This window comes from Vigna unguiculata, chromosome 7, assembly GCF_037176805.1.
Source record: "Vigna unguiculata cultivar grain cowpea cultivar isolate G323 ecotype 2 chromosome 7, ASM3717680v1, whole genome shotgun sequence".
NCBI lineage: Eukaryota > Viridiplantae > Streptophyta > Magnoliopsida > Fabales > Fabaceae > Vigna > Vigna unguiculata.
The window spans coordinates 45566587-45638045 of record NC_140798.1 but is presented as its reverse complement, the minus strand read 5'-3'; the positions used below and the strand labels follow the sequence as shown (position 1 = coordinate 45638045).

The window sequence follows — 71459 nt, the reverse complement described above, 5'->3', positions numbered from 1 at the left end:
CTCATCGTTTTCATTAGTATTCTTAGGTCACAACTTCATCATCATGGCTCTGACTATTACCGAAAAAATAATATTCCTTGGTCTTTTGGAATATGACGAAATATCCACTTTTGATTATTTAAATTTCTTCCAATAATTAACATCGAAGTATGAAAATGCAATTTTTGATAGACTTATGATGCTCAAAGTTATTACACTGTTGTCTGTATATGTTTATGTAACTGAAGTGAACACACACACGTAGTTAACTAGATTATGTTAAGAAAATAGACCAGTGTTTTGAATTTAAGAAAAAATAAAGTATGAATTTAAAGTAATTGAACCGTATCCATTTTTTTATGAGTGCCAACTTTTGACCTGGGTGGAGGTTGAAATTTAAAAGTATAATTGTTAAATTTAAATAAATAGTATTTAAAAAAAATTACACCTACCACTCCCATGATGTGATTCTAAATAATATTCGTATAACATAATTTTAAAGGTAATTGAGTGACAAAAGAATTTTTTATATATTAATATATAATAGTTAAATTGTTTAATTTTCAATTAAATAATTATTTGACAATTACGTTATTTTTAAATAAAATAATAGATGGGGCATCACATAAAGATATTAATTGCAATTTATTACAAATTAACGGGAGTTTGATATAAATTAAAAAATGGGATTGTTATTTTCTTTCGAGTTTAAGGGAGTTCAATTTTTATTTTAGAATTAGAGGACGTTATTGTTATTGAGTTATTGAACATAATCAAGACAAAGTCGATATAAAAGTACAAAACATGTGATACAAGAGATGTTTTGTAGCTTTCATAAAAGAAAACTGTATTCTCAATTTCATTTTTCTGAAGAGTATGAAAGAAAAACTTACTGTATATCTGAATAGAAAATTTTATGATTTCAGAAAATTTAAATTATTTTATATTTTAAATGTTAATGTTTTTATAACATACACTATTAAAAATATTCATATTTTCTACCAATTTTGTTATTGTTGTCAATCTTTTTGTAAAATATTTTGTATAAAATATTTTTACAATAAATTTATAAAATATACTTACGATCTTATAATTTTATAATTTTATAAAAAATAATTTATTACAACTGTCAATTAAGAATTTTAAAAAAATAACAAAAGAAGTCTTTTCTTATAATATACTATCCGGTTACCATTAAATATAAAAATTTATTTTAACATTCAACATATTTAATTAAAAAATAGGATGCAATCTATTATGCAATATAATACTATTAATTAATTAAAAGTAATTCAGAAAAAATATTTCAATACGATAAATTTATATATAAACGTTTACATAAATTGTATTCGTGAGGAAACGGGAAATTTCAAAACATTAAAAGCCTAGGAAATGGATAATTGAGTTTTCAAATAGAAAAAAATATATAATATAAATAAAATATATTTTATTTTATTTTATAAACTGATTATATAAAGATAAATTAAATTTAAACTCTTCTGTATGTTTCTAAATCATTATAACTATTAAAAAAAATTAAACCGATTCTCAATGCATAAGAGATAGTATACGAAATATATTCATATATTGAAGAAAACAAAAGAATAAATTAAAGAATAATTAGCATTGGTTATTGCAAAACACTAATAAATTAATCATTAAAAAGATAAAAACTACCATAAGAAAATAATATTTTGAGTCCTAAGTATTTACAAAATGGTTGGGTTTTGAGAAGATATTATATAGAAGAAGTTGATGATTAATGAATGTTGTGTTGTAGGTTTGTTATGGTGATATGAAAGTAAATTTTGTAAGAAAAGAAAAGTAGATAATGATTATAGTAAGTCTGTAACTGGAAAAAAAAAAAGGTAATTATGACGCATGAGGTATATGATGAGTTTGGTAGAAGTGATGATTGAAGTTAAATGGACATGATGAGTGGAGTTGGAGAAGCAACTTAACAAAACTCAGAATAATGATAAGCTTATTATATATAGTGGCAGGCAAATCATTCACGTCTACTTAAAACAACAACACCAACCTTCTCTCCCTTCTCTCCTATCTCACTCTTCTTCTCATGCTTTTCTTCCCCTCTCCTTTCTCGTTTAGTCACTTCCTTAGACAAAAATCACTTTCATAATATACAATCTCATTATTTTTATTTTTATTAAGTATATATATATATATATATATATATATATATATATATATATATATATATATATATATATATATATATATATATATATGTGTGTGTGTGTGTCTTTTTATTTTATAAACTAATATTATTCTCTTTCTAATGTTGTTTGTGATTTTAGGAAATATTGTTGATGTACATGTTATATCATGACACTGCAATTAAATTCACAATATGTTGCTTCTTTTATTTACCAGGGATGACGATGTAGGTCGGTCCACTCCTTTTTGGTCTGTCCTGCATTTGCCCACAAAAAGCATGTTGAACTGGCCCGTACCGCATAAGAAATACAAACTAATTTTTCTGATTCGTTTCGCATAACCTTTGACCATTGAATTTGCAGATGGATATGCAGCCCACATAAAAAAATTATGTATTTTTATTTTTTTCATCAAGGTATAAAATTTTAATAACTTTATTTTATTTAATTAAATTGGTAAAAATAAAAATTTCTATAAGTCTATTTCTTAAAAAAAAGACAGTAATATTCAAATTTTATAATTCCTAATTTTTAAATACATGTATGATAAAAATAAGAACAAATTTGATCTAAATTAAAATAAGAGAAGAAACTAAACAATAGAATTGTTTACGTATAAAATAGAGAAAAAACTCTAATGAGCAACTTGCTTATAAAAAACACACATACTATGGTGTTAGTGCCACCGAATTTTTTTAAATATTTAAGTCAATATGGATCAATACAAGTCGATGCTCCATTAGCTCGTGCAGACTTTGAATTAAGTGGGACAACTAAAATACTAATTTTACCCTACATTGTTATTCCTACTATTTACTATTATGATACTTCATCTTCTTGAGCATTGTTTTTCTTCGGAGTAAATTAGATATAAAAGTTCAGGATATGTTTTTTATTTTGTAATTAATTGTGAAATTAATATTAAAAAAACTGTGTAATGCAATGAATACGATTTGTTTCTTTTAATATTACTTGTACAAATTATTGAAATGAAAAAAAAAATCACATTTTTATGACGATAGATTGAAATAAAAAAATAAAAATCAATTTTAAATGAAATAGCTCTTTATATAGTGATGTATTAAAAATGAACTTTATTATAAATACTTGTGTTTGGTTCAACTAATGACTATTGACGAAGATGGAGAAATGAGTATTTGTGATGTTTGTTTAGATAGATTTACGCATAAATGTGAGCGCGGAATAACGAGTTTTCAGCAAAGCAAAATAGCTTCCTCGCCCAAGTGCAGAGAAATGCAAAGAAAGACATTAATATTGTGCATTTACCAATTTGTCCATGAAGGCCGAGTGTTGGTGCATCTCAAGGAGTGTCAATACCAGTAGTGGTAAAGTGAGTGATGGTAGAGTGGTGGAAAACTTGCTATCGTGACTGAGAATTAATTCAGGAAAACGTCATATTGATGTAGAAAATCGCTTCTTTATTATTCAAAATCATTCAAGAATCACTTTTAATTATTATTACCATTATAATAATTATTTTTATAATAATAATAATAATATATAAATGATTACATTAACTAAATATTATTCCAAATTAATATGTTTTTTATTTTAAATAACAATTTACATTTTATTTGAACATAATTTTCACTACTTACATTTAAATTTATATCACTTTCTAAAATAATAATCATTTAAATTTATCCAATAAAACATTCTTTATAATCTCTCATTCTCATATACAAATTTTTATAAAATTTCGTCTCAAATTCATTAAACTCATACTATTTTTTTCTTAATTTAAACAATTTCATATTTTTCTCCAAATCTACTCAAATTCATTCTTCAAAATTCATCATCCAATCCAAACACAACATTAAAGTTGGTCTAAATTATAAAGATACAAAAAATAATTAAAAAGCAATAATTACTTTATAAATATAAATAAATAATGGTCATAGTTTAATATGAATCTTCATTTTAACTGCTTAAAAGTATTCTTCGATTTACTTGAAATTTAATAAAAGTGTATGTAAATAATGCTCTTTAAATTAATTGAATCAATTTAAAGTTACAACTTGTTTTCATTGCATTGCATGATTGTTACTTTGAATTGTCAAATGGAATATATAATATCCAACTATTTGTTACGAAAAAATGTAACCAGAAGTTGAGGCTAAAGTAATTAGAATAATAAATAAGTGATTAATTGGAGTTGAGATAGTATGAAAGAAGTCGTCAAATCCATTATTTCTGACTTTTTCTTTCATGTAGAGTCATGGTCATTATTGTTGATTATTAAAAAGGGTATAGTTTCATATCATTTATTTATATATGCATTTTTTTTCTATGAAAAGTGGCACCAATTTATTGAGTTTTAACATAAAAACCCATATCAGTGTTGTTCAATCATATATGATGATAGGATTAATAACTAGTTTAAAAATTATATTTAACACAAATTATAATTAGTTGATGATATAACTTTTATTCACATTACGTGTGTGTGAAAGTTGAAGTTTTATATAACGAGGGTTTAATCAAAGTAGAGATGTCAAAATGGGTTTTAACCTATGAGTTAACCCGGCTCATCACGGATTTGAGTCAGATTGGATTGAAAAAAATTCAGTTTTTTCAAAAGTGGGTTGAATTCAACTCAATTCACTTAACCTACGGGTTCGAGCTGGGTTGAGGATGTGTTGACCCACTTAACCTACTAACATTTTTTTTATATATTTATTTAATTTTTTTAATAATTATTTATTACTACTAATTATATATGTTCACAATTTCATATTTTTAAATGTTAGAATGTTGCTTAATAATATTTGAATAATTTAAATGTTTAATTAATTTGATTATCAAGTTATATACGTTGATACTTTAATCTTTAACTATAATCTTTATAGTAAATTACTCAAACAATCGTCGTATAAATAATTTTTTCTAAATTAGAATGACAAAAATGTGTAATTTTTTATTTATATTTCGTTGAATAGCATGTAAAAAAATGTGTAATATTAACCATATCTTCTTGGACTATATGGATACTTTCTTAGAAACAATTTATCATATGGTGGTATTGGTTGCTTAAAAAATTATTTAATTATTTGAATACTTAAAAATAAATACATAACTATTTTTTTTATATAAGTTGGTAAGTCAACCCACTTAACTCACCATGATAAATTGAGTCAGGTTACAAAATTTCTGGCTCACCATAAAAGTAAGTCAAGTTGAATTTACTTATTTTCAACCCGACTCGTGATGATCCAACTCGTGTGAGCCGAATTGTCTCACTTAGACATATCTAAATTAAAGTGTATGGTGCAGAATTTGCGGGCATAAGGTTGAGATGAAACATAGTAATCTAATCCCGAACTTAAGTAAGAGTCGGAGGTGATTCATAATTGTGCGAGAGTAGTTTTTTAGTCATTGGATCACGCAATCCATTTTGTTACACTTATGTATTTTAATCTAACATGTTGGGTCCAGATGTTGATTGAAGTTTCCATGGAACCAGATTTTATCAAACATATCACAACCAATTATCCATTCTAATAACAATTTGGGACGCACATCAAACATAAAGGACAATATTAATTTTCTCCTGGACCTGTAGGTACATCAAACACCACGCACCAAAACCCTAGAAAAATATAACAACCTTGTTGTTGGAGTTATCCTTGTTATGTATGCAGGGAAATAATTTTGGTCGGGCCTTCGTGAGACACAACCACGTAACTTCTACTTTAAATACTTTTTTATACTCTTTACCTCATTTTCTGTACTATTTTTCCTAATTAATGCTAGATATAGAAAAGTATTAGATACCTTTTTAAATTTTATTAACTGTATGTATCATATGTTTTTTCACTTTGTACGAAGATTTGTATGAAGATAACCAATCTTTTGTTTGGATTATATAATTAAGTTAAAAGAGAAGAAAAGGAAATATAAATTACGAAAATTAGAGATCGGGTTCCGAAGTTTTTGTCCTTGATCCTAGCCAAATCAAATAATAGATAGGGTCCGTCTAATGTACTTTTAGATTTAAAGTGAATTTTGATGTGAGGGTATTTTAAACGAGTAATAATAATTTTAATAACAGAAAAACATAATATTGTTTTACAAGAATATGTGTTGAGCATGTATATGAGAATTAATATGTAACTCAGAATTATAATCTATTCACTCACACAATGGTTTATAAAAGGATCAAAAAATATTTCCTTGCACCTTCTTATAATAAGTATAATGATGAACATTAATTGGCTCCTCATCCATATGACATCAAAATTAGTGAAATATGATATTTTACTTAATTAATGATTTAACTACTCAATAATACACACTATATTTCTTATAGGTAAATTACACACGGAAAGTTAAAAGTTGGACACTTCAATTATGAATCTCTAGAAAAATACTAAATGTCACCATTTAAGTCAAATGTTTCCCACGGTTGAATGAAAACCAATTACTTCTTTTCAAATCAAAAGTACCTTATAATAATAATCCCTAGGGTTTTTAGCTAGAAATTAGTTAGCCCATAGTAAGAGGTATATTCTATAAGATTTAATTAGTTGCATTTTCTTCGACCAATTTCAAGTACCACAAGTACATACTATTGAATCTTAACTTATTGGTGATGTAACTAGTTATTGAATCTGTAATCGATCCATTAGATTAGTTATATATGTTCCCTTTGAACAGGAGGTGTAACTAGTTCCAAAATAATTTACATTTCTTTTCCTCTTTTTGAACCTCGAAGGCATATAGACTTAAATAAATGATCAATATAAAAAAAAAAATCAAAACTTACTTTGAATAAGAAAATTATGATTTGTAGAATTAATCTGAATTTTGTTGTCTTCTATACTATTATTTCTAAAGGATATATAAAAGGTTACCACTTTCTTTAAATTTAGAACTTTTTTACGGAAATAAAAAATAGTTTTATTTTATATCATATTATAACTTAAAATAATTAAAATATTTAGTCTTTAACTTATCTTAATTCTTTATATATACACTAAAAAAAAGTTCGTTTGACCATTCAAACAATAAATACACCTTAGCTAGTTACCATTTACATTGGACCACTTAATAAAAGAAGTTGCGTAAAAATCAATACTAAATAACTTTTTCTCGAAGGAACAAAATAAAGGACTTGGATCATTATATTTAGTTCATTCATTTCTATTGGAAATGGCACCCACAAACACTTCATTGGTGGCTTCTGTGGCATACTGATAAAACTAGTTATGACTTCAAATCTGGAGTTTTAGTGGACCATGCACAATGCAACAAAGGTTTCATCAAGTTTTCTCGTAGGTTATTATTTCATGGAAATAATTTTCTAATACGTTATACGAAAACAATTTCTTCCAAATTTACCCTTATTTTGTAAGTAAATGGTGACAATTTACCATCCCATCCTCGTTCGTTTAGTTTTATTCCAAATCTATTTCATGAAAACCAACTAGGGTAAAATATATAACATGTTCATTCTTTAGTTCAACTTCGATGTTGTGGTTGACTTTACTTTTTAAAACTAAACTCATTCTTAAATCCCAAGTATAATGTATGGACTTAATTAATTTTAATACAGAATAAGACAAAATCAGATTAATTTAATTAGTTGATAATATACAGAAAATATGAAATACCGTTAGTTTTTTTTATCAGCAAAGAAATGAAATACCGTTAGTTTATAAATAGTGTCCGTAAAACTTCCTATCTCCGTGAGTGGAAATTAATCTTTCCCATCAAATTTAGCTATGAAAGATATTTTTCACAGAATTATAGTTTTATTGAGAATAAACTAATAACCACACATATTTTATACTTTTATAATGAGAGCCTCCGTGACTCAATAAGGAAGCGAAAAATGTTCAAGATTTAAATCATATTTTTTTATTAGTATGTATAAATCATCAATATTCTTTTATAGTTTCTCCCAAAAAAAGAAAATTATTAAAATTCGATCAAATGTGCTATGACCAGATAAAACATTTAAGAATTAGTTTGTTCATTAAGCAAGCTCTATCCGTTGGACACTTGTCGCACTTTGTTAAAATAAGACAAATGTTGCAATTGTTTTTCATTAATATTGTGCGTCTAATATACACTGCAGCAAATTCTAAGCCCATGCTTGTCAATAATTTCTACAAATCCAATGGTGCAATTATGATATGAGTTGTTTGACCCATTTTTTCATAAGTTATATATTATTAAATAAAATTTAAGAATTTCAATATAATTTTTAGTAGAGTGTTTAAGACTGAAATTTAGTACTATAATTATCTAATAATTTGTGGGAATCACTCCGTGAGTTTCTTTACAGGTAAAAATGTATAATGATTGGTTTTTAAATTTAGGAATTTCATAAAAAGCTTGATGCTTGGAGTAAATTTATAATTTTTTTTAAAAAAGTTGTTCACAACATAATTGAAAATTATTAATGAGTTCTCCTATGTGAATCTGGGCAGAAATAATAATAAAATTAATTGTGCGATTAAGAAACAGAAACAGTAGTTTGTGTGAAATTAGTTTGAGGGGTTAGTTAGAATGTATTTGGACCTTAAAAAGACCGACAAGCCCTCTTCGCAAACAAGAGAATGACAAGGGAATATATGCTGCAACTGGAAAATTTGTGATGTGGTTACACGCGCTGTGGTACACTAACAATTAACCGGGTCTCAGTGGTAGCAACGAAGCACCACCGTCACATTTGAGCAGGGTTAGGTATAGTTAATCTCTCATTAAGGAAAACTAACCGTGGTTAAGGATGTTGGAGTTCACTGTGTTGGGGTAGTCATGTCATCACACATCACTGAGAAAGAGACATGGTGAGAGTGTGTGCGTGTGTTTGCGGAGAGGGAGAGAATCAAGTTCTTTGTATAAAGACATCCAATTTGTCGTTAGTTGGGTGCTAGAGGCAAAAAATATCACTATGAATTTTCTGTTTTTGTAACCAAAAGTAAGAGAAAAGGGATTCCCAGTTGACACCATTGCTCACTCAGCTCAGTGTTTGTGTGTGTGACTGAGAAGAGAAAGGAAAGAAGAATCTTTTGGTGTCTGTCTCTCATATCTCAACTCACACCACCCCCCTCTTGCTTCTTCTTTTCAAAGGCTGGGATTTTCTTTCTTCCTGTTGTCAAAAGCTTCTCCCTTTCTCCCTTTTCTGTTCATTCATTCATCTTTTGGCCTACTTTGGCCTCTTTTGAGCTTCTTCGTTTATCAGAGGAAGATGGGCTAAGCGTGCATTTTTACACATCTTGGTGTTTGGATCGATTTAAGTGTTCACGCAGCCATCCTTTGCGTTGCTCCATTTCCCAGTGTCACTCACGATTTTTTTCTTTTTGGTAGGTGGTATTACTATTATTAATAATTCTATTAATAGATTCAATTGTTCTCTGTTTAGGATTTTCTCAAATTGTTGCTATGGTTACCTTTCTCCTTGAACGTCGTAAGGTAATCTTTTCGAAGCATAATTTGTCATTAAAGCATACAACTTCTATCAAGCCTAACTGGAGGGGTTTTACTGTTCTAGTGTGAGATTATAGATTTATATCCCTCTCTGCCATTTTTCTCACGAGCACCATGTGCCAAACCTGAATTTTCTGAAATTCTGAGGTGCAAAAGAAAACCCATGAAACTTTTGTTATGGACCTTTCTTGTAATGTAACATTAGGTGATTTTTTATTCTGCTGGATTTTTAGTTTCGGGGTATAAATGTCTTTTAAGTTGTTTTCAGATTTCTGAATTTTCATCCCTACTATGATTGTTTGAAGGACTGTGAAGTGAACAATTAATACAATACAAGTCTGCTTCTGCATCTTCTACACCAAAGCTCGTCACTTGGCCATCGTCAAAATGGTTTCGAGGTCATATTCAAACTTGCTAGATCTTACTTCCTGTGGCTCCCCAACTTTCGGTCGCGAGAAGAAAAGGCTGCCTCGAGTGGCGACTGTTGCCGGAGTACTGTCTGAACTAGATGATGAGTCCAGCACTAGTGTTGGCTCTGATACTCCATCCTCGGTCTCTCAAGAGAGGATGATAATTGTAGGTAACCAGCTTCCTCTAAGGGCACGCAGAAAAGACAATGGTACTTGGGAGTTCACATGGGACGAGGATTCACTTCTTTTGCAGCTGCAAGATGGTCTTGGGGATGATGTGGAAACTATCTATATCGGTTGTCTTAAAGAAGAGATTGAGCCGAGTGAGCAAGATGATGTTGCCCAGTACTTGCTGGACACTTTCAAATGCGTGCCCACTTTTCTCCCACCTGAGCTTTTCAGTAAATTCTACCATGGATTCTGCAAACAACATCTGTGGCCTTTGTTTCACTACATGCTTCCGCTGTCGCCTGATCTTGGTGGTAGATTCGATAGGTCCCTTTGGCAGGCTTATGTTTCGGTGAACAAGATATTTGCGGATAAAGTGATGGAAGTCATTAGCCCTGATGACGACTTTGTGTGGGTTCATGACTACCATCTGATGGTACTTCCAACATTTTTGAGAAAGAGATTTAACAGGGTGAGACTAGGATTCTTCCTCCACAGTCCCTTTCCTTCCTCTGAGATATACCGAACCCTTCCTGTCAGGGACGAACTTCTTAGAGCTCTTCTGAATTCTGACCTTATTGGGTTTCATACTTTTGATTATGCCAGGCATTTCCTCTCCTGTTGCAGTAGAATGCTTGGAATTTCTTACCAATCCAAGAGGGGCTACATTGGTCTTGAGTACTATGGAAGAACTGTAAGCATTAAGATTCTTCCTGTCGGTATTCATATAGGTCAGCTCCAATCAGTCATGAGTCTTGCGGAGACAGAAAGCAAGGTTGCAGAGTTAAAAAGCCAGTTCAGAGATCAAACTGTGCTGCTCGGGGTTGATGACATGGATATCTTCAAAGGAATCAGCTTAAAACTTTTGGCCATGGAACAATTGCTATTGCAACATCCTGATAAGAGGGGCAGAGTTGTGCTGGTCCAAATTGCAAACCCTGCAAGAGGCCGCGGAAAGGATGTGCAGGAGGTACAAAGTGAAACTTATGCCACGGTGAAGAGGATAAATAATACTTTTGGAAGGCCTGGATACACACCTGTGGTGTTGATTGATAGACCACTTCAGAGTTACGAGCGAATTGCTTATTATGTGATTGCTGAATGTTGCCTTGTTACAGCAGTGAGAGATGGGATGAACCTTATACCCTATGAATACATCATTTGTAGACAAGGAAGTGAGAAGATAGATGAGATCTTAGGGACAGACCCACTTGCTCAAAAGAGGAGTATGCTGGTGGTGTCCGAGTTCATTGGCTGCTCCCCTTCGTTGAGTGGGGCAATTCGAGTGAATCCGTGGAACATTGATGCTGTTGCTGAAGCTATGGATTCTGCACTGATGGTTCCGGAGGCTGAAAAGCAGATGCGGCATGAGAAACATTATAGGTATGTTAGTACACATGATGTTGCATATTGGGCGCGCAGCTTCTTACAGGATCTGGAGAGGGCATGTAGAGATCATCTAAGGAGGCGATGCTGGGGAATTGGTTTTGGTTTAGGCTTTCGAGTAATTGCTTTGGATCCAAACTTTAGAAAACTATCCGTGGAACATATTGTTTCAGCTTACAAGAGGACCAAGCACCGAGCAATTCTTTTGGATTATGATGGTACTATGGTGCAGCCTGGATCGATGAGTACAACACCTAATGCCGAAGCCGTTGGCATCTTGAACATCTTGTGCAGGGACACCAAGAATTGTGTTTTCATTGTAAGTGGAAGGGAGAGAAGCACTCTTACTGAATGGTTTTCATCTTGTGAAAGGATGGGAATTGCTGCAGAGCATGGTTATTTTGTGAGGTACACATCCTTTTACCTTTTTAGTTACTGCAAATCATATTAATGGATTTTACTAGTTTTAAGAATGATCAAGTTTGAATCTTTTAATCATATTTGGCTTTTCTATTGTTAACCGTGAAATAAACTCACTGTTTCATTTTATATATGATAGAATGGTGAGGAAAAATTCTTTTTTGGCCGAGCTTGCTTGTGTATCAAACTGAAGTTTATCTTCTTTTGTTTTTCCAGGACAAATCAAAATTCAGAATGGGAAACGTGTGTTCCAGTACCCGATTTTGAGTGGAAACAGATTGCTGAGCCGGTTATGCAATTGTATATGGAAACAACTGATGGTTCTAACATAGAGGCTAAAGAAAGTGCTCTTGTTTGGAATTACGAGTATGCAGACAGAGACTTTGGTTCATGTCAAGCTAAGGAGCTTCTTGATCACCTGGAAAGTGTTCTTGCCAACGAGCCTGTCTCTGTTAAAAGTAGTCCAAACATTGTGGAAGTAAAACCTCAGGTCAGTTATGAGAAATCTTTCAACTTTTAATGTAATTTTAGGTTGGTCATAGTTGGAATGCATTTGGTGTTGTACATCAAAGAAGTTAATTTAGTACTTAAGTCATGAAATGTGGTTAACTTAGTATCTGGTGTTGTTGGAGTTTGGGTGCAGGGTGTGAGTAAGGGTATTGTAGCAGAACGTCTTGTCTCAACAATGAAACAAAAGGGAGTGATTCCAGATTTTGTTCTGTGCATTGGCGATGACAGATCAGACGAGGACATGTTTGGGGTGATAATGAATGCAAGGGCGTTACTGTCACCAGTTGCTGAAGTGTTTCCTTGCACTGTGGGTCAGAAACCTAGCAAGGCCAAGTATTACTTGGAAGACACAAGTGAGATTTTGAGAATGTTGCAAGGCCTTGCCAATGCTTCTGAGCACTCTACTAGAACTTCTTCCCAACCTTCTCATTAAAGTTATTGTTTTTGTTTTAAACGTGTATCACACATATACTATTTTGTCCATGCTGGGATATCTGTACTGTGATAGATTTGTCCATCTATTTTATTTTCTGGCAGTGGTGCCTTCATTTATTGATATCCCAATGTTGTTGTTGCAACTACCAATAGGTTGTTTTGAAAGTAGATGAATTACATGGTGTATTTATTGTTTCTTTTCTTCGCTATTACTTCGGACCATTTTGATGTGTGATGAGGGATTCTTGATTGGGAATGAATGAATGATAGGGTTGTGAATGTGGTGTGTAAAGTCACATCTCTTTTTTTGGTATGCGTTGTTCTGATTTGTGTACAATTTCTGTGAGTGATGTTTTTTCTTCTCTTGTAATGGCTGGTACAATTAATTGGGGTGTGGAAGCCGTGGACTTGTCATATAACTGTTTTCCGAGGTCGTGATCTCTGAATTTGAACTTCTAACTTTGCAGAGAAGTCTTGCCTCAGTTTTTGTGTCAATTGAATTGTCTCAGATCCTGTGCTGCATTAATGCAATTAATGGTCTTCATAGATAACGTTTTAAATAATGGTGAACTCACTGTATTTTTAAGAAAGCGTTAAGAAGTGATTAATCATTTGCTTTTATACTACTGAGTTCATTTGTCTCGTCATTTTTGAGAGGAAGGATTAGAGGGAGAGGAAAAGGAAGAGGAAGAGATCGAAAGGATTAGAGGGTGAAGTTGGTGTTATTTCTTTCAAGTGATTCAGAGATGATCTTAGAGTGGATTATAGAGTGAAGTCTATGAAAATTTGTGATTGAATTGACTGATATGATATATTAAAAAAATATTTTAATAGAAAAAAGAATTAGATTACCAAAATGTTCTTATTGTTATATGTAATATAAAATTATATATAAATAATTTAAAATTATTTTATAAATTTTATTGAATGATTGAAAATATAAAAAAATTATGGTTAAAATACTCCGTTGGTCTTCGTTTTTGTTGTAGAATCTCAATTTGGTCCTCGTATTTTTATTAGTCTCAATTAGGTCTCCATTTTTGTAAATTAGTATCAATTAGGTCCTTTCCGTTAGTAGAGAACTAACACCGTTAATTAGGTGCCACGTGTCAACTCCTCGTTTTTTTAAATTTTTTTTGAATTTTTTTTTTAAATTTTTGAATTTTTTTTTGAATTTTTGAATTTTTTTTAAATTTTTAAATTTTTTTTTAAAAATATTTATGCCACGTGTCACTTCTGTAATTGGCCACGTGTCAATCTAATATGGTGACACGTGTCAAATTAATATATGATTTAAAAATTTTCAATTTCAGGCACTCCAAATTTAAACCAAATTTTACTTTCATATAATGTTATGATTATTTTTATTAAAATTGATATTTTAATTAAATATTTTAATAATATTAATTATATTTAATATTAAAATTTTAAATATATTTATTTTAATTTTTTATAAAATTATTTTAAAATTTTAAATTTGAATTTATAAAATTGTTATTTTTAAGCCAACTCTAAAATATTGTTGATATTGAATATTATACAAATATTTCAAATATTAATTTATTAATTTATATATTTATAATTTTAAAATAAAATTTAAATAAAGTTTAATGTAAAATATAAATTTAAATAAATTAAATTTTGTTAAAAATATGTAATAGAAATATCACTTGTAATAAAAGTATCATCATTACATTTATAAAAAAATTAAATTTGTTCTAAATTTGGAGCATATGAAATTAAAATTATTTAAAAAAAAATTGGGACTGAAATCAAATCAAATTAACAAATATGAGGACCAAATTGAGATTCATACATTAATTTGACACGTGTCACCATATTAGATTAACACGTGGCACATTACAGAAGTTACACGTGGCATAAATATTTTTTTAAAAAATTAAAAAAAATTAAAAAAAAATTAAAAAGAAATTAAAAAGAAATTAAAAAAAATTAAAAAAATTCAAAAAAACGAGAAGCTGACACGTGACACCTACTTAATGGTGTTAGTTCTCTACTAACGGAAATGACCTAATTGATACTAATTTACAAAAATGAGGACCTAATTGAGACTATTAAAAATACGAGGACCAAATTGAGATTTTGCTACAAAAACGAGGACCAACAGAGTATTTTAACCAAAAATTATTTATAAAAAATGAGTAACACAATATATTTTGTATAAAAATAAATTTAATATATAAGGTGGAAAATAATTAATTTACATGGAAACTTTTTTTTTTCTTTTTAATAGTAAATTTAGAAGTAATAAATTTTTATTATAACCATAATAAATTATTATTACCGTTAACATATAATTAAGAGAATGAATTAAAATCACTACGTGTATTGATTTTAACAGCTAAATCACATGTAACAAAAATTAGATAATGAAGGGTAATTTGGTAAATCCAGTTGTGTCATCCTCTAATCTCACTGTATAGTGAGATTGAATTTTAAGTTTATCCCTCTAATCATCTCCTCCCATCACCTTGTATCACCTCCAAAATAACACATTACTGATCTCCTAATCATCTCTTCTCATTCCTTGTGAATAATATATTCACCCAAAAGAACACAGCTTAAAAAAAATGACTCTTAGAAAAAAAGAAAGTAACGAGAAACAAAAATAAAAAAGAAAATACAATTCGTAAACAAAAGAAGATAATTAATCCTTTCTTTTTTTGTAAACAAAATTATAATTTAGTGTGGAGTATACAATGGTGTCAATTATTTTAAGGGAACTATTATTTTGAAGCTTAATAAATTTCTACACTCAATACATCTATTATTTTACTTTGATGGTAAATCAAGACCCATTGTGTTAGTGTTAAGAAAAATATCATTTTAACTTTATCATTTTTTAAGTTGCTTTTGAAAAATCAATTTTGATCGAATCGATTTCATAGATGCAAAAGTTGAAGTTTGTAACTTTTCTTTGAAATTGAATTTTTTAGTTTTAAATTAATTTTAAAACCAAACATACATAGATTTTGTGCTGAAAATTTAATTATACATCAATACTAAACCAAACACACCGGTGTTTGGTTTCGAGTCCCAACCATCCAAAATTGGTTTTAAAGCATATAAAATTATTCAAATCATGTTTGATTATTTTTTAAACTTAGTTTTGAAGAAGGAGATTCATGAGATAAACTATTTATCACAACTTCTCCGTCAACAAAATCGATTTATTCACCTCATTTAAAATTAATTGTGTGTGTAACTAAATATGCTCTAAAGAGATTGTGTGATGTTAGACCCAACATCGATTAAATCATTAGATTGAATGACGATCTAATAGGTAATAGTTCAATGTTAATTAAAAATATGAAAAGAATCATGTTTAAGAGCAAGAGTTAATAGATGATTATCTAGACAAGAAAGATAAGAGACCGTAAATATAAAGAAAGATTAAGAAATATTAAAGAAAAATACATAATGCTTTAACTAATTCGGACTATCATCTCTTTTGGTCATAACACTTCAATCTCTTTTTCTTTACAAATAAAATGTTTTTTTTAATGATCAAAATATTTGTGTGTAATTAGTGTCAAAAATATTTTTTCCTTATTTCAAAAAGGTTTTATTATTCGTAGTAGTCATACTTAACTTTGATTAAAAATAATGGTCCTGTTTAACTCGAATATAATTATATTCACGTGGTCTAAAAAAAAAACTGAGTTTGCAATTTTACCCTATTCTCACTTATCATTAAATACGTAAATTCCTATTAGGCCAAAATTTAAAATGATCTCGTTTGAAATAGTTGCTAGCTAGGATCTATGTTTTTATTATTTTATTTTTAATGAATTAATATAAACGAATGAACTGAGATGTAAATTAAGTTGGATAAACCTTTGATGTAAAAAAATTAAGAACTGGTAAAAGATGGAGGCATTGATCGATAGGGATTAGTATCTAATATCTATGAAAAGAGGGCTTCATACGCAAGCCCATCAACAACTCTAACATTGTCGGAGTAGGAATCACCAAACACCATCATTCTAGTATCTTTTACTTTATTTAAATAAAATTAACAATGAATAACGTTATATACAATCTTTTTTAAAAGTTAAAATTTAAAGTAATAAATGTCTTTGATATATATAGTGATATATAACTACTTCTAACATTTAATTACATTTTAGAAAAAAAAATATTGAAATTCAATTCACTTCCATGTTATAAAGTTAAATCACCGTCTTCTAAATGTAACTATTTTTGGAAGTTATTATTGAAAAAGAAAAATCATTTTTAAGGTTATTTTTATTTTCTTCCAATCAAGTGTCTTGTCAAAATACTAATTTAAACGTTTAGTCTTTTTTTACTCCTCTAAAATATGTTTCTTAATTTTTAAATTCAAATTATTATTTGTTTATAAATATATAGAAAATTAATAAGATAATCCTTTTTTCTTGTGGAGATTGAGGAAGACTGTTAGTCCCAAACAGTAATAAGATAAACTCATCCAATATATATTCTCGATATACACATTGATTAATTAGGTGAAAAGAGTGAGATGAAAGGTATAAAAAAATTCCTGATAAATTTTATATATTATGATTGAGAAATTCAATTGTCTTAACTGAATGCAAAATTTAAATAAAAAATAACAGTAATAGATAAAGTAGTGGAAAACATTTTAATAATAGAAAGAGGATGATAAGTTGGAATTGAAAAATTGTTGACCAAAGTTTTACAGAATTTGATGAGACATAGAAGAAAGTGAAAGGGTGATAGGAGGGAGAAGAGTATCTAATAAAAGTGTAGAGATAACAACTCAACCAAAATTTTATTATTACATATACGTGTCAAACAAATAAAGCATTGATATGTGGAACTATCTTAAACAGAGAATTTATATGTGAATGTGATAACTCTTGTTTCAGAAATAACAATTCTTTCAACAATAAAAAAAAAAAGTAAAGAAATATAATGATGGAGTGAAATTTTAGCTGCAAGAGAAGGTTCACTAAAATTTTAAATAATCAATTTTATTGATTATTCTAATTTTGTTCCATTTTTACGATGATTTCAAATTGATTCCAAATTTTAAAAAATGTTTTAACGATATGGATATAAAATTTCTGATAAGTACCACCAAGCTCTTCGTGTCAATCTTAGCTTACTAGTTCATGGTTGGATTTTGAGGCTTGGATTTCATCTAAATGTGGCTACGTGGAACACCTTTTTGGTTTTTCATGTTAAATGTGGACACTTAACGCAAATTTTTATGATTCAAATAAATAAATGGGAATTATATAATTTATCGAAAGCAGGGTAATTTATTAAAAGAGAAAGAGAAATAAAAAGAAAAATGGAGTGAAAAGAAAGCAGGATAATTATAATTATTGAAAGCTTTAGAACCATTCAGATTCACATGTCCATGTTCTTTTTCCATGGTTGCATGAGACTGTTCCACGTCACCTTTTCGTTGTTCGAAGGGACAGTAACCATATTTGTTTGTTGCGACCACCACCATTTCTTTATCTTTCCCACACATCATAACATAACCTTCCAACAACAACATGGCAAGGCAATTGAGGTACCAACTCCAAGGTGGTCGAGAACAGCTTCCAATTCACACTCTTGTTTTCGTCTTATGTGTGGCTCTGTCGCTTCTTGCAGCCATCATCTTCTTCTGTGCAGATGGAGTACACAGGAACTCCAAAAACTCCCATGACAACAACAATGGCAACGCTGGTTCAGCCTGCGCCGCCGCCGGGTGTGGCTCAACTTGTGGCGGAGCTTGCGGCGGTTAAGGAACTAACTAAGTAACGAGAGAGATTGAGAGAGAGAATCTATTTGGCACATGGTTGTGTTTTTCTCGTTGTTGTGGTCAAAATAGTATAAGATGCTGTTGTACATGAAATGATTGATTGTACCAACGACCCAAAGTAAAATGCGTGAAATCAAATCACCCTACCTGTCTCTGCTTTTTATTTATTCTTATTCTTACCTTCTTTATATTCTTCATATTCTTCATATCAAAATTATAATTTAGCAACACAGAGAAATTTAAACGACAAACGCAAAGTGAACAGACATTTGGATCTCTAGAACAAAGCGACCAAAACATTACCTCTTATAATAGCTGTTGTGTTCTCTGCTGGTTAAAGGATTAAAGCTTTAATTTTTAAAATTAACTTTGACCTGCTCGATCATGTGTTTCTTTCATTTTATCCAAATTTTATGTTATCTTATGCGAACCTAAGATCTAGTCTTGTAAGTTCTTATTAGTTTGTTTAAAATTTAAATATTCTTGATGGAAAGTTATCATTTTGTATCTCTCTTTCTCTCCACCTGTTAAACTTTGATACATGCTCTTTTTTGTTCTCTTTATCCTGTTCCAGGGTATCATGATTTTTCTACTTTGGCTTTTTTTATATTTTGACTCTGGTTGCGACAACCCTTTTACTGTGAATGAATAAGTGATCATGACAAGCCCCAAAGATGTCTTGGTGTTTTGATAAAGACAACTCACTGTAATGAAAGGAAGGTAAAAATAGTGGACCTCAAGTGTTTGATTTAGGGTTTATGTAATAATGAGTGTGTCTTAGTAATATTATAGCTCATTCTTTTTTTCTAATTTGCCTTCAGCGCCGAAATAAGTTCAAAAAGCACATACATAATTGCAAAATTTGTTTTTACTGACTACGTTAAAAGGTGCTATTTCTGATATATTTGGTGATTATGTTATAAGTATTAATAAAAGCTTTTGTAAAGATAAATTTAGAGTATCAGATAAATACTCTAGCTAGTTTTACTGTTGGAGAATATTACGAAGATTGCATAAATACCTTCATCATTTCTGCATATAGTTAGGAAAGTTTAAAATTGAAGTTTGAATTCTCTACAAGTTTTTCTTAATTGTTCTTCTGATATGTTTTTAAAATACATTGATGATTATTAATTTTAAAATTTTAAAATATATTAATCGATCATATCTTCTTAAATCAAACTTAAGTGATGTAAATATACTTTAACTGATTGCATAGTACCTTAATCAATTATAATAATAAAAACTAAACAATTTAATAAACTATAAGAAGGTAGTAATTGATCACAAAACTGGGTTGTCATAAAACACTTTTTTTCTGAATTTGCTTGAGTTGGTTTAAAACTAAGAAGTATTTTTTTATGCCATATATGAAAAACTTGTACCTCTGACTTAAAATGCAAGAGAAATAACATAATTATTACTGATAATTATTGGTAGGCCCTCTAAGATCTTTTGCATTAAAGGGTTGTGAAAAGAAGTGTGCTTTCAAGTTGTAATCTGTCACAGAGGTGACTTCAGCAATTTTTTCTTTATATACATTGCAAGGATGGTGGGGTAGCTATTTTGTATTCGATTGTTGTGAGTGGGTGCTCTTTCTCATAAAAGAAAAAAATAGTGAGGGTCTAGGTTTTAATTTAGAATGGCAAAAAGTTACACTTATTGGTGTATATTCATTAAAAAAGAACAAGTGAATAATTATTTATAATTTTGTCGTTATAAACTCATAAGATTAGCGTGTTTTTACTTTACATGCAACAAGTTAGATCAGCCTAGTCTTATTCAATATGTGGAGTTTTAATTGGGCCGAATTTAATTATCAAAATTGACATGTCAAACTTTTGACATTAGACAAAGACATTTTGTTTTCATCCAACTCGTTAGCACTGCCCCAATTGAATTTTTCAGAAATAAAAGTTTTTCGCAATTTAACTAGCCCCAGTTAGGAATAATTTAATTTGTGTTGGATGAATTTGGTTAAATGGTTAAAATGAATGAAAAAAGAATTGTTTTATGTAAATGAGAGAAATAAGTTCAAAAAATTAATTGTTTTATGTAAATGAGAGAAATAAGTTCAAAAAATTAAGGTTCCCGTTTTTACCTATTTATAATATGAAAAATGATTTTTTGACTATTAAATTTTGACAACTTTCTCTTACAATCTTAAGTGTCATCTTCTAAATGATTTTTCATTTTTTTATTTTTTCATTCTCAATATTTAAAAATCACTTAAAAGATGACACATCATATTATAAGAGAAAGTTGTTAAAATTTAGTAATAAAATGTCCATTTTAATCTTATTTATTTACTTCCATCATATCTATTTTTCTCCTCTACTAAACGCAGTTCACGCTGTATAGGTACTCTTTTTTCAGTTCAGTCATACTATCTGTTTGTTTTTTTCCAAACAAAGGAACAATCCATCGTACTAAACTTGATGCACAGTTAAAACACGCCCAAAATTACTAGAAGCCTCTTATTGTGAGGTGAGGAGTAAAGGTAGAGATACCAACATTCACACACTATCCTCAAACCCCACTAACTAAAAGCATTGTATCTAAATCATCCTCCACTCATTCAATCAACATTGCAAAGACATTTTTGTCTGATAGCTATATGAAAACTACGAAACAATGTACATTAAACAGGCGCACCTCCACCTTCCGAATTTAAGTGTCGTGTCTTATGCATGAATGTTTCTGTCCGTCTGACACGTACATTTATGAATCACTATGCTCAACAGTTCTTTTCAAACCAGCAGCGTTCATGATCATGACACCAAAATATATCATCATTTTTTTCTAATATGATAAATGCCAAGTATGACATAGATAGCCATAAAATTTCATCCACCTTTTTTGTCGTCAGCAACTTCATCGTTGAGTATATACTGATCTATAGCCATAAAATCATTTACATCCCACTTCTATTTCTTAATTCAGTGGAGGATATATCCATGCGGAACTGCTCAGCTGGAATGGAGACGAACATGCCTTTTAGTTCTTCTGGAACATCAATATCATCAAGAACCTGTACAACATATGATAGACTATCTAACACTGAACTTAAAAAAATCATCATAATTAGGATCATATTTTCTTATGCAGTAATACCTTGAAAGCACCATCTACATTCCGACCACCCACAAGGAAAGTGCATCCTGTTTCTTTACATCCAATTAGTATCCTCAACATCTTGTAGTAGTCCCCGTCATAATATTTAGGCTGCATAAGTAACATATAATAATTTGAAGATATTAATTAATAAAATCTATTAAAAAAAAAAAGAAGGTAAACTTATTCCTTAACTACAATCAGACTGCTCTAACCCCCCTTCAGCCATAAGAAAGTTTCCTGAGCAACTGTAATAATGCGAACGAGTAAAACATGTTTTACCTCAATAACAAGACCACTGTCCACAAACAATATATATGTGCGTGTGTGTGTAAGGAACAATGACATCATCGGGCAGAAACCAGATGCTCAAACAAGTGCAGGATACGACACGATAAAAATCAAGGTTAATCCAAGCATAAAGTAATTTCATACATTAATAAGCCTCACTGCCGTGTCTGCTCCAATTACAAAAGCACTGCCTGGAAAAAGTTCAGCCTTCTTATAAAAATAAGGCTGATTCGATATAATTACTGTTTTACCTGCCATTGAAGAAATCATTAACGGCTTTAGTTGGTGCATTAAATAATAATACTAAGCACTAAACGGTATTAAACTCCAAATATCATATTGTCATATGACTTATCCTAATTATTGAATTTAAAACACGTGAACTCCATTCAGTATTCACCATGAAAATGGAAAGTTATGAGCCCATCACTTCATATAAAAATGGAAGTAGATCCTCTTCACATAGAAAATTGTACACCAGAGGTTAAGACCTATTCATTTTTAATATAGAATCTGGCAGAGTAGAAAAGATCCTCACCAATTTTTTCAAATTGTTTGACACGGTCTTTGATCTCAGACACTGACAATGGAGGTTTGTCTGCATTGACAGCAGATATTTCAAAGCAAGGATACCCATCACCACAAATGCTGCATATATGTCTTCTTAATAATAGAAATTTTGAAATAAAATTATGAACAAAAGAAACAAAATTTAAATGAACCATCATGCGTAGATATATGGTCCTAATTAGATAGAAAAGAAGAATATTGATTTGTAATCCATAATGTAGAAATATAATGTGAAATTTACAATTATCGGGTATGAAATTGTATCATTATAGTGTTGGCACAATATCAACTTCTAAACAGACAGAATACTTTATCATCAGTGTCAAAGTTAAATAATTTATTTACTACAGCGGAAACTACTGATGATAAATAACACTAATATTATCAACAAATATCAGTATAATAGAATATTATAGTATAAATACTAAAATCAAATTGGGAGTGCAGTGTCTTGAAAAGCACATATATATTAAGCACTTTAAAAATAAAACTCGAAAAAATAACAGGCAATTCATATTTTAAGACTAATCCTTCATAAATTAAACTATAAAGAAATTGAACATTTAACGAATGTTATGAGTTTAAGTACCGAGTAGCAACTTCCATAAGCTTGAGATGCCCATCATGTAATGGATTGAAAGAACCGGGCATTATTATTTTTCTTTCAGCCGGTATCTCTGCAACAAAATTTATCATTAAGAAAGTAGAATGTATATGTAACTAATAATTTAGCTTCTGCTAAAGGTTCTACCATACCATTTGCAAATGGGTAAATTTTAAAGCATATTTGACCATTTATAAGTTGCTCTAACTGTTGATCTTCATTGAAATGTGTTACACATTCATCCGATACATCTGATTCACTCAACACTGAAATTGATGCTGCACGAATTTTGCATGCATTTGCAATTGCCTAGAACCAGAACCAAAAAGAGAGCAAAAAGCAAGTCAAACCAAAGTCGGATTTTAAAACAATTGTGAAGGAATAAAGTAAAGATTAGCCTCCAACTATTACTGTTCTCATTTTACAAGATCTTCAGTGTTCTTATACTAATCTTCAAAAGTGAAAAAAATGAGAGAAGATAATTTAAGTGCAAATAAATAGCAGAATAAAAATATTATCAACAGTTTTCACACCTGCCACACACCTTGATCAAAAGATGACTAGAAACTCCATCCTCTTCTTCTCGTGTGCGAAGACCCTAGAATTGAACAGTTTGCAGAAAAATAAATAAAAGTATTTACATAAACAATAAACAACACACGCACGAGATATGCTAACTTATGCCTATTTTATTTTATCTTTGAAAAGTGTAACTTAGCAAGCTACACATTCGATTCTATGCCTTTGAAAATTTGAATGGGCGTGTGTGTGTGTGTGTATGATAAGTATTGAGTTTAGAGTAACACATCTAAGAAAGAATAGGATAATAGCACCTTAGTCAAGGTCACTCTTGACATCCAAAGTTGGTCAGCTGTCCTTGTTGACATGTAAAGTCTGCAAATGAACATGAAAGCTAAACAAGTTGACTGTGGGCACTAGTTTTCCCCCCAAGATCACATTTAGAAGAGGGAAAACACAATTGAGAATCTGAAAAGAGACTCTTTCAAGAAAATGCAACAAATTAACAAGATCCAGATAGTCAAGCACTCAAAATGTACACAAATAAATCCAGAGGTAACTTCAAAAGCAGAAGTAAAGCACATCTCTGTAGTTGATCATAGCTTGTATCAAGTCTTTGTTGTATCATTTTTAAATCAAAAATGACTAAAACAAGTTGCTGACCAGAGCACAAGGTTACCAGGGCTCTGGGGAGGGCAAATGTACACGGCCTCACAACAAAAATTAGAAAGACTATTTTCTAAATACATGATATCCAAATAAAAAGGCAGCAACCTTAGTATTGCGCCAAGGCTTTCCCTCTACCAATACAAGTTCAGGAAGTCAGGGCGAACAGTAGCAATAGAACATTAAAAAAATATTATATGTTCTCTAACAATAATCTCGCGTTGATGATAAGCTTTCTATCAAACTTATTGCTGTCGAAAAGGTTCCAGCAGCTCCTTTTTTCTGACTTATTAAAGTCCAACCCAATTTCTCTGTGTTTCCAACAAAAATCTGATCTACCAACCAAAGCTCGTTAAAATTTAACCTACCTATTTTCCTTAAGTAGAGTCCATTTATTTCAATCCCTAGGGTAGTAATTTCACAAGGTCGTACCAGGTTAATCTCACAGAACAAGCTTCCGGACATGAATTTATTGCCATAAATAAGAAGATGGCTCTATAAAGGACAAAGGGGCACATGTTACATGTTCAACCAAAATGGGAATCACAGGACGGAACGACAGTAAGCCTGAGATATGGAAACTGGTTCAATACCAAATTACCAATGCAGCAACACAATGCACAGGCCAATGGTAACCTTTTCAGAAATTACGCTGAAACTAAATATAGTGAGGTTTCATCAACCATTTTCGTAAATAAGGCAGACATACCGGTGTTCCCCTAGTTTTGGACGACTGCTAGCCAAAGAGCCAGTGAAACCCACACCTACAACTGGTGATCCTAATCAACAGGTTAATGCAGACAACGTCAGGTCAAACTATTCCATTTTTCACCACACAAAAAAAAAAAAATGAAGTCGCAATCCATCCATAAAAACATTTTCAGAAAGCCAAAACAACCATGTTTCACACAACTCGTAAACTTTTACACATTATTTATCCTAGGCAATAACAGAGACAAAAATGAACCTGGCGTGGAGAGCTTAAGAGCGCGATTATAAGCCAACAAAGCCATATCTTCGGCCGTCTGTTGGCTGCAAAACTGGGATGGAATCTGCAGGAACGAACAAAAACAGTGAGAATAAAAGGGAAGAAACAGAAAAGCGAATTTACGCATAGAAGATTAATAGAAAGAGACCTTTCCGAGTAACTGTATGAGAGACATCTTAGAGTAAGGAACCACAACTTCGAGCACAGTGTTTGAAGCACCAGGAACTGATAGCAACGAACCCACCGTCTGAAAAAAAAAAAGTCCAATTACTATTGATTCATTCAACACTCTGCATGCGACCAAATACAGAGAAAAAGAGAGAGAGAGGAAGAACCTGAGATGCTCCGCCGGTGAGATGCAGAACGGCTTGGAAAGAAGAGGAATGAATGGCCTCTACGACGGTTCGGATGCGACTCTCCGTCATTCTCCTTCTCTTCCCTTCCCACACCTTTCGTTCCCCTCTTCAGATTTAACGCGCAACGCCATCACAGCGATGTCGTTTCACTCAAACGACAACGCCATGCCCAAAGTCACGCCGTTTTGATTTTTCATTAAACAAACTCTTGGCTGAGGTGTGGAACTGGACAATTCATTTAAGAAAAAAGTGTCAGATAAATTATTAATTTATCACCACTATTATTTCTTTATATCATATTTTACCAAATACTCATCCTCTTCCCACATTATTTGAAATCAATTATCAACCTAAAGCCTGTACCAACAAATGTTAAAACATAATCCATCACTACTTTTTTTTTTTTTGCATACAATGTTATGAAAATCGATCACAATGTGCTCCAGATTATCTTTCACAAAAAGTTCTAGCTTTGAGTATATTCAAAGTGTTATTTTGTTATTTTCAAATTTATTTTTATCTTAAAATTAGTTTAACTGTGTTTCAATTTTTTAGAATCGGAACATTTTTAATTAATTTTTATTAGAAAGAGTTTATTATTAAAAAAACTTATATTTTTAATTTGATTTAGCTTGAAGAATGTATGGGGTGAAAGTATTATTTCTATGCATAATGTTTATTTTTATGATAGAATTTTTAAATGTTTTTACAGCTATAAATCTTTCACAAAATTCAGTATTAACATTTCATGTTTATAAACAAAAACTAAATGAAGATTAAAAAAAATAGGATTCATTCAGTAACCAACATAATTTTACAAATTAATGACGTGATTTCAGACTATCATGTTACAGAGGAAAAAAATGAATTAGAAGTTAATTAAAAGTTATCTTAACTCTGGTCACTAATTGCATGAATCATGCAAATAAGGCATATATGGCAAAAGATGAATTGGTAAGCGGTCACGCTCATTCTGAATGCCGTTACACCTTTCTGCATATACATTTTGCTTGTGCACTCGTTACTCTCATTATTATATTTATATTTAGAGTTCGGTTGTTGTGCTTAATTTTTTTTTAAGTTGCTATGCTGAGTACTAAAAATCACTATTTTAATAATTTAAAAATAATTTTAACATATTTTAAAATTAATGTTCATCAGTAATTTTTAAAGATACAGCAGAAAAATAACATAGAAAAATCAATAAAAAATCTAAACTTTTATACTCACAACTTACTTCGTAACAATAACTATAAATAAATATTTAATGGGTTTTGCACTATGTGAAATATTATTAAGTAGTTAACCAATTAATATGTTTTTTAAATAACTATTCCTTCAAAAGTTGAAGACAAATTTAAGTTAAAAACATTCATGTATTTGGTTTAGAGGTATATTTATAAATTTATAAATAGTTATTATTTATTTTATTATTTAAAGATAGCAGGTCAATGGATGTTATGGAATAAGATAGAACAAAATTATATATTTTGAGACAAATTATATAGCTTGAATACATCAAACTTCTTGTATTCAGAGAAAGACACTCATTATTTTAAACACACAATCATCCTTCTCAAGTCTTTTGGAGAAAGAATTTAATAATATCCAGATTATAGACTAGTTTAGTTTTTACCCTAAAACCAATTATTTAGTACAAATCAAAACTCCAAACTTAAGTCGTCTAAGCAAAAAGCTTAATAATACTATATTATAGGCGAATTCAGTTTTCGCCCTAAAATAAAAATTCACTATCTCGAAAAGGACCAATGTATATTATAAAAATCAGCAAAGTTTTGATATAAAAAATGTTTTGTATTATGTAATATTTGAAAAATTTAGATAAATATTATCCTTTATGAAACATGTATTCGTATATAATATTATCAACTTATCTAAGAAAGAATATCGTGGTGTAATACACTTTTTCTTCAAATAGATGTATGTTTTTGTTAAACTTCTTGCTTAACTCGTATTTAAGTTCTATAAAAGAAAATTACAATGTACATATTCACTTTATATTTTAGTGTGGTTATTCCTTTATCTTTTTTATAAAACTGACTTATGTTTTGTAACAGCTACACAACACATACAAAAGTTAAATATTAAGAAGAGGAGATAATTAATTAAACGTAATAAATAAAATCATTTAAAAAATTTAATAAACAAAAATATTTTCAGTCTAGAACTTGGTAGATAAAAGCATTGACCCAAGGCAACAATATCATTATTCAAAATATAACTTTCACTCTAATATTTTTATATTGTGAAAGGAAATATTTTTCCATAAACATACAACTAAATAAAAAATTATTATTGCAACAGTGTAGCAGGAGCTATATATATTAGAACAGTGAATCATTGATTAGATACAAAGCTTAGTGAATGTGGACTAGTGTGAACTTCAACGTTAACATGGGACCACTTATCCCGCAGCGTATTGCGACAGAAACGGTTACTTGCGCGCTTACCTTATCACTCACATACCGATTTATCCTTATTTTGTCGTCCTCTTCTCTGTTTGTATCGTGGTATTTTTGTAAATTTGTAATGATTCCATAGTGAGCAGTGCACTGCAACGTGCTGTGCAATCACAATGCATAGTATTATTCAAGCGTAAGGTTAAAATTGTCATATTATAAAATACATTTTTATAAAAAATACTGAAAGAGAAAATTATATTAAATTATTTATTAAAAAAAAATTATTTATTTATTAACAATGATTATTATTTAAAAAATAAAGTATGCATGTAAATATTAACCGATGGTTAATTAGTAATTTTTAAAATATTTTTTTACAAATCCATTGCTCTTTTCTTATCTCTCATACTCGATTCTTCTTTCTTTTTATTTATAAATCATCTCAACTCACTCAAATCAAATAAATATATGGGTAATGTTTAAAATAAAGAATAAAAAGTATATATTTATGTCATGTTAAAATTTATGTGATTATATTTGTTTTATGTTATCTTGTACTAAAAAAATAAATCGAGGATCAAATGGAAAGAGTTATGTATCTGAATTAATAAAAAAGTATATATCATCATAAATTTTTAATTAATTATATTAGAAAAGTGAATAGACTTATTATTATCATACGAATTACCCATGTATTTTTTCAAAATGTAATATTTTCAAAAGTTGATTTCAGGAACAAATAACAAGTTTCAGGAACAATTACAAGTGTTGGTTAGACGGGATTATAATTTAAATAGAGGTATTCATTTACATTAGGATTGACTGATAATAAATTTTGAACCAGACAAGGAGAGTTCAAAGGAATTAATTTTTTCTTTTTTTTAATTTGGGTTGTATTGTTTGTGTTGACTTGAATGGGAAATTAGGGTTTGTTAAAAAAAAAAAACAACTGAATACTAAAACATTGAAGAAGTTTATGAAAGAGAGTTATTCGAAAGGTGATGAGCATGGGTAGCTGTTACATGAGTGCTGAGAGCAAATAACGAAAAAGATGATGCAGACTTTGAAAAGTGGTGGAACAATGGAGAGGGATGTGGACATTAAAGCAAAATAATACATGTATAATGGAAGAGGAAGCAAATGATAGAGGACGAATGGTTCTTTTCAATTTCCTTTTTATTTTTATTTTTTTCAATTCCATAAGCTTTTAAAATAGTGACTTTTATTTTCTTAAAAGTTCAATAACAGAAGAAATAAAGATAAAAAGTAATATAGTCTTTTCTCCTTAAAGGGAAACAAAGTAAAAAAGACACTCTGATTGCTGTTGATGCATAGGGGAGAAAAAAATATCCATACTTTGTAACATCCCATCCACTGTTTCTAAACATAAACAAAAAAGTTTTGTAATGCATGCTTCAAAATTATATGTATATGTACAGGACTATATTATTAACTATGTAACTTTTTATACATTAACAAGTGTTTTTCAAAAGCATATGTAACCCTACATTAATAATATTAAAAATACAAATAAAAAATTTCAGATTGCCAATTTATGTACTAAAGCATGAAATTTGGGTGTAGAAATATATTTTTTTTTAAACAAGAGGTGGAATATGTAAAGGTTTGATAGAATATTGGTAACAGAGAACAATCATGGCTGTCAATTGTGGTCCTCTAAAAGCACAAAACTATTCATTCTTCTTCTTTTCCAATTTCAAGGTTTTTAATTTTTTACTTTTCTTTTTTATAGTGGATATTAACAATCATAATCTGATTAACTAAATATTGGGATCCTTATCTGACCAAAACCAGATAAACAGGAAAAAGTACAAAATGTGCAGAGTCTAATGTGTTCTAAAGTAATTAAGAAATAATAAGAAACCACGCAGTGGCACGCGCGCCTGAATTATAGAAAAGAAAAATGTATTTATAGGATGAACTGTGTAATACTTTATAGAGGCATATAGATAAAATTGATATATTTAATCGAGAATTTGAAATTAATAATAATAATTTCATTAAAACGTTAACAAAAAATTAGTGTATTATATATTTATAGATAATTACAAATATACGATAAGGTTCTTATTTTGTATAGTTTAAGGTCGTATATTACATTATTTTTATTCACATATTATATAACTTTATATTGACAAAAGCTTTTATAAGTATGATCGGCGTATAAAAAGTTAATCTAACGAAACATTTCAGAATAAAATTATCCGATAAAAATCATCCAAGAATACACGACTTATATATGTTATAACAGTATATTTAATTTCTCGAAAGAAAACAAAAACATCAATTTTTCATAACATAATATAAATAAGAGTTAAGTATATTTTTACTACATAAATTTGGATTCAAAAGTGAGATTTTTTTCTATTTAAAATTTTAATATATTTTGTTCTTTAAATTTTAAAAATAAATAAATATAATTATTTTAATTCAATTATATTAATTTATTTTAACGTATTGAACTCATTTTTTAATAAATATTAAATTGAAAATGTGTCAAAAGGTTTAAATTATTTTAATATTAACTTTTTATTTTTGACGTGTCTTAAATATCTATATATTTTAATTTTTAAACTTTAAAAGGAATAAATATAATTTTTTAATTCAAATATATTATTTTTTTTACGTGTCGAACGTGTTTCATATTAGTATTTAAATTATTTAGACCATTTGACACATTTTTTCAATTCAATATATACTAAAAAATGTGTTAAACACCTAAAAAAATCAACATAATTAAGTTAAAATAATTATATTTATACATTTATAAAATTTAAAAACCAAAATATATTTAATATTTTGACAAAAATAATTTTGAATTTTGAATCAAAATTCAAAAACTAAAAATATACATAACTGTTAAATAGACAAATAGAATGACAATAAAACGTGAGAAACCGAGTTTCGTTATCTAAATTATTCAAAATTAGTTACGAAATTTTACATATAATAAGGTTAAAGTTTTAACCAATTATCTTAATAAATAATTTATTTTTGGTTTTTAAATTACTTTTTATGAAAAGTGACTTTTAAAAACCAACAATTTAGAATTACACTAAGTTTCGGTTAACTTTGTAAATATTTGTTTTTTTTTTTTTTACCAAAGTAGTTTTACTTGCATAAAACAAATATCGGGAGAATTTGGGAATGATAGTCGTGTAGCGAGTTGTTTCTCTCTCTCTCCACTGTCTCTCACCAACAACCTGGTAACCCTCCCCGAGGCTTTGGTCTCGCTTTCCCATTCTTCAACACTTCTTTTTCTCACTTTACTGTTTAAGCTTTTTTTCTCTCCCTTCCACCCACAGTCTAGCTTGCATTGTCTTTCTGTCTGTCTTTACCCCTCTCTTTTCTTTTCTTTTCTTCTCTTCTCTTCTCTTTTCCATAACTCCAAACCAGTTTACACTAACCTTGCTCACTACCTTCTTCTTCTCTCCCCTTTAGGATTTGCTCCAACAGTCTCTTAGTTGGAGGAGCTAGAGATGTTCCCTTTTGTTTTGCTCTTTTACTTTTTCCTTCTCTGCTTCAACTCTATTGCACCTTTGGTGCATTCTCTCAATGCCGAAGGCTCTGTGCTTTTGACACTAAAGCAGTCGCTCACAGACCCGCAAGGCTCCATGAGTAACTGGAATTCCTCTGATGAAAACCCTTGTTCATGGAATGGTATCACTTGCAAGGACCAAAATGTTGTGTCCATCAGCATCCCCAAGAGGAAACTCAACGGCTCTCTCCCTTCTTCTCTGGGATCTCTCTCCCAGCTCCGCCATGTCAACTTCAGGAACAACAAGCTTTTCGGAGACTTGCCTGCACAGCTCTTTCAAGCTCAGGGACTGCAAAGCTTGGTGCTTTATGGCAATTCATTTTCCGGGCCTGTTTCTAGTGAGATTCAGAATCTCAGGTACCTTCAAACTCTAGATTTATCACAAAATTTCTTTAACGGGTCATTGCCTGCTTCAATTGTCCAATGCAAGAGACTCAAGCTCCTTGTTCTCAGTCAGAACAATTTCTCTGGCCCCTTGCCAGATGGGTTTGGCACTGGTTTGTCTTCTCTGGAAAGACTGGACCTTTCTTTCAATCACTTCAATGGGTCAATTCCCAGTGATTTGGGAAATTTGTCAAGCCTGCAAGGAACTGTTGATTTGTCTCATAATCATTTTAGTGGTTCAATTCCAGCCAGCCTCGGTAATCTGCCTGAGAAGGTTTACATTGATCTTACTTTCAACAATTTAAACGGTCCAATTCCTCAGAATGGTGCTTTGATGAACAGAGGACCAACTGCCTTTATTGGCAATCCTGGCCTGTGTGGTCCTCCTTTGAAGAATTCATGCGGTCCTGATACCCCATCTGCTAGTTCACCTCCCTCGTTTCCATTTATTCCAAATAACTACTCAGCTGACGGTAATGGTTCCATGGGAAGTGAGAAAAATAAAGGGCTAAGTAAGGGAGCTGTGGTTAGCATTGTTGTGGGTGATATAATTGGAATTTGCCTCTTAGGTTTGCTGTTCTCTTTTTGCTACTCAAGGGTTTGTGGTTTTAACCAGGATCTTGATGAAGATGGAGTTAACAAGGGAAGCAAAGGGAGGAAAGAGTGTTTCTGCTTCAGAAAGGATGAATCCGAGGTCCTGTCTGATAATAACGTTGAGCAATATGATCTTGTCCCATTAGATTCTCATGTGACTTTTGATTTGGATGAGCTTCTCAAGGCTTCAGCTTTTGTTCTGGGTAAGAGTGGAATAGGGATTATGTACAAAGTGGTGCTTGAAGATGGGCTTGCTTTGGCTGTGAGGAGATTGGGGGAGGGAGGTTCTCAAAGGTTTAAAGAGTTCCAAACCGAGGTAGAAGCAATAGGGAAGTTAAGACATCCAAATATTGCAACCCTGAGAGCCTATTACTGGTCTGTTGATGAGAAGCTTCTCATATATGATTATATATCCAACGGAAGCCTTGATACAGCAATTCATGGCAAGTTTTGTTCAAATACAAGTTTTTCTTTTCCTTTTTTTTTTCCACTCTTGTGGCAATGACTGATCTTTTGGCCTAACCTAACACTTAATTTTTGTTCATTTGTTTGTCTGGTTCCATTTTATGTCTCCAGGGAAGGCTGGACTTCTCACATTTGCACCACTTTCTTGGTCCTATCGATTGAAGATCATGAAAGGAACTGCAAGAGGACTGGTCTATCTGCATGAATTTAGCCCCAAAAAATATGTCCATGGAGACCTGAAGCCAAGTAACATACTTCTTGGACAGGACATGGAACCCCACATTTCTGACTTTGGAGTTGGGCGGCTTGCAAACATTGCTGGAGGGTCGCCAACCTTGCAATCCAACCGAGTGGCTGCAGAGAAACAACATGGAAGACAAAAGAGCATGTCCACTGAAGTAGTGACTACCAGTGTGATGGGAAACGGTTATATGGCTCCAGAAGCACTGAAAGTGGTGAAGCCATCACAGAAATGGGATGTTTACTCATATGGAGTGATATTGTTGGAAATGATCACAGGAAAACCATCTATTGTCCAATTTGGGAACTCAGAAATGGACCTTGTTCAGTGGATTCAGTTCTGCATTGAGGAAAAGAAGCCACTCGTGGAGGTTTTAGACCCTTACTTGGCTGAAGATGCAGATAAGGAGGAGGAGATTATTGGAGTTTTGAAGATTGCAATGGCTTGTGTCCATAGCAGCCCTGAAAAGAGACCTACGATGAGGCACGTGCTTGATGCTTTGGATAGATTGACTATTTCCTCTGATTGAGAAATTTCAGAGCTGTGGACTGTGAATGCAGCTCATTTGTGAATCTTTTACCTTTACTCTCTTGTCTTGGTCATGTTTAACAATGTCTTCAACCTCATGAATCCTTGTAATTGGAGCACTAGAAGAGAAATTGAATTTGTTTCAGCAAAAATCATCACTTGTTCTGAGATTTTACTACCAGACACATGCAGATACTTTGTTTTTTTTTTATCATCGTATTTTTAACCTCGTACTTGCACAGACAAGAAGAATTAAAATACACAAGAATTTGTAAGATTTTTAAAAGTCGCCTTATTTAAGTACTCATATTGTATTAATGTTTGTCCAATAGCTCAAATGTATTATTCACTCTTTTATATAAAAAATAACACTTGATAAACGTCTTAGGATTCTAAAAAATGTCAGATAAATTCTGATTCACTCGGAGTGAAAAGAACAGTATTGTGTATTTATTCTTGTCATGGGCAGTGATGAGGACGCAAGAAAGAGTTGGTGTTCCCTGTTCACGATCTTATCGCATCAGCCATCACCAAGTAACCATAGACATACGTGTTATCCACTTAACTGATTGGACGTTTTATTCTAAAAACAACAAATGGAATAGAAATACATATCAAGTGATACAAACATTAGAAAGAAACAAAATTGAATGTTGTTTAGTAAAAGAATTTGTAAGAAGTAGATTTTTATTTATAACCTTAGATTTGATCAGGAGTAAAAGGATATAAAGATGAATTGAAATATTTGAATGAAACGGCAGGTGTTGCAAATTAGGAGAGGAAATTTTCTTAATGTAGGAAGTTTCCCTTTTTAAGTGAGTATTATATTTTGTAGGAATCCAAGTGTGAGTTTGAATCTCACATTAATTAGAAATGAGATAGTAGAACATTATACAAGGATAAAGGCTCATAAATCTATTGTCTTAAGGTTTTGGATTGAAAATAATGTTAATATCTTATGTGGTTGGATTCAAATCTCATTGGGTGTTGTATCTCCCCAATAAAACTCCTGTAAACCTGTATCAGAGCCATGTTGATAGTTTAATATAAGCACCAACCACTCATTTTGTTATTCTTGGTTAATAATCATTATTTGAATTAAGAATTGGGCAAATTAGTAATTGGAGTAGATGACCAACTATATTTACTCTTTATTTACTACTATAACGGTATTTAACTTATTCAGATATTGATGTAGAATGTTAGATTTTTATTTAAGTATCATTTTTGTTAAATATCATATTAATTTTTAACACCTGTATGTCACTGATGAGATCGTTATGGGTAGGTACAATTAAAATTGTTGGTGACTGATGCTGCTCCTTTGGTTACTAAATCGTTTATCAGCACCCTTACAAATTAATGCAGGTTTAGTGTTACTATATTACTCCATAGATTCCATTTAAGCTAATAAAACATTTGTATTAATAATATTCACTTAATTTATACCATTTCATAATTGTTTATTGCTAAACATTTGTAAACAAATAGCTCCAAAAGATAGAATAGTCAAACTTAAACATTATATAAGAATAAATACTCATAACACCATTGTCTTGAGGTTTTAGAGTTAAAGTGATGTCAAAAACCTTATATGTGTACGACTAATGTTTTATATCCATCTAGAACCACAATCTCTTCATAACTATAACTCGTTCGAAGCATATATAACCCAACAAGATCTATATATTCTTTGAAGGATTCAATTACAACAATTAAAAAGAACATCAGTTTTGCTGATAAAATTTTCTTTGATTTTTTAGCTCTGGAATTTGTAGGGCAAAATGAGAGTCATACGACAGGTTGTATAGTATGTGTATGTATTTATTGGTCATCTTCTGCTTCCTTTTTTCTCAAACTTTGCGATTAAGCGAAAAAGTAACAAAAGACAAAAGTACGAAGCTTCGAAGTCAAATAACTCAAACTTTGCTTCGTAGTTCTTTTCATTGGCAACTAGATAGCTTAAGCAGTCCAATTTGGGAAAAGTAATAACAATGGGTGAATGATGAGAAAAAACAGATACAACCATTTTTTTACAATTTGATTATTCTGAGACGTAAAATCAGAAATCAAAGGAGTTGATTTTACAAATATATTAGTTATGTTAAGTTGCTTGCACTTCTCAAATTTTAGTAAATTGTTGATTTAGAAAGATTGTTTTTACATTGGAAAAGACGTAGTTGGGGTTGGGAAGTAAGACCTAATCATGTGGCGCCAATTGTGGGTGAAAGACTGAAACTCCAAACGTACGCAGCAAAATTCTTGGTTCTCTTTCTGTTTAACTGCTAATTTGTCTCTGTTCATCATTCTTTTGACTTTGAACCACACACCACTTTCAGTTTCACATGTTTTGGTCTGAATTTGGTTCCAGAATAGAATATTAAAAGATAACTTCTGTATAAGGTTTTTGTATTCCTGAGTGACTCAAGGCATTTTCTCAGCAGAAATGAGATGAAATGAAAGAAATCAAAGTATTTGGATTTTATTTGTTTGGTAGAGTAATGTGAAAAACATATTAAGAGAAAATACGAGACTGGTGTATTTAGATTTCTATTCAAAAATGTAACAAGATTGCAACATTTTCACGTTAATTGTTTTCTTTTAAATTTTTGTAGAAATAAAAGTAAATTTAAATACTAAAGGTAACTAATACATACTTCAACATTATAATTACCTATGATTTTTTTATGTAGCAATAATTATTAACATTATTTTCTTAAAAACATATAGATGTTTCGAACGGCCTCTTTTCTTTTCCTAGGATTATATTATAACGTTAACCGGTTCTTAGTCTATCGTCGGTGGTAAAAAAATATGAAAATTTATAAAATTAATTATCACAATAGTTAAAGATTAAAAATAAATTTAAATCCAATAGATATGCTATCTCCAACCAAAATTGTATTTAAACCAGTGTCAAACATTAATAGCATGTTTGTTATGACGTTATTACGTTGTATATGATCATATGATGCCATTTCAAATATGCGCACCAGCTATCGTAACAAAAATCTAAATTTTGATTCAGTCGATTGCCAAAAGTTAACATTTTTAGCCAGATTCGACCCATTCATAGCTTGTAAAGTAATATAAACTACCGAAAACAACTTACTGATAACGTTCAATATTAAAGAGAATGAGTATAAATGAAGAACTGTGATGCAAGCCAATGGCAGGAAACATGTCACTGTCCAATTGAAAGCAAGTTCAGACAGCTGTGATTTCCAAATTCTGCATCAAGTTTGAGAGAAATAAGGGATAACATGTGTCCCTGTAGTCATTGCTATTTATTCACTACCTATTAAATATTAATTTAATGCAACAATAGGGCACTGACCTACATTATAGAGATGGACCCAAATTCACCCAAGTGAAGCCTTAAAAGTCCTTGATTGAAAGTTGGAAGTGATTATTATTGGTATTTCATTCTAATGATTACAAATGAAGTAAGGTACGTTTCCATGGAGGACTTGTCCAAAATACCATGTGCACTAATTGAATCCATCAACTTTGATTACATGCACAAACTACTTAACCAACTTTGATTAATTTAACTTCTACTCATACTGCTAATTAAGAGACACAAAATTTAGGTTTATGATCAAGAAACAATGCCTGCATTCTTTCTTGCAATCCTCAACCTTTTCACACATTCTATAAACTCCCTGTGATGAAAAACAAGTGGAAGAGAAAAAGGAACAAGTTAGAACTACTGTTATAAAATGACATAGAACAGAATGTGGAAATTTGAGAAGAAAAATGGGACCTACTTCCATGGTACATCACCGACAGGTCTCCAATTATCTTGTCTGTCCTTGTAGAACAATGAGTAGTCTGATCTCGATTGGAACAATCTTAATCCAGAAACAGTCTGGTTTCCTGAATGGTACAATCAGTTAAACAAAAGTTATACTAAACATTAAAAGATCTTGCATTGCAAGTGCATGCATAATGCATTATTTGATTCTGCTTACCAAACATGTCTTCTAATTGAAGTGCTAGGCTTGAGTATCCACCATGATCAAGCACACAAATTTTCCTACCAATGGTAACCCCATCCATGTTCACCTTCACATAAGCCCATCTCTCATTGCTCTGCACCCCCTCTATCTCTTCATCAAAATTTTCGTTCACAGATCTACCATGCATTGTGCTTGAGTTCTTCAGGTTCAGATTCGACTGAGGCCAGTTCATAAGGTCATCATCATACACTGATACCAAATTTAACTTCATTAGACTTTGTTAATCAGTAGTTAAACGTTAATGTCACAACTTGAACGTTAATTATTTGTTCATTTCATGCTAACAAAGTTGGTAACATAAATATCAGATGAATCATCAACATACAATAACAATTTTTTATAGTATATATATGCTGTTTACTTTTTCTGTAATTGGAAAGTATCTGAGTAAAGGGTGTATGAGAAGTTAGAAGAGATGAAGAATTAAAGGAATGAAGGAGGTGGAGAACCCATACAGTTGCTAGAAGAATGGTAAGCTTCATGCTGAACAGTTCCGAGACTGAGACCCAGGTCAATTATGCCATCATCTTGTTTATCTTGGTAGAAAACTGAGTGCAAAGTTGAGGAGTTCAAAAGAAAGCTTGATGTGTTTGAATCCATTGGGAACTGAAATAGTTAACTCTTCAACGCAGGTATAGCTGGTTAAGGTCTAGTGAGTTGCATTTGTAGACATAAACTATTTATAGCGATAATCTTGAGTATCTAAATGAGACATGAAAGAACACAGGGAAGACAAGGAAGCGTCCTCCATTATCAATCATTAAATGAACAAAGCTTATCTTCTGTTACTGTCAACATGGAACACAAGGTAAAAACAAAACACCCCAAGAACAAAGGATGGCCAAATTGATCCTAATACAAGTTATTCTGGATTCTGCTTCCTGACATTGCTACAAATGCTCAGACTCTTTTCCATGGTGACAGTAACTCCAGGACACCAAATGGAAAATATTAATCTGACTCATACCATCACAGAAATTCACAGAAAATATCTAACATATAACTCACTTGTAAAAGTACTGTCTTTCAAAATTTGTTTTAGGTGTCATTGTAAATGCATAACAACACATTTCATTGCATCATTTCAAACATCACTCCAATTCTTGCATAGAAGCAATCATTATACAATATAAAATGTCCAAAAGTGGTGTATTATGTAAGATGAAAACATATTTGGAAAAATAATTCCATTGTATGTCAAATGAGCAATAATTAAGTTTAAATACTGACAGTTTCTGTCGGGAAGAAATTTCAAGCCCATCCGCAGAGATTAATGGGAGTCCAATATTAAGTTGCATGAAAGTGTAAGTTTTTTATTTAAAGAAGGTATCCAAGTGGACTTGATTATTAGGGTTCGGGGCTTGAATTTTTAAAATTCTAAAAATTAGTCCTTAAGCTTATCTGAGCAACGTGGAGCTATAGGCATAAAGCTAACTATCACATTTTGAATATCTGTTGAGTTATCCACATATGACAGGACTACCACTTTTCAAGGGAACAAAGATCTGGTCAGATCATAACATCCCATGCCCCTATGCTTCTGCAGGAAATGTCTTTTTCTTGTTCCTTTTCTTTTTATGAGTTGCAAGTACAGAGAACAGAATGTAGTGTTTAGTAGTGATACTAAATTAAAATAGATTAACTTTAATATTGATATCAACAGTCAGAACTACAGAAAAGGAGTTTTTGTTCCTGCGTTCACCATTTCTGAATCAAATATAATAACAGAGCCATATGGTATCTGCTATTTTAATACCGATAAAAAGAATATCTTAGTATTTCAAATGCACACTCTGTATGATTCAAAACCTGCATTTGGGAGATTTAATTATTAGCAAAAAGACACATTTGACACAAGTTCTTGAGTATTATAACCTCCGCTATAACTGAAACCAACCAAGGCTTGGTTTAGGTAATGATGGGGTGTGAAGATCATAGGTAAAGGCCTGAAATTATTGGGAGTGCTGAGTGTGTGAAAAAGAAGTCAGACATAAATGAAAAAATGAAAATAGATACGTTGAACACACAACATAAATAGTAGGGATGTATATGAAATGAATGCATTCAGATTTTGAATTGAATGTAGTAGTGATGGCGGGGTAACAGGTAACTAATATTGTAGTGCAATGAATTTGGTGTGTTGAAGAGTTCATCAACTTCTGGCTCGAGCCACACATTAAAAGATATAAGCCTTGAGACCCACATTAAAAGTGTGAAATGTTATATAAAGATTTGGTTTAATCAGTGGGATGGTACCCACTTTCGTTTAGATATGTCAGTTTGGTACCCGCTCTTACAAAGATGTCAATTGAATTTCCACTTTTGAAAATATGCTTCAAATATGTCCTTTTTAGCACAAAATTATTAACACCTTAACGGTATTGATATTTAAAATGGCTTATAAAATTAAGTATTGATATTTATATTAAAATTTAGTGGTAAAAATCATGAATTAAGTTAACGACTTTAATATTTTTTGTCTAGAAAAGACCTGATTGAGACACTTCTTCAAAAGTTGGGACGATTGACATGTGGGTATCAAACTGACAAATTTAAATGAAAGTGGGTACCATCCGACTAATTAAACCAATTAAACCTAAAGATTTATAAAACCTTGAACTCTTTAAACACCTACCAACTCTCGTGGCATGATTAATTCTTATATTTTAAGAGGTTCTTACCTTGTCTCTCATCTTATAATTTAAAAATGTTCTGCTCTATCAAAGATAAGAAAGCAATGCTCAAACCATTAACTAAAAGTCGTACTTTATTTTAATATTGTCTATTTTTCATACATTAAATCAAAACAAAGTTAATATAAACCTTTAATCTGGTAAGGAAACTACTTTTTACCTATCTAATTGGATCAAGCCACCGACTTCCGCTATGTATGTCAGGGAATATTCCAACCATAAATAATTTTGATGATATATTATCATTATTATCACATTACTTTTTTTATTATATTTTATTACATTTATTATCAAGTAAACGTGACAACTTCTAAAAACTAATAGAACTTAAGTGTTAGATTTTGTAGAATGCCAATTTATTTTTCCAGCTATCAAATTAAAAATAAACGCAACTCGTAAAATACTAAAGAAAACTAATCCAAATAAAATTCGCGTTCAATGTTACATTTAAATCAAATGCATATTAATTTTATGTTCAATTCAAATGATTTTTCTAGTGTGTAAAAAATCATTCCATCTGCGCTCAAAAAAATTCAAATAAAAATATGCATGGAGTTACAAATTATAGTTTTCCTGTGAACATTGTACAAAAAAAAAGGTTGTCACATTTTTAAAGTATCTGTGCAATTTTGATAGAAACTCGGATCGAAGGGGCCTTATCATGCACGCACATACACAAGTTGGTGAAACAATTCCAGTGGGCAGGGTACAGCCAGAATGTGGAGAATCATGTAGGAAATTGTGTACATATACTTCACAAAAATTCAGAGAAAATGCTGTAGAAAACGATTAGACTCTTTGTAATTCCTATTTTTTTTTTCTATATCCTCGACCATATTTCCTACCTTCTGCTGCTGTGGTTAGGAAACAATAAAAAAAAGCCAATCCCCTTGCTCCAAAGTAGAAAAGGTCTGTTATAAATTATTTGAACTTTTCTTCGTAATTTAATGTATACCTAGTATAAATAAACAAACGATTAGTCTTGTCTACGTTGTCTGTACCACGAACAACCACGTAGGTAAGTGCAGCATAAGCTGGAACTTATGTACAAAGGAAATTAAAGAAAGGCATCTCACACCTGTTTGGATTGTAGTTATCAAGCATGATCCAGGAAGAATGTATTTGATGAAAATCGATGGTGTACATCACTTGTCGTGACAGCTAAGAAATTCAATTATACTGGGATACACCTGCTCCACTGCCTGTGCTCAAAATAATCATACAAAAGACATCATAAAGAAAGCAGCAGTGGGCATAAGAAAATATAGACCAATTATTTATGCCAAAACAAATTCTTCATACGAATAAAACAATCAGTGGTTAAATTAGACGACTAAAAATGGACAAAAATTAATAATGAAGCAAAAGAAAAAAATCAAGAGTAGATGAACAGGAGAATAAAGGTGTGAATAGAACAAAAGACAGAAAATTCGTGTAGGGCAGCCAATAAACCAATTAATCACAAAAATAAACTGAGCTCGTTTTTCTTTACTTCTTGACAGTTTCCTAATCTAAAATGGCACTAACGACAACAACCAAAGGAATAAGTTCATACCAGCCTTCCTCCAACTAGATCATAATGTGCATAATGTGGGCCTCCAGGTTCTCCAAAAACTTTATAGGTAACCAAGTGCTCAGGAATTAACTTAACGGTTTCTGTTCAAAAAATACCTTCATGAATTCACTACTTGAAACAGAGAAACATGCAAATAAAGCATCTACAGCTATGGTAAAAAAAAAAAAACCTTCCACAGCTTCAGGTGGGCAAATCAGATCCTGGTCTCCAGCAATAGCTAAGATAGGGGTACTGATTTTGTGTAGATGGTCCTTATAAAAAAAGGTCCCATTCCTGTTGCATAAACCACGTTCTCGAAATGCTGTAGTGAGTTGCAAGAGAAGTTTTGCGGGTATGGTGCCTATCAGTCGTAATTGTATCAAAAGGTCAGATATTATATTCATATTAAATAGTCAACATGTAATTTGCTAATTAAAAAATAAAAATTTATGTGCACACACAGCAATGCCTATAATAGTGTTACTCCAGACGAGAGTTCTAACCCCCCAATACCCTACCTTTTTATTGCAAAAGAAACAGTATATAGAACGTACATCTGGCAGGATTGCCACTTGAATTTAATGAGTCGGTGAAATCATCACTACTTGTTCAATCTATCATCTTTTAATAGTTTAATATCTTACTCTCTTTATCTATGTTTAAAGGTCCAATGACCTAGCGAAAGCAGAGGAATTATTTTTCTTTTCCAACATCCTATTCATCTTAATATGCTTTAGTGATCTATCTGAATATCCTCTTCGAATATTAATGTAAAGTAATAATGCATAACACACAATTCCAAATATCTCTGAAATGCAGCCACCAGGATAATTATAACTACTGAAATAAGCATGAGAAAGAAGTGCACGTCGAACAAAAGTTCTGGTAAGAGTCCAATTCAAGTGTATGAAATCAAACTGTCAAGTTCAAAAAAAATGTATTCCACAAGATTTGACGATTGTAATACAAATTAGAAGAATGGTTGCTCTTCTACACTTTCTTTCTAGGTCCAAGGAATGATTCAATTTTGACATATAGTAATAATTCAATGAACAAGCGGTTTACTCCGCCACCCTTTAAAATATCAACTGTTAAGTCCAACAAAAATGAATTCCAGAAGATTTGACGCTTTATACATATTTGAAGAATGAATTGCTCTTTATACTTTCTCAAGAGACATACAGAAGGCCAAGAACTCATTCAATTTTAGTAATGATAAAGCGGTTGTCCCTTTAAAATATCAACTGCTGAAATGATTTGAACCTCAGTAATTAAAAAGAAAATAACCAATAGTTTGCATTTTAAAAACTGAGTCATGAAATAACAACCCAAATACTAACTTATCACTACTGGGTTCCAAAATGAAGTTTACTATCTGAAGGGCACTACCCAGCAGTGGAAAGAAACTACATCCCATGCTACGTCATAAAAAAGCTTATGAACAAGCCCATTTCACAGTGTGCTCAAATTCAAAATGAATGGGACAAGAGTTTAATTCCTAAACATGTTCTCAAAGCAGCTCTGATTCCATGTTCAAAAAAATCATCATAAAAGCTAAGCTATTAGGTGTAGGCACATAAGTTGCGTAAAAAAGATGTTGGCACAAATAATTTATATTTCTAAAGGATAGAAATACTCACAGAAGTTATTCAAAACAAGTCTTTTTAATAAATCTGGATCCATCATGTCCTCAGCTGAAATCAAAGTATTTAGCCGTGACAATACATACGGTGGACGAGATGAAAGAGGATAAGCGGCTGCCAGCAATGCCCCCAAAGGAACAACAGGAACATTGAGGGCCTGTGCAGGATCTGCCTGCTCAATGAAGTGGCTAAACTTAGTGCCTTAACAGAAATTATGGAAATTTAATCACTAAGTCTATGAAGGAAGTAACCAAAAACATCTAAACTATTCACTTACTAAGGGTAACAGTAACTTCAGAGCTGATTTGGATGATGTGTAATCCAATGATGATGCCAGTGTGACCACTGCAGCAATATTTGGATCTTTTCGTTCAGAACCTTACATGAAATTAAAACAAATATCAGGTAAATAACATATACATTTATTTTATACATGTCCAAGCATATGCAAATACAAATGAGTCAGTATATGTAAACACTCTGCTTGCAGATCTAGATTTACACTTCTATGCTACTAGTGACATGTTTTACCATCTATGACAATTTTTTTCTTTTATTTGTCACTGAAGTTACAACACGAAATAATGTGTGGTGATAGCAAAATAGAAGGGTGGACGTGATTTGAGAGTAACATAATTCTATGAATGGCCAATCATCATCGAGTAGATATAAATTCCTTCATTTGACTTTATTCCCGTCTCACATTCAGAAGACTAATGATGCATAACTAATACTTGATCATACGTTCAGTCAATACAAGGATGAAATTTCATTAAGTTCGAAAGTTTGATACTGTTGTGGTTCATCAAAGATTTGTTGTTGCTCATTGTTTGAAACATGTTACTAGTTAATCAGGAAGGTTCAAGTTGGGCTCACAAATTGATATGGATTATAGTCAGTGACTTGATCAAAACCAAAAAAAATAAAGTGCTAGCTGATGATTTTCATAGACAAAGTTGTTGCATAGCAGTTTCCTCCAAAAGTGAAAGTATTGGTTGAAGACTGATTCCAATTCTTGATATCTAATGACTAATCCTAGAACAGATAAAATGTCTTCCATGTATGAGCCTCATAATAATATCACCCTTTTCCAAATCCTAATATTCCCCCAACCCTCTTTGTTAGTGATTGAAATTATAGTTTAGACAATCACAAATGTCAAACAGAGTACACACAAGAAAAGAATACAATAACAAATAAAAGCAACGTGACAATGGCAAATTAATACTAATGAAGCAATAAACTCACCAAACCGTGACAACATGGAGTAAAGCAAGATACCACCCATGGAGTGTCCAATTGCAAGCAATTTTCCATCTTTAGGCATGCTTTGTTTCACAATGTATTCTATCTGTACAGATAAAGTCATAAAAGGGATATGTAGCCAGGCTAAGTTACCTGTATGTATATAACAAGTAAAACAAGGTACTTTAAACGCTAATGATATATAGCTTTCCAACAATAAGATGTCACCTTACCGCTGCAGGAACATCTTCTTCCAAGTAATTATCGAAGTCCCAATCATACTTCACAATCAAGTCAAGTTGCTTCTGAAAATCTTCTATTGTAGAAGTAAAGCGAGCTTGTAGATCATATAATGGAGGAGAAACAGATAGCTGACCTTCCTCAATAATATTTACTAGTTTTTGACTCAGATCAGTTATTTGACTAGTAATACCAGAGTTTTGCTTTGTTTCAAACAAAGTGGAAAGTTTTGCCCTAACCTCATTGAATTGTTCGTATAATTGAGAATCTACCAAAAGTTTTGAAATCTGATCTAGAAATTTGGAAAACATTACCCTTGATTGACTTTCACTCAGAAACCCAGAGACTCTTTCTGACAAAAACATAAAAGTCTCGGTCAATCTTGCCACCAACTTTGATTCATCCCAAACGGTAGCCAGCCTAGTTAGGTCACCTTTGATGGCCACATTCTCAGTTTCTACCCCGTTTAAGACAGGAGGAATCTCAGGTTCAGATACGGTGCAAGAGATGTTATTCAATTCTTTATTTGAAGCCATGGTTCCGTTGGTAGCTGTAACAATTTCTGAAGCAGCCTCCATCTTCTCAGACTTTGCATTAGCAGATTGTTCAATATCTTTAGAATTTGAACCCTGAAGACTCAACCCAGCTCCTCGTACTTCAAGAATCCAAGTTTCAAATCCCTGACCAGACATGTAACGTGCAAATGATGACTGCAGTACATACAATGTGTTAGTGGGAAGACTGATAAATAAAATCAGAAAAGAATGTACTACCGACCAGCTATAATTACGTAAGAAAGCATCATTAAACACTCAAAAAATATGGAGGAAAGCTTAATAATATTAATAATACAGAATCAAAAGTAGTAGCTTTGGTGCATTCTTTAAGAGAAGAGGCATTCAGAATTTTCAATCAAAAAGCTACTTAAAATAATACACTACTGAACGTTTTTGCTTCCTATTTTATAAACACTGATCATGCTTCAATATATCTTATATTCAAATTAAGGTGAAAAAAAAAAAGAACAATAAAATATGGGCAGTTGCCTATGCAAGAATAAAAGGATGATGACAAAGCACCAATACTTGCATTTGTTTCACATATCCGTATCAAATGATATCTATACTTTTGGATACTTCACTAATATGTATTCCTTAAGTATCAAAGCTTTTTTTTGAAAAAAAAAGAGTTAAGAAAATCTTACAAGCCAGATACAAGACATGCATGCATCTATAGAAAGAAGCTTAGAAGCATTGCTGCTTATGAACCAGAGAAGAAGGCTATCTTCTTTATTCATGATTCTCAGGGAGGGAAAGAGATCGGTACTGTTCTTGTTTGTAGACAATGGAGAGTGATTTATGATGCCAGTGATTAATAATTTCTACTTTGACTTTTAGTATTGGTCAAGAAGAAACAGATTGCCCCACTAATTTCCGAAACAAGTTTACCAGCACAAGCAAATAATATTCCAATACATTCCGAGATGCAAAAAATTGAAAAACCAAGGAAACAAAAGACTGTATGACAAGTATGCTTCAAAGGCAAACTAAACACAGAGCATAAACTCGCACAATTTCACAATTACAAAGGAGGGATCGAGAAAACACAAGAACAAAAAGTTAAATACCTCAGGTGAAAGGTCATATCCAATGGCGTTAGTTCCCACGCCCGACAAGAGCAACAGAGGATGATTCCTCGGAGGTGCCTGTGAAACAAAATTGTGTCGTGAGAAATCTTAGCAAAATAATAGGGAGAGAACAGAAGAAAACTGCGATTTGAATGAAGAAAGAAAACTAACGAGAGGCGAGGGGTAGTAGCGCCAGAGAGCGAGTTTCCAATCGGAATTGGAGAGGGAGACATAATGAAGTTCGTCGGCCGTGCAAATGGAGGGCTTATCGGTGACGGCGGTGGATAAAGCCCTGAGGCGGAAGGGCGCGGTGGCGCGTGGGAGGGAGCTGAAGGTGGAAAAGCCTCTGCAGATAACTTTGTGCTTGTCAGATTGGAAGGACATGGACATGGCTATCGACATGGTTAACATTTTGGATAACATAAAGCTTCGTGTTTATACCCTTTATTATGGTTTTGGTATGATGTTGGTGTTTCTTTCTTTCTAACGTTTCTTTTTCTTTCTCTGTTTCTGTCTTTCTAACTTCGTTTTTTCTTTTCAAAGTAGTCAAATTGTTATGCCGGTTGACCCTTTATCCAGAACATTGCACTTGCAAATTTGGAAGAGGATCCCTTTCGATATGTCTTCTGTATTTAATAGTTTTCGTGACTTTTTTGCAATTAAAAAACAGAAAAGAATGATTCTAGGTTTACTTTGTTTGATTTACTGCAAAAGGATACAGAAGATGGAGTGAGTAAATAAAAAGAAAAGGAAAGAAAAAAGTAAGAAAAGAGAGAAGTGTATTTATAAAAAGATAACGATGGTTTTAATAAAAGTAATGGATAACAATGGTGGTATACAATGCAACTGTAAAGGACTATTTTAAGTTTTTATTCAACTTTTATCTCTGGGTATGATGATATATAAAACAGAAAGCCACAGTACTAACTGAAAATAAAAGGAGTACGACCAACCAAAACATTTAACTTTCAGCAGGGGTAATCTAGTTTGATCGGACCATAAGTTAAGATAACGAGTTAAAAAATTTCCAATCTAATTTGATTTATATGAATTAATGAATTAAATAGATCGACTTATTTAATTAAAAAAAATAACTTTTTATTTTATTTTAACTTAAAACTAAATTATAATTTTGATTAAAATTTAAATAAATTTCAAAATATGTTAAACTTCAAATATAAATCAAAATCACAAAAATACAAAGTATTAATATGTTAGTTTAAAAAAAAAAAAACTAACGTGACCTAAATGCAAAACTCAACTCAATACAAAAAATATTTTTGTAACTCTTTAATTGTCAGTTGGTGAGCCAACTCAACTTATCACAGATTCAACATGGGTGGATCAAGTCAAAAATCAATCCATATTAAAATTTATAAAAAAATTTAAACCCAACCCGACTCAAACTCGTACGCGAGTCCAATCGATTTTTATAGCTCTACCAAAACATAATCTAAACTTCTATGCTATATATAGGAGATTTTTCGGTGTAAATATTTATTTTCCATTTTTATCCTTCAAAACTTCAAAATTTTTCTTTTAAATTAACATAATTACTTCATTAATTTTATTCTTCATATAATCATCTTTTAATATTTTTATTTTTATTTAAATATTTTTTTAAATTAACTATTTTTTTCAAATTAAAATATTTATCATAATAACAATAATTTTATTATTTTTTGTTACGTTTTCAATAATAATAATAATAAAGTAAAGAAATCAATAAAAACATTAAATATATTTTACTGAAAAATAAATAATTACTTGTGAGACTGTATTTTTTTTCTAAATTTATTTTTATTTTAATAGCGTTAAAGAGACTTGTTTTTATCATTTAAAGAATTTTTTATTGCATAAAAATCTTTAATATGATGTTGTTTGGATTGGGATGTGAATTTGGTAGAATGAATTTAAGTTGATTTGTGTGTGAGAATGAAGTTGTTTGGATTAAAGTAGATATGTTGTGATTTAAGTCGAGGTCAGAAAAAAGTATGTGAAAATTTATGTATGATTTGATTAATAAAATTTATTTAATTTTTAATTTTAATAGATTACATTGTATAATTTCATATTTACCTTTCATGATAAATGGAATGCAAATTTAAATTTAAATAAGGAAAATAATGTTAAAATGAAATTGAAATTGTTATTTGAAATTAAAAAATTATAATTGATTATTTGTGTCGTTATTTTTATTGTTATTATATTATTTATTATTTTAATTTTTATTGATTGCAGAAAATTTTTATTATTTTTATAATGAGAAGTATTGTCAAGTTTTATTTGTAATGTTTTCTTTAAATTATGTATGCATAATATATAAAAGAAAAAAGTGGAAAGTCAAAAGATAAATAGAAGTTAATTTTAATAGGTTAAATTACAGAAACAAATAAGTAAACTCAACGAGATAAAATGAATTTTCTGCATATCCCTTTGGTTTAATAGGTAACAAAAATGATAACTCAACCGCAGATCTCGCACTGTCTTTCAAATAAGTTGAACCAAACATAATTCGTTCCTACTATTTGATCCGAGTGAACGGATCCAAACACAAAATAAAGGTGAAGCAAAGAAGAAGAAAATGTGTGCTACATTATATGTTTTACTGTTCGCTTTCTTTGAAATCGGATATTTGTAGAAATAAAAATTAATGAGAAAAACTTAAAAGACTTAAGGTTTATTTTAGGTTGTCGCCATCCCTCCAAATAGAAAAAGAAAACATTGCCAGATTAGCCACGACAATAATTGTTAGCAATTGTACAGTGACACCATAAATACTGGAAGTGTTGTTTAGAAAAAATCTGAATATAATTCCCTAATTATTATTATTATTCTCGCTCACACTTTTAATGTGGCCAACCTTCTGGAAATGTGAAAATGGATTGAACCCCCTAGTAAATTGAGTTTGTCCATCACGAGTTTGGTTGGGTTGGGTTGAAATTTTTTTACAACTTTTAATTCCGGTTTAATTTTTACTCGGTTCATCCGAATTAAACCGTAGTGAGCCGTTATCAACCCACAAATAAATGATCATATAAGTGTTTTTTGTTAAGTTAAACTTTGTATTTGGGTCATGTTAAGTTATTTTTTTAGTCAACACATCAATAATTTATATCTGAATTGTATTTAAGTTTATTTAGATTTTAACTATAATTATAATTTAGTTTTGATTGAAGAATAAAAATAAAAAAATTGTATTTTTTGTATTTAAGTGAGTTCGTGAGTCAATACGTTTAACCCACAAACCCGTGATGGGCCGAACTGGATTATAATTTGTTTGATTCGCTAATAAGTGAATTTGATTGAGCTGGCTCATTAGATGATCAACCCATAATTGGTCAAGCCGAACCGAACCGAATTATCCGTTTTGATAATTTTAATATTAAATTAAATATTATATCTTTAAAATTCAAGCCATTTGTGAAGTAAATCTCAAAAAACAACTAAAAATAATTGTCCACGTCAATTTATTTTTATTGATTTGATAATTATTACAGACAAGTTTTGCACACAAAATTTGCAAATATACTGTATTAAATAAATCTGAAATTTTTTACAAAAATGAGAAAGTTCTTTTTAAATATGTTGCATTAGTGCTAAATAGATTGTCATCAGTATTTATGTAAAATAAGTATTTTTCTAAACTTTTGGGAAAAGTTTACTTGTGAATTTAAGCCGTTATTCGTTTTCTTGAATGATGTCTCTATACAAGGTTATGAAGAACCATATTGTTGTGTCTCTTGTTTCAATTTAAACAATTGTAAATATTAGTAAAAAGATGTTGTATTTTTATCTCGTAGAGTTGCATTTAATAGAGTAGGAAAATTGTTTACCAAATAAGAAAAGTATTGTCTAATTTAACAACATACTTGCATGGAATCTCCAAAGAATTTTTTCCACATCAATGTAGAAGATTTTAAATAATATTATATATATATATATATATATATATATATTAGGTGATAATATTATAATATTATTAAGTTAATATATATATTAAAATTATATTTATTAAAAATAAAGTGAAATATATCATAACAGATAAAAGAATAACCATTTATAAATAAAGAAGAAGAAAAGAAGTAGAGATTTTATAAAAAGTTTGTGAAAATAACGGTTAATTTTTTAAAATTTAATAAATTATTATATTTAAAGGATAAAATTGATATTTTGAAAAGTTGACAAAAAAGGAAATCTTTATATATATATATATATATATATATATATATATATATATATATATATATATATATATATATATATATATATATATATATGAATTTAAATTCTAATAAAAATGATAAAGTTGAGGATAATATTATTATATTACTAGTGATTTTTTAATTGATGCATCTATACTATTATAATGTATTCAAAAATTACAATTTGAAGAGTTGCATTGTATTGATATTTGTTAAATTAATAAAGCATTGTATTGATATTGCTCAAAACGAAGAATGAACTTTCTATCTGGGCTTTGTTTTTCCGCCAAAAATTGAACCAAACATTACAAAAGAAGCACCAGAAGCCCACTTGGGGCCCAATTCTCTTTCTTCTTTCTTACGATCGGTTTTGGCTCTATTTTCGCCTGAGAACCCAAAATCAAAAGCTTTCGCCGCCTTCAAAGTTTCTCCCTGCGTGCACAGTGCGTGAAAAGTGAAAATGCCTGGCGGCGGCGGTGAAGTGGAAGTGAAAAGGGTGTTTATTGGAGCGGGATGCAACAGAATAGTGAACAACGTTTCATGGGGTGCTTCTGGTTTCGTCTCTTTTGGAGCTCACAACGCCGTTGCTATTTTCTGCCCCAAGGTCCTCTTTCTTCCACCCTTTTCTACTTTTATACTCACCTTTTTTCTTAGATTTTATTTTCCTTTCTTTTTATTCATCCTTTTGTTTTTCGCAGAGTGCTCAAATTGTGACTACTCTTCCGGGTCACAAGGCAGTTGTGAATTGCACCCACTGGCTCCCAACTTCCAAGTTTCTATTTAAAGGTGCTCGCTTTCTCCATCTCTCATCAACTCGAAGTCTGCAAGCTCATTTTTTGTATTTTTTTTTCTGGTGAAGTTTAACTTGAATAAAACTATTTGGCATAACGATATAGTGAGTTGTTGTGAAATTACTGGACCAGTTTCAATGTTTAAATTTTTTTAATCAATGTTTGATATCCTTTTCCCCTTTGAAGTGCAGCAAAACAATTGGCGCAGCATTATTTGCTTTCTGGGGATGCAGATGGTGCTATTATTTTGTGGGAACTGTCCCTTGCGGATGGGAAGGTATGTGTTCTTTGATTGTCGTTTTTTCTTCCTCAAGTTTTTTACGAATAAATTATGAGAGAAATTTGTTTGTTGGGAATTTAGATTAATTATAAATTATTGTTTCTTGCGTATTTGTCTTTGAATTGTTTTTAGTGGAGGCAAGTGTTACAACTGCCACAATTGCACAAAAAAGGTGTTACGTGCATTAGTGGAATTATGGTTTCCCAAACTGAGGCAATGTTTGCTTCTACTTCTTCAGATTGCACTGTGTGTGTATGGGAACTTGTATTTCCAATGACTGGTAGCGGTAAGCCGCAGTTCTCAATGATAATAATTCTGTTTAGTACAATGTTAGTCATTTGATAATGATCATTAATTGAGACGTGCTTCATCATTTTAGGTGACTGTAAATTGTCATGCCTGGATTCTTTCTCGATTGGATCTAAATCTATGGTAGCCCTATCATTAGCTGAATTGCCTGGAGATTGTGGGCAAATTGTCCTCGCAATGGGAGGATTGGATAACAAAGTTCATCTTTATTGTGGTGGAAGGACAGGAAAGGTATCTGCATCCACATAATTGTAGATTATTAACATGAACTTTTGGTATCTTGTGTTTTATGTTGGTTTATGTTTAAAATATTAAACTCTTCTTTTACTTATGAACCCAGCTTGTACATGCATGTGAGCTAAAAGGCCATACAGATTGGATCCGGAGTTTGGACTTCTCATTGCCTATAAATGTGAATGGGGAAGCAAACAATATTTTTCTGGTTAGTTCATCTCAGGATAAAGGCATACGAATTTGGAAGATGGCATTACGCAGCTCTATGTTGAATGGAAATGGCATATACAAGAAAGGGGAAATAAGCTTATCATCCTATATAGAAGGTCCTGTACTTTTGGCTGGTTCATCTTCTTTTCAGATATCCTTAGAATCTCTTTTAATTGGACATGAGGATTGGGTATATTCAGTAACGTGGCAACCCCCCTTGGTTTCATCCCTAGAAGGGGATACCTATTATCAACCACAAAGTATCTTATCTGCATCTATGGACAAGACTATGATGATCTGGCAACCTGAAAAGACTTCTGGTGTCTGGATGAATGTTGTCACTGTTGGGGAACTAAGCCACTGTGCTCTGGGTTTCTATGGTGGTCATTGGAGCCCCAATGGAGATTCAATTTTAGCACATGGATATGGTGGATCTTTCCATCTTTGGAGAAATGTTGGTAATGATAATTGGCTGCCACAAAAGGTTCCCTCTGGTCATTTTGCACCTGTTACTGATATTTCCTGGGCTAGATCTGGTGATTATATTATATCTGCCAGTCACGACCAGGTATTTAAAACACATTCGGTCTGCAAAAGTTATAAACTACCGATCACGTCTATTAATTTATCTCATGATTTTCTGTGAGCTTGCTTTTTAGAATTTGTAAACGGCTTGACCCTGTTATCTAATTTGCGTAAGAACATAATTTTGTACTTCAGAAGAAAAAAAAAATGAAATTCAAGCTGCTTGTGCAATTGTTTTAGTTTCGTCAGCTTGTTGTTCAAATAATAACTGAATATTTTTATTGAATTTGAATTGGCTCTGAAACTGCGGCTATATGAAAAATTGCAGACAACTAGAATTTATGCTCCATGGAAAGTTGAGGCTTCTCTCCAAGATGGAGGATTTTGGCATGAAATATCTCGTCCTCAAGTTCATGGTCATGATATAAATTGTTTGGCAGTTATTCATGGGAAGGGTAATCATCGTTTTGTCAGTGGAGCTGATGAAAAAGTTGCCAGAGTATTTGAAGCCCCGTTATCATTTCTTAAGACATTAAATAATGCTACTCTGCAGAAGTCTTGTTCTTCTGATGATATCTTAGGAAATGTTCAGATTTTGGGTGCAAACATGTCAGCTCTTGGACTATCACAGAAACCTATTTATGTTCAAGGTCAGTTATTCTGTTGAAAGTTAAACTTGATGGTGATGTGAAGCATGTCAGGGAATTTAGGCCGTTTTGGAAAAATGTTGGTTTTCTTTCTCGATGTAATCTTTGGTGTTGATTTTTCTAGTTATTACACATGGTTGTAATTACACGGATGGATGTATCCACTGGTTGAGACTAAAAATGAATGCTATTAGGTAAGAGAAAAAAATATAACCATGTAGTTTATTAATCTTAATAATCAGGTAAAATGTGCACCAACCTAAGCTAATTCATAATTCAATGTAATTTACTGGTTAACTTTTTCAATATTTCAATATTAACATGCTTTTAAATACTAGACTCAACCCTAGTATTTACTGCTTGAAATGGGCAGTGGTATGTGTAGAAGTCTCATAATAGCTCAATTGACTCATCTATTCTGTTTAATCTGTTGAACATATAAGCTCTCGGGAAATAGACTTCTAAATTTTCCCTTGTGGCAGTGATGTAAACTTTTTAATCAGAACTATGTAGTTGTTTCTTTCTACTGCCTGGCCTATTGTAGGAAGGCCTCTAATTTAGAAATGTGAATTTTAGATCATTATTCTCTCATAGTAGTCAATAGTGCACTACATCATGATATTGATGGTGCGGAACCCTTGGCCACAATGAGATTCTAATAGAGGAACTGTTTTCAATAGTGAGCAAAAGTAGCAGATTTTGTGAGCTAACAGAATTGCAGCGCTACCATGATGCATGAATCAAAAAATTCATTCATACCCGTGAAACATCATTGTTTGGGTAAAGTATTCAGCAAAATTTTGTCTTTCTTTTTATATTGTGCTTCATACTCTATACGACTAATTTTTTTTATCGTGTTCTGTTTCTTTTTCCTCATTTAGCCCTACACAAAAGATTATCTTGCTATTTTCTTTTTCTTTTTTTTTAAAGAAAACATGTTTTTAGTTCTGTACTGTTGATTGAACTTGTTTTTAAGTCCTGGTATTTTCAAATTGATGAAATCAGTCTTCCTTTCTATCAGGTATCATCTTTGATTTTGACTTTTTTATTATGTTTGCTGTTAGATTGACAGTGATTGTGACCATAAACTGTGATTTTTTTTATTATGATTTTTTGTAGTTTTGGGTTAATTGTTGTTTCGTATGTGCAGTTATAAGTTACTGTTGGTATTATAGTATTTAGAATAATGGTGATCCTGCTATAGCATTTTTAGAGTTAGCCAGTTCAGAACTCTAGTTGAGATTGATGACTATTTTGTGCTTGTTCGTTAGCGCACTGGTCACTTGCCTTCAGTAGACTCTGATTTCTCACAAATTAAAAAATGGTACATTTTTTCTGAACCTGGTTTCAAGATAAACTGACTGAGATAACTGGTCACTCAGAGATTTGAACTGGTATATTGGGTGTAGATTTGCTTTATTAGAGTTAGGAAGATACTGTGTGCTACTTTTAAAACAAATATACATTTTTCCTTGCATGTTGAACTGTTAGTCTTTTGAAAGTTTATAATTTTTAGAGTATTTCTACATCGCAGCTGTGCATGAGATCCCCGAGAGAAGTGGCATCGATGGTATTGACACCCTTGAAACTATTCCGGACGCTGTTCCAACTGTTTTCACCGAACCTCCAATTGAAGATCAACTGGCTTGGCATACACTTTGGCCTGAATCACATAAACTATATGGGCATGGAAATGAACTATTTTCTTTATGCTGCGATCATAGGGGTGAGCTTGTTGCTTCTTCATGTAAGGTATGTAGTGTTATTCATCTAGCTACGAACCTGTATGATTACCATCGTTACACAGAAGATCAAATGCCTACTTATATTGAAATCCTCTGTGCTTGCATATCTCATAACTAGAGGGGTAGACACTCCTTATTGGATTAATCTTCTTCATTAAGTGGGTTTTCCCTACATTGGATATGAATTAACTTCAATCAAGTTGGCTTAGATTGTTCTGCTAGGCAGTCTCAACCTTGTTCCCCTTTCTGCTTTATCACTGAAATTGCTATGTATCATTTGGACATTTGTTCTATGCAATACAGGCTCAGTCTGCTGCTGTGGCAGAGGTATGGCTTTGGCAGGTTGGTTCATGGAAAGCCGTTGGCCGCTTGCAATCCCACAGTTTAACAGTGACACAGATGGAATTCTCACATGACGACAACTTTCTTTTAACTGTCTCAAGGGATCGTCAGTTCTCTGTTTTTTCAATCACAAGAACAGGTACACACATCCTCATTTCTTAGACATAGATTTGCACCATTTTGATATCATCATTTGGTGATTTTCCGTGGTTCACACTTGACATTACTTGAAATGGAATGATAAGTCTCAAATCTGCACAAAACTAATGAAACTGAGCTAACTCTTATCTTGAAGCTAAATATTCACAATCATTTACTGGGACTCTTTCAGAACTGTAACAGTTGCAAGTTTTTGTTTTTAAGATTTCGGATTTAGGGTTTAGTTACTACAACTCAACAGACATCCTAATCACTAACTTGTGGTTACAGGGTCCGGTGAAATCAATTATAGTCTTCTTGCGAGGCAGGAGGGGCACAAGCGGATTATCTGGTCATGTTCATGGAATCCTCATGGTCATGAATTCGCAACAGGCTCACGGGATAAGACGGTGAAAATCTGGGCCGTTGAAAAGGATTCATCCATCCGACAGCTTATGACTTTGCCTCCATTTATGAGTAGTGTGACAGCGTTATCTTGGGTTGGTCTCCATAATCAAAGGGATCACGGACTTCTAGCTGTTGGAATGGAAAATGGGCAAATAGAATTGTGGAATCTATCTTATAACAGAGCAGATGATGGTTGCATAGCAGCACCAGGTTTGGTTGCTGCTCTTGTCGTACGTATAGATCCTTTTATATGCCATGCCTCTGCTGTAAACCGCTTAGCGTGGAAGAAAAATCAGGAAGATCACACGAGTCTTCAACTTGCTTCTTGCGGAGCTGATAATTGTGTAAGAGTGTTTGATGTAACGGTTTAGAATTAGATTATTGTTCCCCCTTCATTTTTGATATATATGTAGATTGATTTTTGATCCTCATACCTATGGCGAAGAAAATTTATAGCTTGCGTTCTTCTTCTCCAGAAATACCTATTAGTGTTACTTCTATTGTCAGGAATTGCATTCGGCTACATAAACAGAGCTCATTAGGTCCATTTTGTAAAATTATTTGGTGTCACGCCATTAAAATAATATTTATCGTATTTTCTTTTTCATTGTCCGAAAAATGAGCCCGTAGTCACTGGGCACGTTACATCATTACCATGTGAATTGCGGGTAATCATACCCTCCAAAAGTGTCTCTAATAACGGTCTTCAGTTTAGCACTTGTCATTGTCTCGCGAAATTAACGTTGAGACCGTGGTGAGAGGGTGAGAACTTTGTAATGAAATGCTTGAAAGTGATTTAAGTGAAAATTAGGACGAAAATGTTGTTTTATGCATAAAATAGTCATAAACGAGCATATGCTTGCCAACCTTCATCGATTAAGAATTGTTCATTGTGTCGATTGTGGATTCAAGCCTAAATGATATGCTAATATTCGAGTGAATATGGGAAGATTATCTCGTTCTTTTATCAAAGGAAGAAAAAGAGATACATGCTAAAAAAAGGAAAGGAAAAGATTTGTAGAATTGCAATCTTTATTCTCTCATATAGTATTACACGGATGTTATGAATTAATAAATGTTCTGTTCATCCTTTCCTTTCCCACTTCCAAACAAAGGCAAAAGCTTCGAATATTCCATTGAGAATATGTAAACGTGTTATGTTCATTATGACAGATATATTGTTCACCCTTTGAAGTAGATGATTCTGATTTAACATCAGTGTCTTTTTAAAAACTGTGGGAGCTCCGAGAAGGCAAGTGTATCTGGTGAATAAAATTGAAGAGAAGTAAAACTTTATGATGATCATGAGTGGGGCCATTGATAGGCAGCTTTTTACTCAGTGCCTTGGACACTCCGACCATCCATTAAAACTTGGGAGGCAGAGAATCAAATTTTAGAAAATGGCTCATTGATGGGATTCAGTTCTTGGAAGCAAAGGGCAAGGGTGATGGTACTAATTAAAACATGGCATTAATTTGGGTGGGGTGTACGTACACACACTATTCTTCCATGCTTTTCTCATAGTCATATGGGTTTCCATGATCAACCCAACTTCCACTTTGGACTAAGGCTCCCTAAAACCTCTGTCGGCAATAATGCACCAATTATGTTCATTGAATCGGTAGCATTCTTCCAAGAAAAACCCAGATTATGGGATGGTGAGGGACACTGACCTACGTTGACATTGGAGAGGTAGGGACCATAAGCCATTTGACAATTGCTAGCTCCGTCATTAATGTGGATGATAATGTTAATAATACATCACAGGTATGCAATAAGTTGTTTGAAGCAGAGTCAGCATCAACCACTAGTCCCAGGATTTTATTATAACTCACGGATCACAACGTTTTAGCGTAGGCAGCTGCATAATCTTGAAAGCGTCTAGTCGGATAATATTGAGATATAACTATATTTGTCGTTGTTTTGACTCATTATTTCTATTTGGTTCGAGCCCCGCAGAATTGTACTCCCAACCATGTACCCAGCCAAATCTTACATACCTGATCCTAACATTTCAACCTCGTACAGTTAAACTATTCTTAAATAAACCACTAACTAGTGCTCAGTGCATATTTGAATACAAGAAAACATAGAATCTTATGTACCTTGCCACTAAAGTCACATGAAATTCAGCAAAATCAACAATATGTAACGTGCACTCTGTTGTGCAGGGGTTATATTAAATCTTAAAATGCACTATACGTTAAAATTTCACATCAATCAAGCACTTTTGCTTATCAGTGTTTGTTATTATACAGTTGAGTCTTGATAAGAAATTGGTCTTGTTACTGTAAGTGCCCGTCTCCTTTTACTAACTAGTATTTGAACTCTGATCCTCCAGTTGTCTCAACAATATAAGAGACTAGCTTCTATGCAGAATTCTTACATAAAATGAAAAATAAGCTATGAATCCAAAACTGGGATAAGTAGAAACATAGTTGTCGCGCGTGATCAATTTTCATTGGACTCACTAACCTCCGTATAAAGTCATACTATGCAGCTTGAAATTATAGTAAAGGATCCACTTGATCATCGAGCATTCCAAGGAGCAGTAATTTTGTAGTTGTGCATTTAAAAGCTGCCGTGTAGTTGTAGATGATAATTCAAGGCGTAGCTTTCATCAAGGAGAATCAAATTCAAACTAAAACTCATACGGACATTATTTTTTGGTCTTGCGCAGCAAAACCTGAAATCAATCATAATAAATATGATTTTCGCGTGTAAAACGGACGAGAGGATTGAAAATACGGCCAGAACAATATGTGGTTTGCCTACTGCACGCACAAGAGCAAACTTGCGGTCCCATAAGAGGCCAAGGGTGGTAAACTGCCAGTCCAAAACTTCAAAATGGCCTTTCCCATTGCACTTGTAAAGACGGATTAATAGTTTATCATGAACACCATGACAACAACAGAGCAAGAAACAAAACCCGCTAATTTATATGACAATCATTTCAGGAATTGATATTTGAACTTCACAATACAATGTTTCAGACTTGACCTTTTACAGTATATCCTTGGACCAATTTCGTTTCCTATATAAATTATAAATTATGACATACAAGAAAGAGTACAAGATGATCACAGTTTCTTATTTTTCTATCAAAATACATACCACAAACAGTTCACCAAACATGACGACAGGAACTGCATATAAAACTTAAAGGGAAACCAAACCCATTTTTTTCAAAATTGTTTCTTTTTTTTTCTTTTTTTTTCAAGTACTGGTTTATAATGGCTGTGAGGTTCTTATCTGCTGCTTCAAACTGTCTGAGGGATGCTGAGCTGAACCTTCCTGCATCATCACAGCAGCAGCAGTCATAGTCTGGTACTGGGAAGGCATTGTGGGTGCCAAGGGTTGAGAGTAGTATATTTGAGCATGAGCAGGATCAGCATAATCAAAACCATAATTCGCCTGGGGAGCAGAATTGGGAGCCATGGACTGAGAAGGATGGTGAATCTGTGAGTAAGTGACATACTGTTGCTGATGCTGGCTTGTAGGAACTTGAACTAGTTGAGGGGTGCCTCCAGTTGCGGCTCTGTAAGCATTCATTTCAGTTTTAGGCATGGGAGCATTTCTCATGGGATTGTATGCAGCAGATTGTGGAACCAGTGTAGCAGGATTTGGTGGAGTTTGTGGGCGGCTAGAAGCAAGATTTCCAGCAGAGTCACCCATATTAGCCTGCTGCACGGGTAGGTTGTAAGTCTGGGGTTGCCTCGCCTGAACATAGTAAAGCTGTGGCTGCTGTGGATGTTGCTGGGAAGGATATACAGGATAATACGCAGAAATTGGAGGGTTATGGTGGATGAAATGTGTGCCATGAATAAACTGTTGCTGCTGTTGTGGCAGCGCCTGCTGGTGCTGCTCGAATTGCTGTTGTGGCAGCTGCTGCGTCTGCTGATGCTGTTCAAATTGCTGTTGTAACAAATATCCAGGGTCCTGTACATGTTGCTGCATCTGGATCCGACCGTGCGGATCAGAAACATTGAGCTTCGGATCCACAGGGTTACTAGGAACCCTTGTAGTCCCAGATTGAATCTGAACTTGTTCTTGATATACAGCAGGTTTCTGACGCGAAATTGCGTTCGCAAGACTACTATCACTGCAGGATCAAAATAAACACCAAAAACCTAATTCAAACAGTGCCAATTGAAATCCATCACCAATAACCAAATCACCTCACTAATCCTACACACTCAAACCCAAGCACTCGACACAACATGCAAATGAAATACTAATGAATCCAATTTCAACATTTTTATTACAATTAGAACAATCCTCAGCCAAAACCAGAGAGAAAATGAAAATTGAGCATACCTTGAAACTGAATCGGGAGAGGGCAAATCAACAACACCACCGCCGCTACCACCAGTTGACTTCTGTTGAAACTGAGGAGCAAGGGTTTGTGTTTGTGACTGCGCTTGCGTCTGTACTTGTGGCTGAGGAGTGGGAGGCTTTCTATACCCAACCAGAACCCCATGATCGGATCTCTCATCATCGGAGACAACCCGGTTGTGATAATCGCCAGCGACAATCGTGGGTGGCCCAATCGGTACACCCACGGCGGCGAGGGTGGCCGGGACTGGCGGAGGAGGTGGCGAAGACAGCAAAACAAATCCCTCATCCTGCTGCTTCTGCCCCACTCCAACCCCCATCTGCGCGAACTGCTCCTCAATCCCCATTACCTTCTGATCCTCCACGACATGAACCCTAATCGGCGGCAAATTGGCCAGCGATGGTGACGACGAAGTGGACCCAAACGATGATGTCGTTTCGAGCATCGGCGAATCGGGAACGGAGTGAACATCCTGCTTCAAATTCTTGCCGTTCCCGAAAGATCCACCCAAAGAAGCGGCTCCACCAACACTAGCACCAGCACCACCATCCCCAACGTCTTTGGAACCGGGTTCGAGGTTGTTCCCGGCAACCTCGTCATCGAGATCGACAAGGCAATTAACAGAAGCAGAGTCGGAAAACCCTCGGTTAGGTACTCCGTTGCCGTTTAGGGCATTCAAGAACCAGTCGTCCGATTTGGTTGAGGTGTCGAGAATTTGGGAGGGAATGGAGTGAGTGGAATCAGGTTTGGTGGGGAAGAGAAAGAGGCGGATGCGGGAGGGTTTGACGACGGAGGTGGCAGCAGCGGCAGTGCGGTCATACTCATCGATCATGTTCTCCAGGTCTTCATCAGTGGTGACGGAGATGAGAGAATCGAGGTCCTCGTTCGGGAGTTGGTACTTCAGCGTAAAGGTCCGTCCGTTCAGGAACGTCTTGGAGAGGCGTGTGGAGAGGTCCGCGAGTGAAGTAGCGCGTTCCGCAACGATGATGCGCGTGTCGCCGCCGACGTAGCAGAGGGACTTATCGTGTGGCCGCGGAACGATATGTCCGCCGTAGCTGCACATCAGACGTAGCTTGGACGACGCCGGCGCAAAGGGCTCGTCCCAGGAGTCGGTGTTGCGGGAGCGCGGTGAGGATTCCACCGAGTCAGGGTAACTGAGGTGTGGCGGCGGAGGTGGCGGCGCAGTCGAGGGTGTTGGCGGTTGCACCTCCATGGTGAGCGTGTGAGAAAAGGAGAGAGAAGGGAGGAAGGAACGCGCTCTTGGGATGTTCTTATAGTAACTTGATGCCTTTGGTTTTTTGTTTTTATTTTTTAATAGAAATATAGTTTTTATTGATTAAATATTTTTTGTTTGTTGGGTTATTGGAAAAAGCGAAGTTGGGGATGGAATACTGTGGGAAAGGGGAAGTGGAAAAAAACACTGTATGATGTGGAGGGAGGATGAAGGTCTGAATTTGCCAGCTGGTTTACTCATTGGACCCAGTTGGGTTCGTTTCTTTCTGCCTCATGCAATCCTACTCACTTTTCCTATCTTTAATTCTCATTTTTAAACATTATCATAATCTTAATCTTTCTTCCATCATTTCTATTTTTCATTTCTTCACTCATTTTTCCAAATTCTGCACAGATCTGTTCTATGTATCAGGATAGGTTTCTTGCTAATGTGGTTAGTATTTCAAATTTCATCATACACGTAACCATTTATTTGTTAAAAAAGCAATACATGCTTAAAAACTAATTTGTATTAAAAAAAATATTAAAGTACAAAAATGTCATTTTAAAGAAACACCATATCTTCTACTCAACTTGTCCTAACTTTCAATTATAAACACTTTACCAATTTCTCAAATTATTTAAATATCCAGTAACATGGTGATAGAAAAACAAGTTTTTTTTTTTTTCATTTAGCCTGTTAATATGCAATTATTCAAGACATGAATCTACTTTAACCAAACTAAAGAACCCAACTTCAAATTGTAAAAAGACAACTTTTTTAAAACCCATAAATAGCATAATAACCAATAATCACAAGGCCAGTGTATCTGTTCTGTTCATGACAAAATAGAATGAAAGGGGTAAATAGGAGAAATAAATGGTAGAATTTTGGATTTTGGGATATTGACATAAAGAGTTAGCATTTTGGGGTAGGATTTATAACTTTTTTTTTATCATAAGTGTCTGTTATGAAACCTCATAGCTTAATCACTCACTCAAACCATAATTAAGGAAAATTGGAAATCAGAGTAAACAAGTGGGGTGGTGGTAACTAGTGACCAAACATGAAAAAAAGTATCAGGCTGACATAACGGAACATGTAAAACCGTTTTATGTTTGACGGATAAGATACGGTTACGGCGTTATAACGCAACTAAGTGGGTTTGACGCGCTGAATTGCTTACCGTATAAGGCGCGTGGGAATAAGGAGGTAAACGGCGGGCATGAGGTTGAGGCTGTAAAGTGAGAACTGACAACTGCCACAGTAACGTTTTCACCTGACGCCCTGACTCGGATTGGGTGTGCTTACAAACTCACTAAGAGAAAAATATACATCATCAACTTTTTTCTTAACAAAAAATTCATAAAAACAGAAGATTTTAATTTTACATACTGTGATAAAAAGAATGAACCGGTATTTCTCTTTTAACCAATTAATTTAGATTTTAATCATAACAATATTACTTTAACTATGAGATAAATCATGGTTATAAATTATATATACATTCAACATGCGAAAGTTTTTCAAAATTAAAAATATTCATGTTTTATATAATAACATTGAACACTTTGGTAAAAACATCCATGTTTTAAATATTTTAACATAGGATAAAATATCACACGTACATAATGTTAAATGATTGGATAATGAAAAAATATGTTAAATGTTTAATTTTGTATATATGTAAAATATTATTTCAATGAATTATGTTGTATAGAAAACATACATGTGAATGATTAACTATGAAATATATATTTATGTGAATTAATGGTCAATGATTAAATGTGGACATGTATTTACCAAAACATTATATTTTTGTGTAGTGATTAAATGCATTTATGATGTCTAAATATATTTTTATTTTATTGATTATTAATCTTGGATAGAGGAATGTATCAAGTGATCATAGTTAGAAGAAGAATTTAAAATTTAACCTCTGATTTAGAATAAAAATGTATCATGTATGTTATAGGAATTGTCTTCTTAATATTCATTGTATCAAAGAGGATGGTGGTATGACGAGTGAAAAATTAATTTAACTTAATACATTTTATCGAATTCATCAAGTGTCTATAGGACAGGATTGAGATGATGTCAGTTTTAATAAGATGTAACGTCATTTCTAACAAAATTCAAACACAAGATCAAGAAGTATTTATTTAACATTCTAATTTAATGACATATTTGCGTTTATTTTATCACTCCTAACAAGATCCAAAAATTCAAAATTGATTGTTTATAATTAATACTTAATGTTCAACTTGTTAAAAAGTTTCACATTATCTTTTAAGAGTTTTGGTATAGACACTTATATATTCATTTGACACTTTAATTAATGCAAATTGGTTTTAAGAATAAATCTAACATAACATGGAATCTTATAAAATTTTGGTTTTATTTCTCATATTTCTCATTTCACATACACATGTAATTGTAATTGCAAATCTATGCCCTTCTTAACTATCTCGAATATTGGAGTGTAATTAATATATCCGTTTGTCACCTTTAACTAATTTCGATTGATTTTAAACTTCATTTTATAAACATGAAGTTAAATACTATTCTATATCCATAAATTTTATTATTTATTTAAAATATTCTTCATATCAAATCCAATTATTATAATAAATGTTGAATTTTGAATTAATTATTTTATTACAAATATTTCATTAGCTAAATATTTTCTTAAGAACCAAATTATATATTCAAATAACATCTTATTATGTAATTTAAATTCGCATTCTATTTCACTTTCTATTAAGAAATTTTGTAGTTTAATCAAAATAATTTTTTTATGATAAAAATCTCGATTAAGTAGAAGTATAAATAATATTTGATTTTTTAAATTTGATACACGGAACGAATATCTTATAGTCACAATCAGTTTATTAAGAAGTATAAAGTTTTATTTTTACTATTTCTATACTTATTTTTTTTACTTAATTTTTAAGAACTTTTTGAACTATACAATTATTCATTTTCTCTTAATTTTGACTTATCTAGTTTATGTTTATAATATTCACTGACATAATATATGTGTATGTGGCTTATGATTATGGGAACAGTTTTAACTTTCTTTTACGACATTATTTACTCTTTTCACACTTGGATCACTGTTGCATACTAAACTAAAAAAAAAGTGTGGAAGATGAAATTGTTTCAATAAGTATAAATATAACGAAAATCGAGGAAAAAGTAAGTAAAGAATTATATTTATATAATAAAATTCAAACCACTGTCAAAAGACCATTGTTTTAAAAGTTAAGTATAACTAAATTTAAATAAATAACTAAATATATTTCTTTTTGTTTACAAGATATTCCTACGTATCAGGTGTTCAATGTCCGCTTAAAAAGTGGATGTCAGTTTATTTTATTTAAGGAAGAATTCTTAGATATTTATAGATATTTTGCTGGATCTGGATAGTACTCATACTTATAGATATTTTTTAATTAATTATACAAAAAATATAATTAATTAATCTTACCATCTTTTGTTTTTCCAAAATGACTCTTATGCCCCATGCACAAAGATTCAATATTTGAGGGTAAAAGGTTGACATAATCACAATAAAAAAGTAAATTGGTTGAAATTACTACATAATTTTCTATATTTTATAGTGTTATTTTTCCATAGCATAGAAACACGTCACTACGGGTAAGTTTTCTCACTTTTTTTTATTGATAAATGTTAAGTCAGTTAAACCTAGAACCTTTTTCATCTATTTTATAAATTTTATCAAATCAATTTTACTTTTTTAAATTATTAGCGAATTCACAATTTTTCATCACCATATTAAATATAAAAAGTATAAATAAGTTCCTAATCGAAAAGGTTTACCATTTAGCATGTTTATTATTTATATTAAATATGATGATATACTCAATATCAATATTTAAAAGAAAATATTTGTATATATAATATTACATTATTTATTACTCGAACAAAATCCTTACCATTTATATTTATGTCTGATTTACTTTATAAGTTTTTAATAGGTGAATATCATTCTTCTGTCTTTAAATCCATTTGTAATAAAAAAGGTCAAACTTATTATTATTATTATTTGATCGTAATAAAAAAAAAGACAAACTTAAATCCATAGGTACTTAAATATTAATGGTACAAAAAATACTCTGTGTTTTTAAAATAAGACGATTTAATTGAAATGAGTTCACCGAGTTATATACGTCCAGTATACTTGTACATATATATTTTTCAATTGAAATATTTAAATATATTTTCTCCTAATTATAATAAAACAAATTTATAATTGTATAGTAATACAATAAACTTCTATTTAACATAATTGTATGAAACGTATAACAGTGATCATAATAATAATAATAATAATATAATAATAATAATAATAACTAGTTTTATTATTACTTTTATTATTATTATTTTAAATTTAAGTTTTAAAGTTAAATTTAAATTTAAAATATTGGAGTAATAACATTATTGTATATTTATAATACTTTCAATGATGACTAATTGCGTAATATAAAAAAATAATCATTCTATAAATAACTATTCTTTTTCAAGTTTTGATGTGTTTGTCTAGTTGACTTTGTTATTGACGACTAAAACATTTAATTAACCAATCGTATTACAAAAAAATAACATGTAAATATATTTTTTAACCAGTACTAAACTCATTTCTTATTACCTACTTTTCAACAATTTGGTCTTTTTAAAATCCTGAAAAAGTATAAAATGGTTAATTATCATGATATCGATAAAACATGACCCTCGGTTGGAAATCATAAGCTAAGTCATCTTTTTAGTCCGAATATTAACCTTAAATTATTTGATTTAATTAGTTACTACTATCCCATATATTTTTCTTTACTGACTCTAGCATGGTTTTGCTAGAAATAAATGAACTGTTTTAGATAACACGTGTACAAAAGTATTATATCTTATAGAAATAGTTTAAATATTTATTTTATTAAATGATAGCTTTGTAGAGATTTTATAGTATGGGTGAGAGGGAGTATGTGTGTAGGTTGAGTACTGTGTTTATTAAATGCTACATCCACGCATATTTATTGCTTATACATAAAGTAAGTGTGCATTTATTATTTATTATATGTAAGGATTATATTTTTCTATGAAAAAGAGTACTTTAATAATTATTTTTTTCAACATTAGTTTATGGTCCAGTGCCCTACCTCCACCCAGTTTTCGAAGATGTCATTGCCAACTCATACATGACCCCACTCTGCTTTGACCCAAAAAACAATCTCTTTGAATTTCAACAACCATTTTCAGACTCTCAAACAAAACAAATTGATGCACGAAAGAAAATCAGAAGTACTTATTCAAAATAGGATTAAATATGTTTTTATTTTTTATTTTTTGGTAAATTTTAAAATATAAAATTTTAAAATTAGTATATTTTAAAATTTTGAATAATATAGTCTTTTTTATTTTTTAAAATACTTAAATTTAGTCATTTTAATAAAATTTTATTAAATTTATTTAACATTTCAAGCGCGTTTCATAATAGTATTTGACTTAATATTAAAATAAAAATGTGTCAAATAATATAAATAACTCAAATATAATCCTGAAATGCATACGAAACATCAAATAAATCTAATAAAATTTTAAGACTAAATTAATCCAAAATTTTAAAATTAACTAATTTCAAAATTTAATGAAAGTTAAGGAAAGTTTAAAATACTTAATCTAAGTTAAATGTAATGGTTTTGGGATTTTTTTTTTCTGGGCAACTATTTCTTTTATAGTTTTTTACGAATTTAGTTCTTCTAGATAATTTTGTATTTTCATGTTGGTAGATTATAATTTTTGCAATCAAATAATGAAATAGTGACATGTGATAAATTATTTTCTATTTTACAAGTTTTGTAAGAAGAATGATTTAAGATATTATTGTTACCATAATTTTTTTAGAAAATTTAAGGTATGAGTCACTAACTTCAATTTCCTAATCTCAAACATAAAATAATTTATGGAGCATCGAACCGAACACTCCACCCAACCCAACAGAGAACAAGACATTCACGAAAACTATGTATCTATTTATCACTTAACACGTTAAATATCCTTTAGATGTACGTAAATATTTTCACGTATATTATATCTCTTCGTATTGACTACACATTAAATTTTGATTAAACAGCTTAAAATTAAATTTAATGATAATATTTAATTAAAAACTGTGACAGAACAGATTATTAACTATGAGTAGTTCAACTGTTAATAGCTGCTGAACTAATATATAAATTTTTTTAAAGGAAGTAAAGTATTAGTTAATACGGTAGGTATTTGTTGACAAAAAAATGTAATATATATAAATAAAAATGAGGATTTTTTTTTTTAAATAGAGTTTGCGTTTAGTTTTTTAAATTAAGTCGAATTAAGTCGCTAAGGTTAGAGGTCAAACGTAGGTGCAATATATTTTAAAAAATATTGATTTTAGAAGTTCTTAACAATATAACAAATACATTAATTTTCATACGGAAACAGAAAATTAGGAATTTTAAAAAAGAAGTAAGTAAAATAATATTGTAAGGAAAAAATCTTCTCACATTAATCTGCCTTTTAAGAATTTTTTTTTTAGACAATTATGATAACAGCATATTCCTTTTTTAAACTGATTTCAATTTCATGTATATATACTGTTTTTGAAATATTAGAACTTAAAGTATTTACTTTTAATGAAATATTGTTAATATCTACATCAAAATCAAAAGTGTTTGTAGTCCAACGGTTAGGATAATTGTCTTTTAAGTAATAGACCTGGTTCAACTCCCGGCAAACGCACATTTTATTTTAACTTTTAAATCATATTTTATATAAATCATTGTGTGTAGATATATATTTTACATATATGATGCGTTATTTAATGATGGCAAATAGAATACATTTTATATTTTTGTTTGTTTAGGGTATTTTATAACTAATTATGATTTGAAGTTATACATCTAATAGATGTAAGATATTAATTATATTATTTAAGATTAAATATTATTTTCTTTAATTTTATTGTTAAATTCTAATTTATTTATTTCAAAATCTTGATAATTTTTATTTCAAATTTTAAAAATAAATAAATATATTTTTTTAACTTAACTATGTTATTTTGTTTTTAACATGTTAAATGAGTTTTTATTATTTCAAGTAACACGGTTAAAAAGGTAATATTCAAATAAGAAAAAAAAATCACTTTTTCATTGTAAAATAATACAAGTAAAAGATTAGTTTAGTTAAAAACAAATAATTAACATAATTACCAATAATTCTTTTAGACTTTCAGTCGGTATAGTCTTCCATAGATATTACAAATAAACTCTATTGAGTAAAAGCATGAAAAGTCAAATTTAGGGGTAAATTATTTGAACTTTGGAATTAAACTTGTTGTATTCATAATTTTAGAAACTCAGTTTAACAATGTCGATTTTAAGGATCCCAAAATATTTAACCATTGTTGTAGTTAAGTAGTTAAAATTAAAATAACTTTTATAACGTTGGATGCTAAATCAATAGACGGTAACAGTTTGGAGTCGAAAGCGACATTCTACTAAAGAAATGAAAATATTTTGGAAGGGTAAAAGCATAGTGTGTGGGTTAAGAGAGAAAGTGTTGGAAAACCATGTCACTATACGGAGACACGATGAATCTTGAACAGTATAATAAGGTAATTATAGACAAAATGCAAAAGCAGAAAGTATGGTTTACCATGATTGAAAGGTTGTGGTCAAAATTAAAATGATAGTAGTGATCTTATGTTATAGCCGAAATAGAGTAAGAATTAGAGTGAATTTGCAATGTGATGTGTTGAAGCTACAAAATTTGAATATTCGCCCTATTAACCCTACTATAAGACAAACTCTAGTCTTTTCATGAAATGGACCCACTCTCTCAATGGAATTTTCGTTGCAACGGCGTCAAGAGGCGTGAAGAACGAAGTGTGATGACTGAAATATTTCTAAGCCTCCATTATGATTTTTTTTTTTACCATTTTTGAAAAACTTTATAATTATTATTAGTCAACTGTGATGACAAGGTTTAATAATTTTATAGTTAATTGTCAAAAACATTTGCAGGGTAGCTCAAAATATGCTATAATTTTTAATACCTGGTGCGTGAAATGGAAGCTAAAACTAAGTCAGTATTTAACATTTTGAGAAAAAAAAAAAATGTAATCTTTGAAAAGGTGGTGTTGTAGAAGAAGGGTAACAGGAAGATAAAGGCAAGAGTGGAATGTGTTCGAAGCAGTAGAAGACGAAATGTGTTGTCTTTAAGGAACAGGCATGAAGTTTTAAGGGTGGATTGGGCTTCACTTTACCAACAACTCAATCCAACTTTACTGAGCCCTAGGTTGTCGTTAACTCCTGCAACAACATTAATAATAACATCATATATTAATCTATAAATATAACTTTCATATAAATTCATAAATTTAATTTCTCGAAAGTTAAGATTAAAAGGTAATTGTTAATCTATAATGTGTGATAAAAGTATATAATTTGTTCCGTCGTGAATGAAAAATGTCATACCAACGAGGTTCATTGGATGAAAAAGTCCTCGGTAAGGTTCATTGGATGATGTAGATAGCGATGATTGTCCCAACGCAGGGATTAATTGTTGCAAAAGAAAGAAGAGATAAGAATTTGGAAACCCAATGAAAGGAGAAAGAGATGTTCAGGAACCTTGTTGTTTTATGCATTATGATTTTAGTAAAAATGCTTTTGACATTGCTGCACTCATTATCTTCTGCAAGATCAATGAGGACCATCACCGCTGCATGAATGATCATAGGGCTTTCAAATTTTCGATATACCAAGATTTGGATTTTCTTGCTCAATCTCCCAAATTTACCAGTTCCAAGGTATTTGTCTGTTTCCGCGGTTTCAAACAAACCAATAACTGTATAATTTCAGAATTTTATTCTTTTCTGTAACTTTTGTTTTTCTAATTTCTAATTCACCGTTTTCGTTTCACAATTCTTGTATCGGAATTTCAAAAATTCACGTTTTTATATTCAGTAGTTAA

General features: G+C 31.5%; 7 protein-coding genes across 10 annotated transcripts; 3 read left to right on the top strand and 4 right to left on the bottom strand.

Annotated features, from left to right (window-relative positions):
• Window positions 1–9006: 9006 nt before the first annotated feature.
• On the top strand, window positions 9007–13137 carry TPS5 (trehalose phosphatase/synthase 5). The gene is made up of 4 exons (XM_028078882.2): window positions 9007–9487; window positions 9917–11983; window positions 12212–12485; window positions 12639–13137. The coding sequence occupies exons 2-4, from the start codon at window positions 9999–10001 to the stop codon at window positions 12936–12938; spliced, it is 2559 nt and encodes an 852-aa protein (XP_027934683.1). The 5' UTR covers window positions 9007–9487; window positions 9917–9998; the 3' UTR covers window positions 12939–13137.
• Window positions 13138–21168: 8031 nt separating this feature from the next.
• On the bottom strand, window positions 21169–25998 carry LOC114192722 (Nucleotidylyl transferase superfamily protein). Its single transcript, XM_028082515.2, has 12 exons — window positions 25810–25998; window positions 25623–25721; window positions 25454–25538; window positions 25196–25265; window positions 24135–24195; window positions 23846–23899; window positions 23454–23610; window positions 23287–23374; window positions 22666–22775; window positions 22272–22378; window positions 21837–21947; window positions 21169–21753 (listed from the first exon to the last, which is right to left on the bottom strand). Exons 1-12 carry the CDS (start codon window positions 25897–25899, stop codon window positions 21637–21639), a joined length of 1149 nt encoding a protein of 382 aa, XP_027938316.1. The 5' UTR covers window positions 25900–25998; the 3' UTR covers window positions 21169–21636.
• Window positions 25999–31456: 5458 nt separating this feature from the next.
• LOC114191606 (Leucine-rich repeat protein kinase family protein) lies at window positions 31457–34176 on the top strand. The gene is made up of 2 exons (XM_028080888.2): window positions 31457–33233; window positions 33367–34176. Exons 1-2 carry the CDS (start codon window positions 31754–31756, stop codon window positions 34023–34025), a joined length of 2139 nt encoding a protein of 712 aa, XP_027936689.1. The 5' UTR covers window positions 31457–31753; the 3' UTR covers window positions 34026–34176.
• A 2956-nt stretch (window positions 34177–37132) lies between these two features.
• Window positions 37133–39612, bottom strand: LOC114192642 (auxin-responsive protein IAA32-like). The gene is made up of 4 exons (XM_028082418.2): window positions 38502–39612; window positions 37999–38235; window positions 37795–37903; window positions 37133–37689 (listed from the first exon to the last, which is right to left on the bottom strand). Exons 1-4 carry the CDS (start codon window positions 38644–38646, stop codon window positions 37626–37628), a joined length of 555 nt encoding a protein of 184 aa, XP_027938219.1. The 5' UTR covers window positions 38647–39612; the 3' UTR covers window positions 37133–37625.
• Window positions 39613–41257: 1645 nt separating this feature from the next.
• On the bottom strand, window positions 41258–47667 carry LOC114189731 (alpha/beta hydrolase family protein). Its single transcript, XM_028078395.2, has 10 exons — window positions 47221–47667; window positions 47050–47127; window positions 45416–46132; window positions 45186–45288; window positions 44215–44315; window positions 43935–44109; window positions 42485–42655; window positions 42295–42395; window positions 41818–41941; window positions 41258–41694 (listed from the first exon to the last, which is right to left on the bottom strand). The coding sequence occupies exons 1-9, from the start codon at window positions 47470–47472 to the stop codon at window positions 41885–41887; spliced, it is 1755 nt and encodes a 584-aa protein (XP_027934196.1). The 5' UTR covers window positions 47473–47667; the 3' UTR covers window positions 41258–41694; window positions 41818–41884.
• A 3961-nt stretch (window positions 47668–51628) lies between these two features.
• On the top strand, window positions 51629–57490 carry ELP2 (elongator protein 2). 4 transcript variants are annotated; one of them, XM_028081557.2, is made up of 10 exons: window positions 51629–51858; window positions 51953–52040; window positions 52237–52322; window positions 52458–52611; window positions 52705–52865; window positions 52975–53646; window positions 53932–54253; window positions 55785–56002; window positions 56299–56476; window positions 56767–57490. In XM_028081557.2, the coding sequence occupies exons 1-10, from the start codon at window positions 51715–51717 to the stop codon at window positions 57252–57254; spliced, it is 2511 nt and encodes an 836-aa protein (XP_027937358.1). In that variant the 5' UTR covers window positions 51629–51714; the 3' UTR covers window positions 57255–57490. The 4 variants fall into 4 exon arrangements, with proteins under 4 accessions (XP_027937358.1, XP_027937360.1, XP_085532306.1 ...); XM_028081559.2 differs by lacking the exon at window positions 51629–51858 and having other exon boundaries at window positions 51951–52040; window positions 52564–52611; XM_085676180.1 differs by lacking the exon at window positions 51629–51858 and having other exon boundaries at window positions 51963–52040; window positions 52232–52322; window positions 52564–52611.
• Window positions 57491–59819: 2329 nt separating this feature from the next.
• On the bottom strand, window positions 59820–62486 carry PDE331 (Octicosapeptide/Phox/Bem1p family protein). The gene is made up of 2 exons (XM_028079557.2): window positions 61201–62486; window positions 59820–60985 (listed from the first exon to the last, which is right to left on the bottom strand). The coding sequence occupies exons 1-2, from the start codon at window positions 62430–62432 to the stop codon at window positions 60112–60114; spliced, it is 2106 nt and encodes a 701-aa protein (XP_027935358.1). The 5' UTR covers window positions 62433–62486; the 3' UTR covers window positions 59820–60111.
• Window positions 62487–71459: the final 8973 nt, after the last annotated feature.

Coding starts and splice junctions, on each gene's coding strand:
- PDE331 (XM_028079557.2), bottom strand. CDS start 62,432: ATGGAGGTGCAACCGCCAACACCCTCGACTGCGCCGCCACCTCCGCCG. Junction 60,986..61,200: donor TCTCCCGATTCAGTTTCAAG/GTATGCTCAATT, acceptor TTGATCCTGCAG/TGATAGTAGTCTTGCGAACG.
- LOC114189731 (XM_028078395.2), bottom strand. CDS start 47,472: ATGTTATCCAAAATGTTAACCATGTCGATAGCCATGTCCATGTCCTTC. Junction 47,128..47,220: donor GCTACTACCCCTCGCCTCTC/GTTAGTTTTCTT, acceptor TTTGTTTCACAG/GCACCTCCGAGGAATCATCC. Junction 44,110..44,214: donor TGAAGTTACTGTTACCCTTA/GTAAGTGAATAG, acceptor TTCATTGAGCAG/GCAGATCCTGCACAGGCCCT.
- LOC114192642 (XM_028082418.2), bottom strand. CDS start 38,646: ATGGATTCAAACACATCAAGCTTTCTTTTGAACTCCTCAACTTTGCAC. Junction 37,904..37,998: donor TCAATTAGAAGACATGTTTG/GTAAGCAGAATC, acceptor TGTACCATTCAG/GAAACCAGACTGTTTCTGGA. Junction 37,690..37,794: donor GTCGGTGATGTACCATGGAA/GTAGGTCCCATT, acceptor TTTTCATCACAG/GGAGTTTATAGAATGTGTGA.
- ELP2 (XM_028081557.2), top strand. CDS start 51,715: ATGCCTGGCGGCGGCGGTGAAGTGGAAGTGAAAAGGGTGTTTATTGGA. Junction 52,612..52,704: donor ATTTCCAATGACTGGTAGCG/GTAAGCCGCAGT, acceptor TCATCATTTTAG/GTGACTGTAAATTGTCATGC. Junction 53,647..53,931: donor TATCTGCCAGTCACGACCAG/GTATTTAAAACA, acceptor GAAAAATTGCAG/ACAACTAGAATTTATGCTCC.
- LOC114191606 (XM_028080888.2), top strand. CDS start 31,754: ATGTTCCCTTTTGTTTTGCTCTTTTACTTTTTCCTTCTCTGCTTCAAC. Junction 33,234..33,366: donor CCTTGATACAGCAATTCATG/GCAAGTTTTGTT, acceptor TTATGTCTCCAG/GGAAGGCTGGACTTCTCACA.
- TPS5 (XM_028078882.2), top strand. CDS start 9,999: ATGGTTTCGAGGTCATATTCAAACTTGCTAGATCTTACTTCCTGTGGC. Junction 11,984..12,211: donor GAGCATGGTTATTTTGTGAG/GTACACATCCTT, acceptor TTGTTTTTCCAG/GACAAATCAAAATTCAGAAT. Junction 12,486..12,638: donor TTGTGGAAGTAAAACCTCAG/GTCAGTTATGAG, acceptor GTTTGGGTGCAG/GGTGTGAGTAAGGGTATTGT.
- LOC114192722 (XM_028082515.2), bottom strand. CDS start 25,899: ATGACGGAGAGTCGCATCCGAACCGTCGTAGAGGCCATTCATTCCTCT. Junction 25,722..25,809: donor TCACCGGCGGAGCATCTCAG/GTTCTTCCTCTC, acceptor TTTTTTTTTCAG/ACGGTGGGTTCGTTGCTATC. Junction 23,611..23,845: donor CTAGTCATCTTTTGATCAAG/GTGTGTGGCAGG, acceptor TTCTGGTTCTAG/GCAATTGCAAATGCATGCAA.